This window comes from Liolophura sinensis, chromosome 13 (genome assembly GCF_032854445.1).
Source record: "Liolophura sinensis isolate JHLJ2023 chromosome 13, CUHK_Ljap_v2, whole genome shotgun sequence".
Classification (NCBI taxonomy): Eukaryota; Metazoa; Mollusca; class Polyplacophora; order Chitonida; family Chitonidae; genus Liolophura; species Liolophura sinensis.
The window spans coordinates 12,524,454-12,596,542 of NC_088307.1; the positions used below are offsets into that span (position 1 = coordinate 12,524,454).

Consider the following 72,089-nt stretch of genomic DNA (forward strand, 5'->3'; position numbering starts at 1 on the left):
GGCCCGGTTGTTAAAAAACTGGTTTAAGAAAAGTACTAGGTTTAACTTCTAGTCAAGTCTTCTTTACTTTTGTACTTTACCTCAAAAGAATTTTGTAACTTTTATTAAATATGACTTGAAACTGTTGCTGCTATCCTTTGACTCTTAAGAACTGAATTGGTTGCTGAGTTTGGCTAAAATTTTAATATAAAATATGATTTAATACCAGTATAGGTAATGCACTTTCGAACAACTAGGCCTAGGGAGGTTTCTGACATGCTTTGTAACTCTGATTTCATACTATAGATATTACAGAAACCAGAAACACCACATTGTCTCACTCGTACCCAACCCTCGACGTTTATGTGAGAAAATAGACATACCAGGAATGTAACATGAGGTTACCATAGAAACCAAAGCGTTGTGTTGTCATTGATATAATTTGAATCTGATCATATAAAATTGATCACATGGCAGCGCTTTCAATTTTATCCATGTGCGTGTCTTTACCCAGCTTGAACTGCGATATATCAGTCATACAGTTTATTTATTTATTTGATTGGTGTTTTACGCCTTACTCAAGAATATTTCACTTATGCGACGGCGGTCAGCATTATGGTGGGAGACAACCTAGCAGAGAGCGGCTGAAACCCACAACCATGTTCAGATTGCTGGCAGACCTTCCCCCGTACGGCCGGAAAAGAAACCAGCATGAGCTGGACTTGAGCTCACAGTAACCGCATTGGTGAGAGGCTCCTGTGTCATTGCGCCGCTCTGACGTGCTAACCAAACATACGGTTATGGCCTATCTCACTATTAACGATGAAATCCCTGAAACGTTCGCCATACAGTATGACTATATTAGCGTTAGAAAATGGCATTCAGATTATACTGTGATATTCAGAGAACATATAAACCATCTTGGGAGTTAAACCAATAACGAAATAGCATCAATTCAAAATATAAAACGTGGTTTACGTGTATGTAGGTTTGTGTGCGTATGTAATTTTTTTTTTCTAGCTGAACCAGTTTTTACAAGACGTTCTTAGTTTTTTTTGGAACACATTTTGTCCACATATTGCTTCGGGTCAGGGAGCAATCCATGAAATTGTAAGAGTGACGCAAATGGGTATCCGGATGGAGAGAAGGAGGTGTTTGGGAGCGGGAGGTGAAGCCCCCACAAAAAATGTTTTTGTGTGTGTGTGTGTGTGTATTTAACTGTAATTTGAAAGCTTTGGCTGGCAGGTGTACACGTCGTTATTTCGTCATAAAGCGAGATGAAAACATCACACAACATTATGAAAGAACTACAGAACCTCCCCATAACCCGCCCCCTCCAACCCGGCAAAAAAAAAAAGAAAAAAAAAACAAAACAAAACAAACAAACTGGGATTTAGTACATTGACTGTAAGAAAGCAATTTTTAATTTAAAAAATCGTCAGACACATCCGAAACGTTGGAGTCAACTGACAGGTATGTGGACGAGGGTATAAACTTTATTTCCACGGGTTGCAGTTTTGATATGTATTGATCAGGATCGAGGATCACAAGGAGATTTGCACATTAGATCTACCTGATGGCCTTAGGTGATTACATCCGTTTTAGGTTATTTCTTCTTTCATCACATTTTCTTTTTCCTTTCTTTTTTCCGATATTTGGACATGCATATGCCTTTAAGGCTTTATTAAGGAACCAAGTAACTGATGAAAAATCATACATGCATGTAATGTAATCACGTTTGTCAGTGTTCAATACTCTATTCAGATCGTCAGTCTCTATATGCAGTCGAAGGGGTAAGACAAAAGCTAATGTTTTCTTTAAACCTTTTGTTACTTCAAAGACAGTTCGATCTACTGGCATATACGATACTTCCATTTAGATTTCAACTATTCAGCGGGGAGATAATGGGCATTGCTTTAATGAAAAACTAAGATCTGCTTATAATTTGCGGATCTGTAATATCTAACAAAACTTTCTGAATGCTTTAGTTATGCAACGTAATGCATTATGGGGATGGTTGACCATCAGCATTAACATCAAAGCAGCAACATGCCCATTAGCTTTAGAAGTACAAAAATTCAGATCTGTTCTCTGAAGTACATAAATAAAAGTGGCCATAGATATTCCTAACTTAGTTGCATACCTGGTTGCCGCAACAATCCTGTCCACAAGATTGTATACCTGGTTGCTGTAACAGAGCTGCCCATAGGACTGTATACCTGGTTGCTGTAATAGACTCGCTCTTAAGACTGTATAACAGACTGCTGTAACAGACTCGTCCACAGGAATGTATTCCGGACAGCTGTAACAAGTTCGTCCACGAGAGTGTACCTGCTTGCCGCAACAATCTCGCCCACAAGATTGTATACCTGGCTGCTGTAACAGAGTCGTCCACAGGACTGTATACCTGGTTGCTGTAACAGACTCGCTCTTAAGACTGTATAACAGACTGCTGTAACAGACTCGTCCACAGGACTGTATACCGGACTTCTGTAACAGGTTCGTCCACGAGAGTGTATACCTGGCTGCCGTAACAAACTCGTCCACGAGGGTGTATACTTGTTTTCTGCTACAGACTCGTCCACAAGGCTGTATACCTGGTTACCGTAAAAGGCTCATCTACAAGAGTGTATACGTGAACGTCCTAACAGACTCGTCCACAAGATTGAACACCAAACCGTCGTAACAAGCTCATCCACCACAGCGCATACCTCGACGTTAAGGTATGTTGGAATTTCACGTTTAATCTATAGTCTGTCAATTTCTGCCAATAAATAAGCCAGTAAATAAGCTTCTAAAGCTGATTAATTAGACATTAATTGATATAGGATTATTCATATATAGCCGATTCTCTTAAAGTGTATGAAATCAACCTTCACTGAAATTTTTGTGGGAGGTTTTCTCCTGGTGAATGTGGGAGGTTTCCTCCTGGCGAATGTGGGAGGTTTCCTCCTGGCGAATGTGGGAGGTTTCCCCCTGGCGAATGTGGGAGGTTTCCTCCTGGCGAATGTGGGAGGTTTCCTCCTGGCGAATGTGGGAGGTTTCCCCCTGGCGAATGTGGGAGGTTTCCCCCTGGCGAATGAGGGAGATTTCCTCTTTGCGAATGTGTGAGATTTCCTCTTGGCGAATGTGGGAGGTTTCCTCCTGGCGAATGTGGGAGGTTTCCTCCTGGCGAATGTAGGACATTTAGTCATAGCACTTCAGTTTCCTTAACCCACAAATCTTACCGCAGTCGTAGAATTGAAAACTTCTCGAATATTTAAACTGTTGTATGGCTTTTTAAGTTACCCTTGCTCCGGCACATTTTGTCTGCCTCAGTTGTTCAAAGACCCTTGATGACATTTATACACGTACTTGGTCAACAGCTGTGAGTTTAAACGCCGAAACCAACACATGCCAGTCCTCAAACAAAATGGGCTCCCCTGGGTCAAATAATTGCAAGGCGAATTCATCAAACAACATTCAGCATAAACCACAGAGGAGGGGGCCTCCGTGGCGCAGTTGATTAGCGCGCTAGCGTAACGTAATGACTCAGGAGTCTCTTACCAATGCGGTCGCTGCGAGTTCAAGTCCAGCTCATGCTGGCTCATGAGCCCCTAAAAAATGCGATTGCTGTGACTTCAAATCCAGCTCATGCTGGCTTCCTCTCTGGTCGTACGTAAGAATGTCTGCCACGACGGGTGGTCGTGAGTTTCTACAGGGTTCTACCCAGATTCCTCCCACTGTCATGGTATTCCTCGTGGTATAAGTGAAATATTCTTGACGGAGTATCACGTAAAACACCAATAAAATCAAAAAATAATTAAAAGATGCTCTGGCTGTGATCATAACGAAGAAAGTGTATCTGGTAAAACTTGGAATACGGCAATATGAACAAACATGTAGTTAGTAGGAGTTAATGACACAATATTTCATGTGACCAAAAATGAACAACTGTATACAAACGTGAACAACTGTGGGCAGACGTGAACAACTGTATACAAACGTGAACAACTGTATACAAACGTGAACAATTGTGGGCAGACGTGAACAACTGTGGACAAACGTGACCAACTGTGCACAGACGTGAATAACTGTGAACATACGTGACCAACTGTGCACAGACGTGAACAACTGTGGACAGGCGTGAACAATTGTGGACAAACGTGAACAACTGTGGACAAATTTGAAACAAATATGTGTTCGTAACAGATAGGCGATATATGGAAATCATTGGGGGGGAATGTTTATTTTAAACAATAATAGATCTATGCAGAAAACTAATCTACTCTCTCTTTCGTTTCGCGAAATTTGCCCTGATACTACCTTTACTACCTTATTTGGTATGAATTCAACGGCAGTTTTCAACTGTGGCCTACATCTCTTCCAACGCAATAGGCAACAGACACATTGTCATATAAGATAAAATTAAAATTATAAAACAAAACACAGGTGTTGTTTTGTATTTTTGCAAGATTCACCTTTTTGGTGAATGGTTACCAATTTTTTGTGTCATATCACACGGAAAAGAATTTTATTAGGTATGTCTTTTTCGTAAACATAAAACGTTGTACATTTGACCTTGATTCTCGCCACAGTTATCTTTATTAATGTATTTTTACTGAAGCAGTTTATATACAGATCGATATGTTTCTTGCTGTGAAAACAGTTCTGCTTCAAAGACGTGTCACGTGATGCTTATTGTTTTTAAACTTTCTATGGCCATGAATTTCAAATAAAAAATTACAAAGGTCATTTGACCCAACGGAACTGTCATGAAGCACCGACAGAAAATAATGTCTTCGCTGCGTGGTACGGCACAAGACATTGCCCAAATGTTTAGATACAAATTTCACATCTAGTACAACATTTTACTTACAGAAAGATGAGCAGCAGTTGCTGGAGTTGTAATCTCACTGAAGATACCCTCCGGAACGAGACTGATGATTGGCCGTTCAACGCTACCGGAAATGAGGTCAAAACAGACGGATTGGGGCATACCAATAAAAAATCAACTGCGACTTTGTTTTTTGTCATGACGGCAACGGTTCGCATCGCACTAGGCTGTTCTGCTGCAACTCTAAACTATTTTCTCTTACATGGTCTAAGTCGTGTTAAGAACTCCAAACTGAAGGTAAAAGCCCTTATACAGACAACTGCCATTGCCAACGTCATCTTGCCCTTTGCATCAGGCTTGAAACCGGAGATCTTCGTATCACCTTTCTGGACAATGGACGAGAGCTTATCTCTATGTGTCCAAATGGTTTATAGGCTCATATATATTTTAGCCATGTATGTTCAGTCGTCATGTAACTTGGGATTGGCATGCGACCGCCTGTATGCAATGATCAAGCCTTTGCAGTATCACACAACCGACTATCACAGAGGCGGGAGAGTTTGCATGATTATCGCCCCTGTTTTGGTGGCGCTGCTAATCAACGGGGCACTCGTCCTTCTGTCTCTGAGGCTAAATCCATCCGTACCACCTGGCGTCAGTCCCGTGTGTGTTGTCCCTTTGGAGGCGCTGGAAATGCAGTTTAGTTTTGATTTTGTTGCCTTTTTCTTGCTATTTTGTAATTGCACCTCATTCGTCATGTACCTGAGTCTCTTGGTCGTTTTACGTTATCAGCGCGGGGAAATCAAAAGCGTATCCGAGTCTTCGGTGAAACGAGAAAGCGCCGTATTATCAGTTACTTATCTTTTGACAAACCTGTCAACATTACTACTCTATAGCCCGGCCCCTTTAATGTCATTCTTCTATGTTAGACATGTCAGAGAGAAAGAGGAGATAATGAGACTGTTAACTACAATGTACATGGTAAATAGCTCGTTAGTCCCTTTGATCCTTTTGGCGAGAATCCCTGCCATTCGAAGGAGTTTGCCGTTTAAATCAAGCATTCGGACCCGGGCTTCTCCGATAATTATAACTTCTAGCTTGAAAACCTGTCAGAACGTACCAAGTTAAAAAAAAGGCTGAAACAACTAATACCTAGAGTGAGTAAAACAGTGAGGTTGGCAAATATGGATCGTCGACGATCTGTGTCATTCTTGTCATATTTTGTGTCTTATCCCACTTTACCCGGAGATCAGGGCTTTATAACATTCAAGTTTGCTTTTGTAAACTGTTCTATTCAAAGTGCGACTGAAATACCCTTTTTGTGTTCGACCTATGTATTATTCAAGGACAGCAAGCTGGCAGTTGAACTGAATGTTTAGCCTAGGATATCGACTGTTCTCGGAGTCAATGGAACACAGGACGGTGGGTGGGGGATGGGTGGGGGTCGGAGAGCGTGCAGGTCTGAAGCACTAACTACGCTGATATCAGTTGTAGATGTTGTAACCATCCAGATAGATAGTGAGGTGTTGTACCCACCAGTAACACCGTAAAATCTGGTTCTTATAGAGAATCTGTATGAGAACACGGTCACCGGCGATAATTTATCACTGGCTGTCCGCAGGTGGTCAGCACCTGTGCACAATAGACGTGTTCAACTTTCACGGTCAGCGCAGGTAAATCAAGGCCATGAAAACACTTGAACTCCTTGTCCCGCAAGGACCTCTTGTTCCACCTGCCTCGCCTGTCCCACCTGTCCCGCTTGTCCCGCCAGGACCTCTTGTTCCACCTGCCTCGCCTGTCCCACCTGTACCGCTTGTCCCGCCCACAAATGTGGTATAGAGTAGATACCGTCCCGGTAGCAGTCAACAAATGTGGTATACAGCAGATACCGTCCCAACAACAGTCAACAAGTGTGGTACAGAGTAGGTACCGTCCCGGTAGCAGTCAACACATGTGGTACAGAGTAGATACCGCAACACGAGTAGGTACCCAGTGTGTTATACACTAGATATCGTCCCAGCAACAGTCAGCAAATGTGGTACAGAGTAGATACCGTCCCAGCAACAAATATGGTACAGAGTAGATACCGTCCCAGCAGCAGTCAACAAATGTGGTACAGAGTAGATACCGTCCCAGCAGTAGTCAACAAGTGTAGTACAAAGTAGATACCGTCCCGGCAGTAGTCAGTGGTATACAGTAGATGCCACAGCACAAGTATATATCAAATGTTGTACAGTAGATGATGTAACGCCACTAAATACCAAATGGTATATACTGTAGATGACGCAACACCACTAAATAGGTCTATCAAATGTCGGCACCACCAGTAGATGCTAAATATGGTATAGCCTACAGTAGATACCAGCAGTACATAGCAAATGTGTGCTGTAACAACAGTGGGAATTGAATGTGATATACAGTAGATTCGGTAACAGCAGTAGGTGCTGAGTCTGGTATACAGAAAGTGCGGTAACAGAAGTAGGTGCTGAGTCTGTTATACAGTTGATGTTTAAACAGCAGTAGGTGCTGAATGTGATATACAGTAGATTCGGTAACAGCAGTAGGTGCTGAGTCTGGTATACAGTAGGTGCGGTAACAGCTGTAGGTGCTGAGTCTGGTATACAGTTGGTGCAGTAAGAGCAGTAGGTGCTGAATGTGATATACGGGAGATTCGGTAACACCAGTAGGTGCTGAGACTGATATACAATAGGTGCGCTAACAGCAGTAGGTGCTGAGTCTGGTATACAGTAGATGTGACAGCAGTAGTTGCTGAAATTGATGTACAGTGGATGTAACAGCAGCAGGTGCTGAGTCTAGTATACCGTAGATGCTGTAACACAAGCAGGTGCTAAAAATACCGCGTTAGATATGTCACGAATAGCCGCACATAGATTACATAGATCTGGCGTCTGGGCTTGAGGGTTTTAATGAGAAGGAATGTCCAGGAATCGTTCAGTTTCAAGGCCTGGCCAGAGGACGGTGCTCGACAGAAGGCTCTGGGTCCTGGTCTTACTCCAGCTCATGTACATTAGCGTTACGTTCCTTTAATCCGTACAAAACTGAACCATTTAGCTTAATAATCTAAGACTAATGCGAAATATTGCCAATATAGCACCACCGGGAATGTACAGTGTAATGAAGACACAGCTCTCCGCTGGTACAGGAGCCTTTGGACCGTGACCGACTGTACTCGACCGATTTGAAACAGGGCTTGGCTTAGGAGAAACCGCCCTGCCAGAATGGCGCCTTAGCATTTCTTGTGACCCGAGTCACAAGATAAGGGACAATTCGATAGTTCCGCAATGAATAGTTCTGTTGAAAAAGGGGAGATAATTCCTCCTCTGGCAAACATGAAGCTTGGGTTCTGTAGGAAGATCCAGCGTCCCAAAACTGAAAGGGAGATAATTCCTCCTCTGGCAAACATGAAGCGTGGGTTCTGGCAAACATGAAGCGTGGGTTCTGTAGGAAGATCCAGCGTCACAAAACTGAAAGGGACAATTTGATAGTTCCGCAATGAATAGTTCTGTTCAAGAAGGGGAGATAATTCCTTCTCTGGCAAACATGAAGCGTGGGTTCTGTAGGAAGATCCAGCGTTCCAAAACTGAAAGGGAACAAAACACTCAATCCATCTGAACTGAACAGACTTTTGACCTAAAACTTAATATTACTGTCTGCAAATGGAGTTTGATAATTGTGCTACGTATTTCTGTTATTTTCCGATCTTGAGATCGAACATGTGTATCAGTTCAGATCCCTGAGAGGTGATATGTGGGCATCAGGTCAGATACTTGAGCAGTGATATGTGGGCATCAGTTCAGATACTTGAGCAGTGATATGTGGGCATAGGTTCAGATACTTGAGCAGTGATATGTGGTCATCAGTTCAGATACTTGTGCAGTGACATGTGGGCATCAGTTGAGATACTTGAGCAGTGATATGTGGGCATCAGTTGAGATACTTGAGCAGTGATATGTGGGCATCTGTTCAGATTCTTGAGAGGTGGTATGTGGGCATCAGTTCAGATTCTTGAGAGGTGGTATGTGGGCATCAGTTCACACCCCTGAGAGGTGGTGTGTGGGCATCAGTTCAGACCCCTGAGAGATGGTGTGTGGGCATCAGTTCAGATTCTTGAGAGGTGGTGTGTGGGCATCAGTTCAGATCCCTGAGAGGTGGTGCGTGGGCATCAGTTCAGATCCCTGAAAGGTAGTATGTGGGCATCAGTTCAGATCCCTGAGGGGTACTATGTGGGCATCAGTTCAGATTGTCGGGAGGTGATATGTGGGCATCAGTTCAGATCCCTGAGAGGTGGTGTGTGGACATCAGTTCAGGTTCTTGAAAGGTGATGTGTGGGCATCAGTTTAGACCCCTGAGAGGTGGTGTGTGGACATCAGTTCAGATTCTTGAGAGGTGGTATGTGGGCATCAGTTCAGATGCCTACGAGGTGGTGTGTGGACATCAGTTCAGATTCTTGAAAGGTGATGTGTGGGCATCAGTTCAGATTCTTGAGAGGTCAGTTCAGATTCTTGAGAGGTGGTATGTGGGCATCAGTTCAGATTCTTCAGAGGTAATATGTGGGCATCAGTTTACACCCCTGAGAGGTGGTGTGTGGGCATCAGTTCAGACCCCTGAGAGGTGGTGTGTGGGCATCAGTTCAGATTCTTGAGAGGTGGTGTGTGGGCATCAGTTCAGATCCCTGAAAGGTAGAATGTGGGCATCGCTTCAGATCCCTGAGGGGTACTATGTGGGCATCAGTTTAGATTCTCGGGAGGTGATTTGTGTGCATCAGTTCAGATGCCTAAGAGGTGGTGCGTGGACATCAGTTCAGATTCTTGAGAGGTGGTATGTGGACATCAGTTCAAATCCCTGAGAGGTGGTATGTGGACATCAGTTCAGATTCTTGAGAGGTGGTGTGTGGGCATCAGTTCAGATTCTTGATGGTTGGTATATGGCGATCGGTTCAGGTTTGTGAGAGTTGGTATGCGGGCATCAGTTCAGACTCTTGACGGGTAGTATGTGGACATCGGTTCAGATTCTTAATAGTTGGTATGTGGGCATCACTACAGTTTCTTCAGATGTCGTATGAGGGCATTAATTCTGTTTCTTCAGAGGTCGTATGTGGGCAACAGTCCAGTTTCCTCAGAGCACGTATGTGGGCATCGGTTCAGCTTCGTATATGCGTATGATTGTTGTGTTTTACATCGTGCATGTTTAGGTATCAGATAATAATATTGTAAAATCTGAAATTTAGTGGACCCCTCTCTACGCCTGCAGTTTTGTCTTGTATGCGTACAAGCAAGATTTGTAAATAAGTGTGTTATACATTTCAATATAAGCAGGTAATACACACTACATGAGTTGTTAATACCATGTCTCATAAGAACGAACTTTATGTTGAATTGAGCGACGAGCGCACATTTTCATATTTAACACGTATATGCTCTACTCTTACATATGCAAAAATAACACATCATACAAGATATTTTTGTTCATATTTAGATAATATATGTGGGTTTTTGGGGTAAAAAATTTTTGCGATATGATCTTTCATGTCCAACATAGAGTTTATGATATTTTACAAATTTTAATCCTTTGTTTTGCACGTTGCTTGATATTGTTCACTGAAATAAAAATAAATTTTGACCTCAGAATGTCTTCAATCCGTCTTATTTTTCCAGCAATATATTATAGCTATAATATAATAGATTAAAATCATTAAAATACATTGAATGTTTTCTTCCTTGACAAAGTTGAGATGTGTAACAATCTTGTGTTTGAAGCTTTATGCCGTTCCTAAAATTCGCCATTATACTTGTGGTTCCCTGGTTTCCAGACTAAATACAGATAAGTGTTGGTTGTAACAAAGCCGTGTCACGTGATATAGTAGAATGACGTATTACTATCCACTCAACATGTCACGGATTCATTCCACAAATCCGTGTGGGCTGAATCTCAAATTAAAACTGGAGGAAGTTAAGTAGTGCTGAAAGTGTTTCAAGTGTTTTGGGTTGAGGTTTACCGTCGAATTCAACTTATCTGAGTTTATGTAGCCGATCGGTGGAACTGTCGACATATCTACATGTACAGTCTGCCTCATAGAAAAAATCATGGAGAAGACACCAGGCATAAGGCCCCACAGTGTCGCAGGACACAGCGTATACAGTGCGTACCAATTTTAAATAATTATCAAATTTGAACCTTCTGTTTGATCCAAGAGGTGAGATACCCCATTATAAAGCGGCCAAGGTAGTTGTGTTTTTTATGAAAGGATCTTAAAATAAATATGAACCACATTTTTTATAGACTGGATATTAACAGTTTTCATCATGATACCAGTGTAAGTTCAACCTTCATTATCTTTTGAAATCCCCCTGTTTTACGATCTGTGGAAGTGGGAATGAGTTTTATTTGAACCTTGAAGTGGAAAATCAAAACCAAAGTTTCGGAGAAACTGGTGCAAACTTTTTTCCAGTGTTGCCATAGTCAATTTAGTAAATAATGGTTCATGCCTTGGTGTTAAATTGTATCACGAATATGCAGGCAAGATCGAGGGTTAAATCTGTATACTTTTCTTCATTTCTCGTTCAAAAATATCAGATACTTTGGAAGATACTTTAGAAGATAATCGCGATTCCCTGTATGTATGCAATATTTTCTACATGGTGCGACACCATTGCTTGTGACTATAGGTTAAATGTGATGAAAACCCACCATTTGGATTAATTCTAGATCAGTGATCTCTTATATATTGCAATTAATATCATTGCATACTTTCTTACCTAATTCTGCTTAAGCCATGGCGCTTGTGTGCGTGTAATATACTACTTTTTAAGCATTTGCATGAACAGTTAGAATAAAACCCTAAGTAAAACCGTAACTGGGATTAAGCAAAAAGGTTCCATATTTCACTGGTTATGCGTGACCATTTGCCAGATATCACACTGTCGTCGCCACTGTGGTTTTGCTTTCTGTATTGTACGTCTTTAGTTATATTGTATTTCTTGTATTATTTTATTGTATTATTTTATTGTATTACATAAACTGCGATTCTGCTGGTCCCTTTACATTGTTTTAATGTGATTCTATATTAAATGTGATGACACCACAGCGTTTTGAGTAATCCTAGACCAGTGACGTCTAATGCATTGCAAATAACATTATTGCATATTGTCTTACCTCATTCTGCCTAAGCCAGGGATCTAAGGTGCTTGTAATGTGCTACTTTTTAAGCATTTGCATGAAAAGTTAGAATAAAACCCCAACTGGGGTAAAGCAACAAGGGTCCGTATTTCAACAGTTATGTTATTTTCCCGTCCGATGTCTGGTTAAGGCTTAACTCCTCTCCAAACCTTAATCTGTTAATTTTAACAGAAAATCCAAAAAAGATTTTATACGACTAACAGGCTACTTTGTTGGATATAACTGAAACATTATAACGGAATACAGACTATCATCACTCACTAATTCCAGGAATCCCTCACTAATATGGTAGCTGTACAGCTATCAGTAAGATCATTTTTATCCGATTTATCCGAAGGAGCAAACATCACAGGGTGCCTTCCATTTGTCGATCAGACCGCTTCATTGTGACATTTCAATGTTCTGGACGTTAAGTCAAATCGCGTGAGCTAAGACGCTGCAATACAAGCTATCGACTCCACTATCGTCCGGTTCGGTGAGGGCAATGGCGCTACCAGTGCCCTCCGATGCACTATGGAACGACAAGCCAACGGCCACTACCTTCTCCGGACACCCAGGAAAGAACTGAGCGCTATGGACATGTGGAATTGTCTACCGCAAACAAACACGACGCTCACATGAGAGGCCTCAGGAACCACGATGACCGGAAAGCGGTTTTGAATGACGTCAGCATGTGTTGGGATGGGCAAAGACGTCACAGTAGGACGTCACAAGTAAGTGACGTCACAAACATATCCCATGTGTTCATTTCAGCCGAATCGATTGTCAAGTTTGACATCACAAGCCTAGCTGTCATATCAAAGGACAGACATATTTTGATATATTCGTCAACAAATCCGCAAAGACAGGTACTAATTTTCTTGTGTTACAGGAAAGAAATTGTTTTATCTTAATTTATGTTCATTTAGTAGGCGTTTAGATCAGCTTGAACCCTTGATCTCCATATTAGCTGCATAATGCTCTGTGTAAAGTGTGACTGTTAGTCGGACACAACTTCTCGTCTTTTAACTATTAGCTACTCAAAGAAGCGGAAATATTTCGACTTTTGACTTGATATCTTTTTTTCTAATATCAACCTGTTGTCTGACTTCATCAACATGAAAAAAAAACTTAATTTATAAAACAAAAGTATTTAAAACACCAGATATGCCCACAAATTCATATAGGTCATCTCTTCTAAAACTTTGTTACATTTAGTTTTCCTTTAGATTTATGTATACTCTGTGCATTCCAGTTTTGTTCGCGGTCAAATGTCAAAACGACATTTAGATAAGGATAGTTTTAAACCAGGAATTCGTTGGACTGGGTTTCAAATTAAATCATACCGTATATGGGTTGTTTACGAATTCGTAATTTTGCTTTTCAGAAATCATGCCCAAACAGACAGACAAGTTGCCCGTTATTGACACAGAAATTCGCAACCGTCATTCTCAGCCATCAAGAAGACAAGGTACATTATAATCATTATATTACGAAACATTTACATAGAAAATATGGGATATATTATATGTCAGGTGAATGTTAAATCATCAATATTATTTTTCCAAAAAGATATAGTAAAAAAGAACCACTATAGTGTATAATGCAAGATTCATGATGAATTTGTGGTAAAAACCTTCACCATATAATACACCCGAACTTTACAACGGCTAAGTTAAGTACACAATCTATGATACGTTATTTGAAGGCTGCGTTAGAAAATTGTAAGCTAATAGCAATGTGAAGTTCTGCCTAATTCTCATATCTTCATTTTCAGATCGAACGAATATGCTAGTTTTGCCAGCAATCCAGCCCAGGGATCAAAACCGTGCACGTAAGTCTTCCAAATATGTTCTTGAAAAGTTTATATGATTATTAAAATTAATATTATTTAAATATGAATTGATAACTGTATCCAATGATATACCAGCGCACTGATATAAACAGTGGGACATAAATCTGTCCGAACAAATATTCTCACTTTATTTTACGTTCCTTGTTGTTCCCATGATTTCTCAAAGATTTAACCTCATAAACACAAACAATCTGCAATCAAAGACGAGATTTTTTCTTCCGCGGAATGTTTTTATCATGGCGTTCTATTGTAGGTATTTGTAGAGTTCCACGCCCATCTGGAAAACAATGCCATACAGTTTTGCTGTTATGGCTCCTGTTTATTTATAAAAACAAAACAAGTTTTTGGTATTTACAACAAATATGTGATTAATATGTTGATTTAGTACCATTAAAGGGTATACAAGCGAATGATTTTTGTTTCCCAGGTCCGAAACTGGTTAAAGACCAGTTAACTTCCAACAAGGGTGTGCGATTTTCACCTTGTCTTCCACCACTGACCAACCCAGGAAGCCAAAGGAAGACCAGACAGACGACCTTGGAGATCAGACAGGGCAAAGGTGAATTGTTTTAGCATTTGTGTAAATGATGTATAATTAAATAGTTTATCGCATAGTTTACCAGAACGGCGAGTTTTATTCTACAATGGTTCTAAATTAATGTATGCGTTAAGACATTCATCTACGAGGTCTAACCCTTAACCCTAGAACCATCACTGTTTATATTAATTATTTTACTTTTATCTTACATCCAGATGTTTTTGTTTCGGTTTTTTAAATGTTTCTTCTTTTTCAACCCTCAGTTGACACACGTTTGACATTGCGAAAAATCAAGGTCCGACCAAAACCTACAACAGAGGAGCACATAGGTTCGTAAAACTGTATTACTAGAACAGTTTGTTCCTGTCTTCAAGAACATTCCGAATGAAATGACAATTGAGACAGATGGAAAATAATGATTTGAAAATCCTGAAGTGTTTTAAACTACTGATTATCTCTGCACGTTCACCATATCATTCACCCTAAATTTACTGTGGTTAAGTAAAATACATAGGCTATGATATGTTATTTGCAGCCGGCATTGGAAAAGTGTGAGCCTATATCCATGTGCTATATCCACCCTAATTCCCGTATCTTCATTTTCAGATGGAACGAATAGGCTAGTTTTGCCAGCAATTCAGCCCAGGAATAAAAACCATGCTTGTAAGTCCTCCAGATATGTTCTTGAAAAGTTTATATCAATGTTAACATTAACATTAATTGAAAATGAATTAATAAATGCATTGTCTGATATACATGCGCACTGATATCAACATTTGGACATAAATTTTCTTCTAACTTCATTTGGCGTGTCTTGTCGAACCAAAGATTTTTTCAAGATTTAACTTTACACCTAGGTCATAAACATAAATAACCTCCAATCCAATCTTTATTTTGGGGGAATGTTTTTAACATGTCTTTCTATTAAATGGTCTTAGGTCTTTGTAGAGTTCAACGCCCAAATTTAAAACAATGCTGTTATGGTTCCTGTTTATTTATAAAAAAAAAACAAGTTTTGGGTGTTTACGAAAATATGTGATTAGTATGTTGATTTAGTACCATTAATGCATATGCAAGAGAATGCTTTTTGTTTCCCAGGCCCTAAACTGGCTAAAGACCAGTTAACTCCCAACACAGGTCTGCAACCTTCAATTTGTGTGACCAACCCCGAAAGCCAAAGGGAGTTCAGACAGACGACCTTGGACATGAGACAAGGCAAAGGTGAATTGGTTTAGCCTTTGTGTAACTGATGTAGATTTATTAGTTTATCGCATAATTTACCAGATCGGCGAGTTTTATTCTAGAATGGTTCTTCGGGGAACTATTATGGAGAGACTAAATAATGTTGGCGATGAGTCATTCATCTGCCAGACCTAAATCAAAATGGACTGTCAAGGTCAATAATTCCGAGGTCTAATCCTTGGAACCCTGGAACTATTTGTATTAAATATTTTGCTTTCGTCTCACAACCAGGTGTTTTTGTTTCGGTTGTATGAATGTTTCTCCTTTTTCTACTCACATCTGACACACCTTTGACACTGCCAATAATCCAAGTCAGACCAAAACCTACAAAAAATAATCAGATAGGTTCGTATAGCTGTAATACTAAAACAATTTGTTCCTGTCTTTAAGAACATTCCGAATGTCATGACATTTCAGACAGATCGTATATTAATGATTTAAAATCCTGAAATTTTTTAAACTGCTAATTACCTCTGCATGGACGTTTGCACAAATTGCTTCAGTCAAAAATTATTGCACGTTCCTGTTTTCTTTGGAACATTTAACATAAAAACTCAAATGATTGTCAAACAGAGCAGTGATTTTTCGTTACTATCTGCTACTCTGCAACGTGTTATGTGTCATCGAAGAGTTAAAAATGTAAAGATATCTTTTTCTTCAGGAAATATCGACCATTTCGGAAGAGCCATGCAACTTAAGGAGTTGAAGGAAAAACTTCTCACTGAAATTGAGAGAGAAACAGAGTTGAAGTCTTCTCAGACGGAGGATAAAAGGTACACGGCTTTTCAGATATTTTTGTCTTGTATTTACTCCCCCACTTTGTTATCTGCAGATTTAATACTAAAATTCATTTTATTGATACCATGACGTTGCTGATACTGTGCAGGTTCAAACTTTACAAAACGAAAACATGGTTGGACGAAGCATTAAAATTTAAATTATGTAATTATTAACCATTAGATAGTTCGGTTTCTTTGTCGAGCTTTGAAATATACTTACTAATCACCCATCATGTCAACTGAGCGTCTGTTCAAGATATATTAGGCCTTCATCCCTGACGTTTTTTAAGAGTTATCCTTTTAATAACTATTTATTGATCTGATTGGTGTTTTACGTCCTTCTCAGTATATTTCACTTAGTGTTAAACTTTTTTTAACTGTAGAGACTAAAAGAATGAATAAATCGTCAATAATCCTCAATCCTAATCTTCATATTATCACTGTTGTATGGAACAAGATTTGAAGCTTTCATATATTAATGGTAACTCTGTCAAGTTAAACAGTGTTGTCTCTTCATAACCCTGTATAATTAAACAGAAATACATGGTGGCAGTGTATTGAACTGTTTTTTTTTTATTCTTAACCTTAGAATTCACTAAAACATCAGCTGTGGTCAGTAAAATAACCATTTAGCTGGGTAACATAACCTTTTGAATATCGTAGCCGAAAAGCAGAAAGTGGCAATGCCTGTTTCGATTTGTATTCTGGGAAAATTTGTTTTAACAATAACTTAAATAGCTTTTGTCAAGAACAACATTGTCAACAAATAAAGGAAGAATCATCTGGAATACATCTTTGCTGTTACCAAAAATCTTTTTTAAGTAAAATAGTGAGTTATCATTTAGAACAGAGAAATCTTTTTTTCTCTTTCAGGTATTTGAATCATCTTAGAAAAAACTTAACAGATCTCGTGCAGGAAACGGAAGGAACGATGAGTGAAACGATGGAAATTTCTGCCAAGAGCAATGAAGTTCGGGAGACATTGACATATATGAGACGGCAGATTGCAGACTTACAGGCAAGACAAACACGGATTATGTGCAACAGTGAGAGACTGCAGGACGCATGCGTCAAATTAGAGGATGAGCTGACCAGAGAAATTCCAGACGTCATGAAAATCCTCTGCCGAAATGTGTCAAATAAGGTGGATGTCTCAAGAGTTCAAAACAGATTTGCTAGCTTTGTGGAAGAAAGGAAAGTGGTACAACAGAAGGCTTCCGTCTCAATCATCCGAGATGCTGCAAAAACACAACCCCAAGCAGGTGTGCCACATGATAAAGCAAAGATCACATCGAAAACTAAAGGTCGTTTCCACAAACTGACTGCCAGGATTTTGGGAGGCAGAAAAAAAAGACACGATGGTGATGTCAACGCATCGAGGAGTGAATCCCCAGTTCAGTACATCAGGCGAACATCTGAGAAATTGATCGGCAGATTTAAAGGACGAAACCAAATAACGCCAATCCTCGAGGAAGACTAGATGGTTGTAACAGGGAAGACATATTAAAGCCATGAGTTTTATGTAAGGTTAAGGGGAAACATTTTTCCTGCTTAAGCGTGCTTTTTAAGCAAAAACTAAACATAATCATAATTTCATAATTGTTTGACATCACTGACAAAATAAAACTGATGTACAGATACTGGCGTTTTTACAAAACAGTTACATCTTCTTACTCCGCCACTCGCTTCACAGGTATAGTTGGTATAGTAAAAAAGAACTTTACTGAGTTGTCTTTTATATTACGCATATCCTGATATTAATTTGCTATCAATGCTCTAAGCAGAGACTTTATTTTTTATTGTTTACATTTGCATGTACTTTTTACGCTTTGATCTAAATAATCTCTAATGGAGAATGATGACATTTTACAAACTGTGTCCCTTTTTGTCTTATATATGATCTGATATTGTTTACTAAAATAAATGTAAACTATGGGCTTAACATTTAATATTTCTTTTTTTTTGATGTTGTTATTAGTGGTGTTGTTGTTGTTTTTTTCTGTCATCGGTATGGACAAGAACTATTAAACTATTACGCCGTACTCAAGAATATTTCACTGATACAATGGCGGCCAGCATTATGGTGGGATGAATCCGGGCAGAGCCCGGGTGAAACCCACGACCATCCTGTCAGTCCTTACCGCGTCTGAAAGGAAAGGAGTGTAGTTTGAGCTTGACTTGAACTCACAGCGCCCTTGGCTAGAGGTTCACAAGATAATTTTACTGTTAAATTTTTAATGGAACTATCCAAATGCTACCTTAACTCAAAACAATTTGCTTCTGATTAAAACAGGACGATGTGCCCTAACGAATTGTGTCGATGAGAGTGAGTGAGGGCTTGGGGTTTAACTATAGAATTTAACAATTTTTCAATGACGACGAAGGAATCTTTCGGATGCATGTAATGTGCCTCCTTGTTGAAGGACGGATTTCCACCACTCCATTATCTAGTGCTGATTCAATGAGACGCTTTACCGAAGGCAAGTAAGACGCCCCTCATGAGCAATTATACTGATACGGGTTAACCAGCTGTTGCACTATCCGCTTAATGCTGAAGGCTAAACGAGGAAGTTACAACTGCCTCTTTCAAGGTCTTAGGTGTGACTCGACTCAGGATTGACCCAGGATCTACAGCATCCGAATCGGACGCTCTACCCGGACGCTATCGGGACAGGTTAGGGTCGATGATATGTTTCTATCCTGGCAACATATCAGGCGTTCATTCCCCAAATTTACTAGTATTGAATCTAAAGTTGACACTAGGTAAAGAGGAACAGGGTCAATTTAGCACGAAGTTTCACTTTAGGCGTCTCCTTGTATATTGTATACGATCCATAACACATTGATAAACCATGCCGAAGACACCAGATTTGACACGAACGGGTTTTTCGATCAGCTAGTAATGCTCTGTTTGCCTTGATGCTCAGCGTGAAATGATTTATTTATTTATTTCTTTGATTGGTGTTTTACGCCGTACCCAAGAATATTTCACTTATACGACGGCGGCCAGAATTATGGTGAGAGAATACCGAGCAGAGCCCCGGGGAAACCCACGAACAACCCAAAACAAAAGCAAAACAATAAAAACGAGGAAAAAAAACTTCGCTCATCAAAAGATAAAGTACTGGGGTGAAATAGCAACCGATAAACTATAATATGGATTGTTATCAAGCATCACGGAAATTGTTTCAGTTTTCAGGGAGAGCAACGGCCACGTGAAGGGCTTGTATATTCCCGTATCCTGCAGCCGACATTCATCTGGTTCAAAACCAAAAATTCTGTGCCATTTTTTTTTTGTTTTGTTTTTTTTTGGCGTACGTGCTTGTTATCCAAAGAATGGAACTTTGGACAGGGATGAGTTCCATTGATGAAAGTGTGAATTTCTCTGCTAATGGACACATGGTGTCAGATAGTGACGGGGCTGTGCGTGGCGTAACCTTGACATTGCTAGGTACCCATCCCACCTGATGGCTTATAAATATGCAGATTTCAACAAACATGTATGTCAGGATTTTTATAAGTGCTGTCTCACAGGCTGACCAAGATAGACAGCAATGCTTATGGTTGAGTTATAGCACTAAACGCTTTTGCAATATAAAAAAGGGATATAAGGAAATACGAGTCTTTTGATAGGTGTTATCTGGTTTAGTTTGGCTGGAAAATCAACAACGACGATGAAGCGTTTCTCCTGAACATTGGCCCTGAGTGCTGAATTGATAGGTCATTCACCTCCCCCAATATGCGGTGGGCTGACACCATATCTTTCCGTGCATTGTCCCGGAGTTACCGTGTAACTGATATTATCTCCGCTTGTAATACTCTTCCAGTCTTACGAGATTATTTGTTGACAAACTGCTTGAGGTTTACAGTCGTTTTCAACATTATTTCGGGCATGTCACATTGGTGTTTCCTTTTAGCAGGAAATGTTCATTGTCAGTTTATTTATAGCGCTTCCTCACTGAAACATGTTAAATCCGTTACAGTGGACAGGTTTTTCCTTAAGCCATGTTGAGTTTACATACCAATGAGAGATAGTAAAGATACTGGTTTGTCTCCAAACTTGAATACATGGAAACGTTTGCAGATTTTGAACGTTTGGCAACACACTTTGTTTTAAAGAAAAAATTCGATATAATGGTGTAGCTAGCTCATCTGCACAAGTTTACAGAAGAGGGCCTGCGATGCCTTCGTAGCCGCATGATATGGTACAATATTTAATAAAATTTTATGTTCCTTTTTAAAGGACAAGAAAATTTAAATATCAAACAAATAACAATGAAAAGAGCATGCACTTTCTCGCACGTGCATGCCATAAAAATTCTAAAATGTACCTCAAGCTGATAAATTATAAATAAAGTCAGCGCCAAAATCCGCTGTGGGCGACTCCATTTTCCCTAAGAACTGCTCCTTAAGTCTTCTGTGTTAGGAGGAGAATTACGCTAGGAATCCGCCGAAGTGCAGTTCGTACATTTCCGGTAGAACTCTTTTTACCAGTAGGTAGCGAACAGTACAGTTCGCTTTCAGCCTGACGATCGGGAAGCCGGAATGTTGGACGTAGTTTCTAAGTTTACACGAACAAGCCGGCAGTTTTAACGACTCTCATTGACTGACAGGCAACACATTCCCAGCATAAATCACAGGGTGTTATAGATGGAGGACGCTGTGAACTCAGCGATTAATGCCAGCTTTGCCGTTTTCAGACTTCACCTGTATGTCGATTAAAAATCGCAACATTATCCTGCAGGAACCACCAGTTAGAACAAAAATGTGCTCTTTTAAGCCTATAGTGTCATTGTTTTACGTTTCCTTCTAATATAAAAGACAATTGGACGTTACACAATGTATTATTTTAGTTACATTCCATTTGTGAAAGTTTCAACAGATCACTGTGTTAAAAACTGATATAGAATACCTGTTTATTAGGTCAGCAATAAGAGAAACATTAGTGGCATTATTGTCTTCATCAAAAACATGATTAGGCAGTTCGGTCCTTTCTTTTTTTTTTACGAAACTCCTGTAGCGTTTAGTTTACATTTTGCTCAAAAGATTCCACATACCCATTATATTGTACTTTTATTGCTTTTTCAGTTCTTTTGTCATGTGACTTAATCGGGCGTATTCGTCACTATTTTTGTTCTTGCCACATTTTTTGTTGTCCCTCAAGGCACAGTCCTTTGACTTTAAAAATGATATCAATTCAGAGTTATACCATTCCGGAAAAAAGCGATTTCGTAAGCACGTTTTTTTTATAATACGGAATAAATTAACATAGAAATAATCAAATGCTTCATTAACGGAGTGAAAACAGTCAAAAACAGACCACTCAAAACAAGACAGGAGTATTTTCATGTGAAGAAAGTTCGCTTTCTTGTAGTTGAACACTTTCCGGTCGGCCGGCCGTGCAGTTTTTTGTTTCAGCTGGATGTCTGTGTGACCCACCACAGCCTGGTGAGTTGATTACACGGCATTTTCAGTGTCACGCACATAGCTGCTACAACCTCGAGCTAGCACGAAATTAAACACCTTGTCAATTCACGTTTTTATCGAGTTACATTGATCCAGATCGTACACGGTCAATAAGACAAAGGTTGTCAGAGTTGAGGGCGACCAGACGATGTGCAATGGGCCAAGTTGGTTGGACATAAACATCGAATCCCATGTAATTTCACTCAGGTTAAACTCGCCACAAGTAAGAATGTTGTCATTGTCTCTCATGGACTTACTTACATACTCGACAGATTTCTCTAGTTGGTCAACGGCTGCAGGGGTAGCGTCAGATGCTATACATACACAAGCCAGGATTGAATGAAAGGCCAGCAAGGAACACTTTCACGCACACAATCCGAAATGTGTCGAAGTGTTCCCGACAAACACACTGTAAACTTGTACTACAGCCAATAGAACTCTATCCCCGAATACTTTCCCAAAAGTTACTATCACGCCATTATACTTTAAATGGCAAGTCCGTGAGTAATTCGCCTTTGAAGGTTATGCTCTGTGATTATGGAAAACAGATATTTAAATGCTTACTAACTGGGTGATGTAATCTAATACGGCTACCAAGCCGTGTCTCAAAGGCGAACATTTTTTAATCCATTTGGGTTAAACGATAATGGTTTTGATGCATTCAAAGGAGAATTACAGTACACTTAGACGTCAGCTTGGCCGGGAAGTCACTAAATTCAATATTTGGAAAACACTTGAATTTACTTTAGATGAGCTAGAACTTTTACGTAAGACTAGAGTAAACACACAACGATTAGCGGTCATCCCTAACCTCTGTCTAACAAAGGGTATTAATTGTCCTCGGGCGTTTCCTGGCATTGCCCAATATATCAAGGAGTTTTTGGTTATCTTCCAACAAGAGCAATTCGTTTCAAGCTTTGGTGATCCCCAAAGGAATCAAATCCAGATGGACACAGGATTACGTGCTGTAATCAATGCCTCCAACGTAAATAACACACGGGTGGTGTTTCACTTAACTACTGCTGGTGTGGCAACTCAGCTCACAGTTTTCTTTATAACTTTTATTCTAGGAGTCGTCGGGAACATCGTGTTGGTGTTGACAGTGTACAAGAGACCGGCCTTACACAGAGTCACCTACTACTTGGTGTCTGCTCTTGGCATCGAGGACACACTAGCGCTGGTGAATTATGGGATTTTTTATCCACAAGCCTTTATATTAGGCGATTGGTTTCTTGGTGATTCTGTTTGTTTTATGCACATTTTTCTGCTTTACCTGGCCGGACTTTGTGAACTCAGCCTGATGGCAGTGATAAGCTTAGATCGCTATTTTGCATGCTGCAGGCCTCTCCGGTATTCTCATGACATTACCCCACGGCGTTGCGCAGTTGCCATCGCTTGTTGTGGTGTTTACGCCATCGCCCTGACGCTCTTTCTCATGGTTACATGTCAAGCGTATGAATATGACGAATACTTCAAGAACTGTATCGTGGAGTTATCAAACACACCAAAGCAGCAGCACTGTTCGATTGTGGCATTTTTTCTCTCAACTGTGCCCTGTACTACAACCATTGCCGTATGTCAATGGAAAATTCTAAAGCAAGTGAAAAGGGTTACTCAGAACACACCACCGAACGTCACTTCTGGCAACAACCAGGTCACTTCCGGCAACCACATGAACAAAGCTACAATGACGGTGACTCTGATGACGGGAACTTACGTCATTTGTTGGTTACCCTTTGTGTTCATTCGTTTCTCTGGTATTTTTGTGGACTGGAAACAATCGGAATCCCTGCAAGGGACTTTATACATTCTCAAGCGGATAACCTTTCAGATTTTCTTGGTGTCTAAATTCGCCAACCCCATTATTTACAGAATTTACAATCGGGAATTCCGTACGCAGTGTGGAAAATTACTTTGCTCTAAACTGAAAGTGAAAGTTGTTACAGCACAGCCAAAAAAAACCAGAGCAAAAATTGTAGTACCCAAATTCTAATGCAGTTTTCGGAATTGGGTATACTGCCAGCCCAGTGCCGTTCCCAGTTCAGCGAGAAATCGAACCCCGCCCTGGTCCACAAAATGGCAATAATGAGAACAACAGAGCACTAAAAGTTTTGTGCGAAAAGATAAGAATATTTTATCAAAATTGTAGAAGCTTATGTAACAAAATCTCGCAACTGGATGTCCTTGTAAGTGAATATACATACGGCATTGTCTCTGCTTCTGACTTCAGGCTGTGCTCAGGAATTGTGGATTCAATGCTAGTAGATTCAAATCTGATAACATATATAGAAACGATCGGGACAGGAGTTTTTTCAACAGGAGAACACCGATGGATGTATTTATTGCTGCAATAGCAGCTTACCTGAACAAATGGTCACGTGACTAAGAAAGAGAAACACAACATGTGTGGGTAAAAGCCTCACTTTCTTATAGAAAGCTGTATGTTGTTGTGTTCATTTTCGACCAGATTGCATGGCTCTATAATTGGATGACTTTTAAACTCTCTTCGAAACGTTTCTCAATTTTAAGGACTGGCGATATCAACTTGTCTGATATTTTATGGCAAGAATCGGCTATTCCCGTGACCTACAGGTAAGGTCAATCTCAACAATGACATCACCTTCTAGCTGAGCATGATCTAATGCAACACAACAACAAGCCAAACGCCCGGTAGGGGTGTTCTTGATGTTATTTTGTCTAAATATCCACTCAAGATAAAGAAATTGATTCAGACATGACTTTAGATTCCGCCGCTCTTACTTTGCACTTCAAAGTAGCAAAGGAAGCACATCATGCCAGCTCAAAAATACATGTGTGTAACTGCATGTGGTCTGATCTCAAAAACCTCAGGACTTTGTGTGTTCGCTTCATTTATAATTAATTTTGTTGTGTGCTTGGATACCAAAACCAAAAAACGTTTATAGCTGCCAGAAACTTCAATACATATTGCTGGTTGAGAATTCCCTGTAATCGAAGTCTAAACGCTTCCGGTCATTAGTCAAATCAAAAGGAAAATGCACATGGTATAAAACTGTCAGCTTCAACAATATAACTGCGAAAAAACCGGCTGATATTTCCCATCTGTTTAGTGATTATTTTCACACCAGCTGACATTTCCAATCTACTTAATGGTTATTTCCATTGTGTTTATGTCAACACGGATATTGAGGAAGTACCGCTCTTTGAAATCGTTTCAAATGATCGTTTGTAGTCATCGATTGTTAACGTGAACACTGTGAGAGATATCCCCCTGACAATAGATCCGCGCAAGGCTTGTGGCCTTGTGTTCTGAAAGAATGTGTAAAAAATGTCAATGAACAAAGGCGAATATTCAGATTGCTTCAAATTTGCCAGTGTATTACCTTTTCGCAACTCTTGAAAAATTTAAAGTTTTTGAACGTCTCATTCATGAATAATATTTATCGAACCTTATATCTATGAATCTCAACTTGGTTTTGTGAAGGGGTGATTTCATTTTTGAACTTACACGTGTGTTTTAACAATATCACACAATCCATCAACCATATTGATTATTTTTTCAATATATGCTAAAAATAATTCCCGAGGAAAACTCACAACCATCTGCACATTGCTGCCGCAAGACCTTCCCACGGACGGCCGGAGAGGGAGCCAGCATGAGCTGGACTTGAGCTCACATCGACCGCATTGGTGAGAGGCTCCTGGGTCATTATGCTGCGGCAGCACGCTAACCAACTGACCCACGAAGCCCCCCACAACTCAGGAGCCTCACTGAAGGACCAACGAATAGAGAGCGCGGAACCGTACAAATGGCAATTAATTAAATCAGCATTCAATTTGCCTAAATTCAAAGTATGTAAAAATATGGAACGCACGAAGCAATTTGACATTGTTTTCTCTCCGTATTTAATAAGGTGTTAACTTAACATGTAAGGTAAGTATTCATTATCAACTGTGGCTTCAATTTTCACATTTAAGGGCAATATTCCTGGAGCTGGTCGGTTCATAGCACTCAGTACCGAGTATGTCCACCGTTTTAGCCTCACAAAGAGCGTGAACTGTGATTACTGTATGTTCAAATGAAATGTTTCAAATTATGAGTCCAATTAGGAGGTACAGAGTCAACTTGACACATATTAATTTTAACCTATCCATATTGTTGCATTATCACTGGTTTCTCGGAGAATCATTTGCACAGTGAAAATAAAATTAATATCAGCATGTCTTTCCCACAGCATTTCTGCATCCTTAGTTTAGTTCAGTTTTTTTAACCATTCTCATAGAGACGGCAAGGTCCATTTCCAGAGGTGATAAGAAAATAAATGGTAACAGATATGAAAAACTAGAAAAAAAACTGACTGTCTGTAGACGCATAACAGAACAGATAATGAAGCTGTACAGATTTATAACCAAACATGTGAGCGCCAAAGACACATAAAGCTGATAAAAGACATGTTAATAGAACAAGTCTCTTCATTTGGTTTGAAAATGTTGTAAAACGGTAAAAATGTGAATGTCCGATCTGGAGGATAGTTTGTCAAAAGGATTCTGGGATCTTATTACTACATTTTGAGCGAGATGCCCGGACAGGTGCTCCGCAAAATATTTTGATGCTTAAAAATATTTGCAATTGAAAAAACGATTTACACATCTATTTAAAAACCACAAGATCAAAATATTTCCCCCAGGTTTAAATACCAGAATAGATTGACAGAAGCATTACTTATGGATAACAATTCCTGGATTTATTGTATTGGTGAAGTTTCGACCTGGACTTATTGTATTGGTGAAGTTTCGACCTGGAATTCTTGTATACTACTGAAATAAAGTAACTGTGCATCATCTGCAGTTATGCCATGTTCTAATGAATTAAGATAAGAATATGATATTTGGTATTCTGTTAAATCACCGTTTAACTGTTGACAGGATAATCTCGAAATCTTTATCATTTAACACTAGACATCATGACACGCCCTCGAAGAGATGTGGTGTCAATAGTCAGTTCACAAACTCAATATCGTGTGTGTCCAGCATTGGCGTTGATGCAGGCTTCACAACGACGACGCACAGACGACACTAAGCGAGTGAAGAAAGCTTGGGGAATGTTGTTCCATGTCTGAAGCAACATTTGTCCCAAATCAGCTAACGTCAATGGCTGATTCGGGCCGTGACGTAATCGCCGTCGCATTTCATCCCATGCGCGCTCGATAGGGGACAGGTCAGGAGCAACTGCTGGCCAAGGGAGTACCGGAATGTTGTGCTGTCTCAAGAAATCCGTCACAACACGAGCCACATGTGGACGGGCATTATCTTGCTGAAGTGTGATGTTACGTCCATGTCCTTGAATGAACACTTGCACATGAGGCAGAATGATCTCGTCCCTGTATTGCAGGCCTGTCAGATTGCCATTCACAATGACAAGTTGGGTCCGCCCATGAGATGTGATGCCTCCCCAAACCATAACAGGACACAGACCCCCATTACAACTTCCGTTTTTCGGTAAGGACTATTGTAGTTCTGTGAATTTTAGGGTATAAAGTCTCTTTTTGCTCCCAGGCGTCCATTTTTGGTGCACAGGTGCTTGGTATTAAAATGCTGGAAACTGTCTAAACTTTGAGGAGGTATGAGCTTTATTGATGAGTTTGAAATTCTGGGTGAGAGGACACAAGGTGTGAGGTAGTGATGAGGCTGCGAGTGACGTCCCCTTGGCGTTGCTAGGCACGCCTCCAGCTGCCGGCATGGAAAGGTCCAGATTTTGACGGTCAACCTATGTCAAGATTTTCATGGCTTCTTTCTCACAGGCTGGGCCAGGTATGCACCAAAGCTTATTAGCCACGGAATGTTTGGGACAGACGCTAGACTTTAACATTGTCGCTTATTGAAAATTAATGGGGGTCCGAGGCCAACACTGCCGCCACCAAACGCTCGACGTAGAACAACGCACGCGTCAGCATACTGTTCACCAGGACGTCTGTACACCCTTGCCCTGCCATCTGAGCCGTCCAGATAAAATCTCGACTCGTCAGTGAACAGAACACCATCCCAATCTTGTCTCCTGTACCGTAGATGTTGTCTGCACCAGACAAGACGTGCCTGTCGGTGACGTTGGAGCAAAATCGGACGTATGGCAGGACGTCTGGGGCGGATGTTGCGCTCCCGCAGTCGGTTCCGTACAGTCCTGGAACTGATTGGGCGTAACCCAATGGTCCGAGCAGTCAAACTGGAACTCTGGAATCGATTCCTCAGATGGGTCAGCCGAATATGGTTGTCTTGCTGACGTGACGTCACACGTGGACGGCCGGACCGGGGCAAATCTCTCGTGTTCCCATTCTGTTGAAAACGCCGCCATAGAGAGGATATCGTGTTTCGATGGACACCAAATGTCTGGCAACTTCATTCTGGGCCATCCCAGTCTCCAGCATACCCACGGCGCCGAGACGTTGATTTTCTGTAAGCCGTGGCATGTTGTACGCACAGTTTATGTTGAAGTTAACGTGTTTTCCACAACATTTAGAGGCTAAAGAATAATCAACAGTTCTTCAATTTTCGAAATCAGGTGTGTGAACTTCATGTGTCAAACATCATGCAGAATGTGAGTCATGTCATTATACACGAAGTGCACGTGCCACGCGCGAAACGTGACATGACATTTCATGAAAAATGCTTGGCTAAATGTTTATTGACGGTTAGGTTTATAATTTTTCAAACATCTTTTGTTTTGTCCCATTTTCTGTGATGCACAGTTACTTTTTTCCATTAGTATATTAGCGAAGTTTCGACCGGTTTATTGTACTCGTCACGTTTCGAAATTGAATACCAGAAGTTTAAACCGTTTACATAACCATGCATACAGTGATATGTGATATTCCATCGATGACTTATAACACAAATACTTAATGCATTTCTTTGTAAATTTTCCATTCTTCCATCTGAACAGTTTTGATCAGGATTTGAGACTACGCCGCCTAACTCAACATATATTAATACCTGCTAAGCTTTTAAAAGATTTGCGATTAAGAGGAATCTGAACTGTTTATTCACAATGTGTTTTTACATGAGCCGAGAAGTTTAATTCATCAGTGAGATACATTTGATTTCGTGTACTGTGGTTAGTGAGTCTGATCCTAGACTATACTGCAATAGCTGGACCTTCTTTTTGAGAGTGTAGTTAATTAAAAAATATTTAGAAGAATTCAGTTTCAATTCCCAATCTTGGCACCGGTTAAAAAATTTGTCCTAACCAGATTGCAGATGAGCACAATAATTCAGATCAGATACAGTTTTGAAAATGTTGACATCATTAAGAAATATTACACATTTGGATTGAGATAGCTGAAGCGGCACGTCATTAACTTACAAGAAGGGACGGTCCAAAGATGGGACATCTGAAGTCTGACACTGCACCGTGCACCGCACTTCATAACTCGTTCCTTCCAGTTATTTAAATACGAGTGAAGCCATTTTAATAAATAATCAGAAACTCCTTAACATCTTAATTTGTACACAAGTAAGCTACGATTGATGCAGTCAAACGCTTTTGAAAAATCTGAATAGATTGTATGTACATTCACATTGCCATTCAGTTAAGATGACACACAGTGGGTAAAACATGTCAAATCCGTTACAGTGGACAGGTTTTTCCAAAAGCCTGTTGTTCACTACATAAAATTTGCTCACAAAATTGTTTAAATTGAGCATTATCTAACATTTTAAGCAACGTCACCAATGAGAGGTAGTAAAGATACAGGTTTGTCTGCAAATTTGAAAACATGTAAACGTTTGCAAATTTTAAAACGTTTGGGAACACACTTTATTTAAAAAAAATAAAAACGTCGATATAATGGTATAGCTAGATCATATGCAAAACTGTACAAAAGCGGGCCTGCAATGCCATCCTAGCTGCATGACTTGTATGGAACAATATTTAACAAAACTTCATGGCCCCATTTAAAGAACAAGAAAATTTAAATATCAAACAAATAACGATGAAAAGAGTATGCAATTTCACGCAGATGCATGCCATAAAAGATTCTAACCTGCACCTCGAGTTGATAAATTATCAATAAAGTCAGCGCCAAAATTCGCTGTGGGCACTCCATTTTGCCTAAGAACTGGTCTTGGCCGTTTTCAGACCTTACGTGTAAGGAGAGGAAAAATCGCAAAATTATGCAGCAGGCACGATTATTTAGAAAAAAATGTGCTTTTAAGCTTATAGTGTCATTGTTTTAAGTTTCCTTTTCCTTCAAGAGACAATTTGACGTTACACAATGTAATACTTGAGTTACATGCCATTTGTGGAATCTTCAACAGATCACTGTGTTAAAAACTGATATAGAATACTTGTTCATTAAGTCAGCAATACCAGAAAGAATTAAGGCATTATTATCTTCATCAAAAACATGACCAGGAAGTTCGGCCTTTCATTTTTTTAACGAAACTCCTATAGCGCTTAGTGCTATTCTTTACATTTTGTTAAAAAGATTCCACATACCCATTTTGTGCTTTTTCAGTTCCTTTCTCATTTGACTTACTCTGAAGAATTCATCGTCATTTTTGTTAATGCCACATTTTTTGTAGTCCTTCAAGGCACGCTCCTTAATCTTTAAAAATGATTTCAATTCAGAGTTATACCATGTCGGAAATGAGCGATTTCGCAAGCACGTTTTAGAATTATGTTTTTCATAATACAGAATAAAATATCATAGAAGAAATTGAATGTTTCATCAACGGAGTGAAAACAGTCAACAATAGATCAATCAAAACACGACAAAAGTATTTTCATGTTGCAAAAGTCCGCTTTCTTGTAGTTGAACACTTTCCGGTCGGTCTTCCGTGCACTTTTCGTTTCAGCTGGATGTCTATGTGACCCACCACAGCCCGGTGAGTTGATTGCACCGCATTTTCAGTGTCACACATATAGGTACTACAACCTCAAGCTATCACGAGATCAAACATCTTGTCAATTCACGTTTTTCTCGAGTTACATTGATCCACGTCCTGCACGGTCAATAAGACCAAAGTTTGACACAGTTGAGGGCGACCAGACGATGTGCAATGGGCCAAGTTGGTTGGACAAAGACATCGAATCCCATGTAATTTCTCTCAGGTTAAACTCACCACAAGTAAGAATGTTGTCATTGTCTCTCATGGACTTACTTACCAACTCGACAGCTTTCTCTATTTGGTCAACGGCTGCAGGGGTAGGGTCAGACGGTATATATACACAAGCCAGGATTGAATGAACGGCCAGCAAGAAACACTTTCACCCACAGAATCCCGAAATGTGTCGAAGTGTTCCCGACAAACACCCTGTAAAGTTGTACTACAGCCAATAGAACTCTATCCCTGAATACTTTCCCAAAAGTTACAATCCAGCCTGTATACTTTAAATGGCAAGTCCGTGAGAATTTTGCCTTTGAAGGCTATGTACCGTGATTATGGAAAAAAAGATATTTAAATGCTTACTAACTGGGTGATGTAATCTTATATGGCTACCGAGCCGTGTCTCCAAGGCGAGCATTTTTTAATACATTTGGGTTAAACGTTAATGGTTTTGATGCATTCAAGGGAGAATTACAGTACACTTTGACGTCAGCTTGGCCGGGAAGTCACTAAATTCAATATTTGGAAAACACTTAAATTTACTACAGATCTTTTATGTAAGACTAGAGTAAACACAAAACGATTAGCGCTCATCCCTAACGTCTGTCTAACAGGGTGAGTTAATTGTCCTTTGGCAATTTGCCCAATATATCAAGCAGTTTTTGGTTATATTCGGACAAGGGCAATTCCTTCAAAGCTTTGAGGACCCCCGAAAGAATCAAATTCAGATGGGCATGGGAATACGTGCTGTAATGAATGCCTCCAACGTAAATAACACACACGGGTGGTGTTTCACTTAACCACTGCTAGTGTAGCAACTCAGCTCACAGTTTTCTTCATAACCTTTGTTCTGGGAGTCGTTGGGAACATCGTGTTGGTGTTGACAGTCTACAAGAGACCAGCCTTACACAGAGTCGCCTACTACTTGGTGTCCGCTCTTGCCATCGAGGACACACTAGCGCTGGTGACTTACGCCATTTTTTTATCCGCGAGCTTTGATTTTAGGCGACTGGTTTTTCGGGGATCCCACTTGTTTCATGCAAATTTTTCTGCTTTACCTGGTCGGGTTTTGTGAGCTCAATCTGATGGCAATGATAAGCTTAGATCGCTACTTTGCCTGCTGCAGGCCTCTCCGGTATTCTCATGACATTACCCCACGGCGTTGCGCAGTTGTCATCGCTTGTTGTGGTTTTTACTCCATCTCTCTGGCGCTCTTTCTCATGGTTACATGTCAAGCGTATGGATATGACGAATACATGGAAACCTGTCTCATGGAGTTATCAAAGACACCAAAGCAGCAGCACTGTTCGATTGCAGCTTTTTTTCTCTCAACTGTGCCCTGTACTACAACCATTGCCGTGTGTCAATGGAAAATTCTAAAGCAAGTGAAAAGGGTTAATCAGAACACACCACCGAACCTCACTTCTGGCAACAACCAGGTCACTTCCGGCAACCACATGAACAAAGCTACAATGACGGTGACTCTGATTACAGCGACTTACGTCCTTTGTAGGTTGCCCTTTTTGTTCATTCGTTTTGTCTGGTATTTTTGTGGACTGGAAACAATCGGAATCCCTTCAAGCCACTCTATACATTCTCAGGCGAATAACAGCTCAGATTTTCATGGTGTCTAAATTCGCCAACCCCATTATTTACGGAATTTACAATCGGGAATTCTGTACGCAGTGTGGAAAGTTACTTTGTTTGGATCATTTGTTTGTTTGAGTTTCTAATGGTCACAGGTAAATTAATTTAATAAGGGATTTAAAGAGCAAAAAGCTAAAAGAATAAAAGAGTACATTTCTAAAAGCCAGATCTCTGAACTGAAAGTGAATAGTTCTATGATACAGAATTACAGCACAGCAAATGAAAGCAGAACAAAAATGGTATCACCCAAATTCTAAGGCAATTTTCCAGTTTGCGTATAATGGCAGCCCAATGCCATTGTCAGTTCACCGAGATATCAAACCCAGCCCTGGTCCACAGAATGGCAATGATGAGAACAACGGGTCACCAATTTTCTGTGCGAACAGTTATGTGTATTTTACTAAAACTGGAGAAACTTAGGTAACAAAAATTGTGTAATTGGATGTCCTTGTAAGAGAATGTACACAGAAGATTGTCCATGTGTGTGAATCATAGCTTTGCTCCAGAATTGTGGACTCCAAGTTAGTGGAGTCAAATCTTATAGCGAAGGGATCGGGACAGCAGTTGTTTCAAGAAGAAAAATACGGAAAATGCCGTAAAGCGCTTTACCTTAACAAACGGTCACGAGACAAAGAAACAGAAACAGGATGTGTGGGGGGGAAAGTGTCACTTTTCTGATAAAACACTGTATTTTGTGCTCATTTACCACCAGATTGTATGGATCAGTGCTTGTATGGCTTTTAAACCCTCTTCAAAACTTTTTCAGTTTTAAGCATTGGCGATATCAACTTGTCTGATATTGTATGGTAAGAATCGGCTATTCTCTTGACATACAGGTAAGGTAAATTTCAACAATAGCTTCACCTTCTAGCTGAGCATGATCTGATACAACGCAACAACAAGCCAAACACGCGGTAGAAGTGTTCATGACGTTTTTTTTGTCTAGGTATTCTTTGTCTAGTTATTGTTTCCAAATTTGACTACCATTAAGCATTAGTTACTGGCTGGAATTGTCATGAATACCCACAATAAATTTTTTCATATTTTTTTTTTAAAATATTATTATTATTATTATGTTGTATCTGGGGTTTGGGGGTCTGTTATTCAGTTTTTGCATCTTTTGGCTGTGCGTCGTAATAAATAAAGAGCAGCGTCAACGACGTGGTTGTAGCCAAATGGTGACACCTAATCGGTGAAATTCAGCAGCCTGTCAATTTTTTCAGTTAGTTAGTGTTTTGGCTATATATAATACCCTAGAAAGTTAACCATGGCTTAAATGCAAGCACAATTATTCCAGATATGCGGTGATGTGAACAGAGTTCTTTAGACGCCTCTGTTCTAGAATTACTGGAAATGCTGTGTTGTGATATTTAATAAACATGCATTTTTGTGAATTTTAATTCAAAATTGTCTGGAACGTAGAAACATTGTTTAAATACTTGCATACATGTATATACAAACTATAGAAAATGTAGAAATGAAAACTTTCCCTTTGGGTTTTGTTTTCTTTACGATTTCTGACCATAACGATATTCACCATCACAGCCTAACGGCTGTTTTTGTAGAAAATCATAATGGGTATATTTACAAGGTTTAAGGGAAAATTTAAGTTTATACCTCTGCAAAGAAAGGGATTTGTTGATGGGGAGCAAAATTTTAGATAATCATCAGTGAAAAGTTAACCCCTCTTGTTTTCAATGCCAGGTTCCGCAGAAGGTTGCCAAAAGTTTGGCTCATTTCCTGCACAGCCATTTCCTTGGTTCTGTGCCAAAGGTCTTTATAAAATGTACAAGGGTGAGGATAAACCCGGTCTACCAGGTATCTCGCGACCAGGACTGCAGGTTTCACAAATCTACCGTCGTTGTGTCGTTCGCATCTCTTTAAATTTAACAACAAATGTTCCAAACGGCTGTCCTCCAGTGAATCTTCCAAGGGATAAAGTGCAAAATATGTTCTATGTGGCGATCAACGCTGGAATATTAAAGCTTGTCATGAAAATATGCCCAGTTCCATGTAATAAAATGATCAGTTCTTCGTCGATTCCATGGAGGTGTGATTGATTCAAAAATAATGAGTTAGGATCATAATGGAATGTGAATGTGGGTACGAATGAGGGAGATGTTTGTTCTATGTATGTCCTATTTTCCCTTGATTTCAGTGAAAATGAAAATATCTGATCTGGCCAAAATCTTTTTAAACAGTAGAAAATAACCCAATTATGCAATGCAATCTGAAGTTTGTAGTGTCAGGTAATAGCACTTTATATTTTAGGCATAAAACGTCAGTAACTAAGTGTAGGCCATACACTGCTTACCCTGTAGGTATTCGTGTTTTGATTAAAGAGTTTTACCTGTGCCCATGAACAGTAACCCTTTAATGATAGGCATTTGTGACAATCATGCCGTTTAGGTGAATTTTAATATTTACCTAGGACTTAAATATTTCGAAAATATGGGCCCTATGCGCTGGTATCCTGTGTGTATATATGCTTGTATAAATCGATATTTGTTGCCAAGCAAATGTTCTTCCATAATGACTAATGTCTGAAAAGTTGGCATATCAATCGTGTCATTAGGATGTATGGTTGTCACCTTAATGAATATCCGATACAGGATCGGTTCGAAATGGCTTTTCACCATAGTAAAGAGAAGCTGTGACAGTGATTCACTGTAGGCAAATTCTGAGCAACACTGTAAACTATATGTAAAGCCAGCTCACATCTGTTTGTAAATTTCGACGTAACTTACTAACAACTGTTATCAAATAGACCATTGCCTCCGGCCGTACGTGGAAAGGTCTGCCAGCAAACTGCAGATGGTCGTGGGTTTCCACTGGGCTGTGCCGGGTTTCGTCTCACAATAATGCTGGCCGCTGTCGTATAAGTAAAATATTCTTGAGTAAGGCGTAAAAGACCCCTTCAAATAAAAACATGAATAAATTAATAGTCTATTGCGAACTGTCCATTAACAACGCGTAATTGTCCAACCACAGAGCGGTATTATTGCAAATAGGTCAGTCGGATGTCCCACACATTGGTCACAAATGTTCTGTGTTTTCATGACGTCACAATGGCTTTCAGCGGGAATGGAATAAAATGGAAGGTTGTCAGGAGAAAGCGGGGTGGGACATCGGGTGTGGTGAATTTGTTTATGCTGGATGAATCCTTCGTCAAAGTAAAACTAGTCGGGACGAACAAATTGTGGACACCGAGTTACAGCAACTATAGCGCTGTTTGCACAAGATGACATATGCAGTACACAGATTACTGCATATGCATTACACAGATTACTGCATATAAAAACATAGTAAAAACAAATCTCACCCACAGGGAATAAATAAATATAAAGAGGGGTTTAATCAGGACGGCTAGTACAAGAGTACAGCATGAAAACAAAAACCAGAGCAGAGACGACAGTAAGATAGTTAGCACTTAATCTCACGCAGCCAATGAAATCCGGTCAAACTACCTCAGTTCCTCTTCTATTGTAACTGCTCATGTGAATGTAAAAATAGTACCCGTCTCATAGTACAAAGGTTTATGTAGTAAAAATACAGAGTGACCTACCATTGAATCAAACAGGACAATTTGTTCGGAATTGTTTATATTAACATAATCATATCAGTTTTCTTTACACAGAACAGTATCTTAGCCAAATTGTCCATTGCATAAAACCATTGTTCACAGATGGTCTGATGGTTTTGTAAATACATTAGCGGCAATCAACTTCAAGACAAGGGAGTAAACACATGTTTAACAGTGTGAATACAGCGCCCAATGTACACGACGATTGTAAAGACGTCTCAACAGACACACTTTGGTAAGATTTAAAAGTCGTCCAAAAACAAAAAAGGTTCTAAACCCCTTTTAACTCATCGCATCATGCACATACGTCATTCGTACAGGGTCTGCTCGTTAGCCTAAACAGTTTTACATACTGCGCTCGAAATTCCAGTCTGTATATATCGCTTTGCTACTGTATGTATATAAAAGTTGTCGAAAAGACAAGCATTTAAAACTCGTCTGTATTTACTCTGAAAAAATTTATTTTGACAGAAAATCTGCTGTTTAAGTGATGTTAGAGTGTGTTCTGTTATCATAACGCAGAGTTCTGTCATATTCAACTTTATATCCTGATAGTCTAACAAAATAATCTGCAGCAATTGCAAAATACATTCTACACCACTCAGATAACATAATTTTTGTTAAATTTGACATATTTTTAGTGTAATCTTACCGTGAAGAGACATTCGTAGTTCATCTGCTTCACAGCCGGGACATTTTTCCACATTCTGATGGAAATTTCACACTGTATGGGTCATTTTGCTGAGATTAAAAAGTCAGGACTGAAGATTTCAACACGTCTGTATCTAAACTAAAAGAAAGCTAAATTATGAAGTAAGGATGATCATACAGACAACTGAGTTAAAAAAAACTACTACAACATGTAATGTCTTGATTAAAGCTGGAAAAACTTCCTTTGGCGTCAGAGTTCCTAAACTTTTATAGTATTGTACACACAAAAATAAATGAAAGTATGCTTATGCATGGTTGTCTGTATGATGAACCTTACTTCATATTTTAGCTTTCTTTTACTTTAATCGGTGCTTAAAGAAACATCATTCACAGTTAGGCTATTCTGTTCGACAGCCTGAACAATTTTCCACACTCTTTTCGAAATTCCATATTGTACACACCGTATATCAGTGGATTTGCAAATTTAGAGATGAGAAAACTATGGAAGATTACAATTCTTAAAATCCCCAGTGTTTTGCGGTGGTTATGGGATTGTTCCCAGTCTACTACGATCCCTGAAGCACGAACCGCCATATGGCCTCGGACCCCCATTAATTTTCCATAAGCGACAATGTTAACGTCTAGCGCTGTAGCTCAGTCCCAAACATTCCGTGGCCATTAAGCTTTGGTGCATACCTGGCCCAGCCTGTGAGAAAGAAGCCATGAAAATCTTGACATAGGTTGACCGTCAAAATCTGGACCTTTTCATGCCGTCAGCTGGGAGGCGTGCCTAGCAACGCCAAGGGGACGTCACTCGCAGCCTCATCACTACCTCACACCTTGTGTCCTCTCGCCCAGAATTTCAAACTTTCATCAATAAAGCTCATACCTCCTCAAAGTTTAGACAGTTTCCAGCATTTTAATACCAAGCATGCACCTGTGCACCAAAAATGGACGCCTGGGAGCAAAAAAAGACTTTATACCCTAAAATTCACAGAACTACAATCGTCCCTACCGAAAAACGGAAGTTGTAATGGGGGTCTGTGTCCTATCACACCAGCCACCTTTTTTCAAAATCAATAATTTTTGCACCACACAATTCCTGACACTTCTGAACCTCACAGGCAAAATTAGGGCTTGATACATGCAGAAACTTTGGAGTTGAATGAATTCAAGTTGGGGTACCCCCATCTTGAACATGTGTCTTTTTTCCAGGGTGAAAAAACTCTGAGGGGTAAACTTTGAAGCCTTGCAGTGCATATACCGTTCGAGATATCTCCATCAGGTCAACTGTTTTGGAAAGACAAGATGTTTATCTGCAAGAAAAGTTAAAAAAATCACATTGACAGAGCACTTTAGACTTTTCAAAAGCAAACATTTAGAGAAATATACATTTTTAAGAAGACTTTTCTACTCAGAGCAGCTTTAAATATCAAAGTTACAAGCCAAAAGTGTCAAAGCATACATCAAAATATAGGTAATTTATCTGACAATTAAATGTCAAAATATAAGACATTTACTTCAGCAACTATGTGAAAAAAATTGACTGACAGTGTGGTAGGGGGTATCAAAGCGGATTGTCACGATTTCAGAACAATCACTTGTGACCAAAATCAAAGCAAGAATAATGCCTCAAGGTGATAAAGACCTAATCACAGGCACTTTTTTAGTGGACAGGACTTAAGAAAAGACTAGTATCCCAGTTCCCCACTGAATAACATGATGAAACCCTTTAAAAGACCACCCAGCCAGGCACCCCCCCCCCCCCTGCCCTCCTCCCCCATGACTGCTGATTGGCTGACCAGCTCACCATGCAAAAACCTCCCTGCACCATTGCTGTTGTCTCACAGCAGGTTATTACTCTGCACAGTAACATCAAAGGGTGTCACATTGGCATCTACAATATATAAACAGAGAGGAAAAATATGAATTTAACATTTCCAATCAGGCAGCCACCAAGTACACCTATATTGGTCAGTCTGACAGTTAACAAGGCAAACAATCTACCCCAAAACACCATGAAGGGAGACAGAAAGAGGAAACAGTCTAGATTTCAAGCTGGAAAGGCCCAGAATGGCTCAAATAACCTGTCAGCAGTTACAGACATGCTGAATCCTGTGCCTGGGTGTTCCTTGATGGACACAGATTTCCAGCCCAATCAGGAGGCTGTAAGAACACACCAGCCTGACACAAAGAGAATACAGCGGCCAAGACGGTGCAAGGTAGATTCCACGGCTGGATCAGACAGAGATACACATGAGCGGGAATGGGCTGCTGAAGGAATGCGACTCATAGATATACAGAAAATGGTGTGTATATGGAACAAAGTTATGCTTGAGCACAGTGAGACCAAGGACCACTGTCCACTGCCCAGGTTAGAGATAGCTGCAGAGAAAAAGTGGGGTTTAGCCTGGGCGTTCAGTTTTAAGTGCTGTGACTGTGACTATGTATCTGGCTTCCACAAATTCTACAAAGAGGTAGAATGCAACAGACCTGGCCAAAAAGCTGCGGCGGTGAACCGAGCTCTTCAAGTAGGCCTCCAGGACACACCAATGGGGAACACCCGAGCCAGACTCCTATTTGCAGCGATGGACGTGCCGCCTGCCACTCGTAGGAACATGCATCGCACTGCAAACCATGTCGCATCTGCAATCGCAAAGCTGAACAGAGAGGATATGGCAAATAAGGTGGGAGAGGTAAAGGCATACAAAAGGCAAAGAGGAGAGGATGACAGCACAATAGATCTGGCCACAGACACTCGCTACAACAGCATTACCATAACCAGTCCCAAGAAACCGGGCCAGAATGCTTCACAAGCAATTTCCCTGGCTGTGGAGACATCAACAGACAAGCAATACATTGTCTCCGCAGCACTGAAGAATAAATTGTGTTGGACTGGGTCCTGGCTAAGAGGAAAAGGCTTCCAAGTAAAGTGCCCTGGAGGACACGAGGAGTGCACAGCGAACACAAACCCACATGCCCCCTGGTCCGAGTATAATATGGGGAACGAGATTGGCGAGGGATTGGCGAGGCAAGGTGTTTTAGCCAAACATGTAACCACAGACGGCGACTCCAGGTCAGCCAAGGGAGTGGAGGACGGCATCCGACTGGTCGAGCCACTGTGGGAGGTCGAACGGTTAGCAGACCCCACGCACCTTGGTAGATCCCAGTTCAAGAAATGTAACCAGGCTAAGTTCAGCGATGCCATGTTCGAAGGACAGGGCCGAACGAGGGAAGCCAGGAAGAAAGCACAGAAGGTGTTGAGTCAGGATGTTAAGGCCAGGTGTAGCTTGATATTTTCTCAACTTATGTCTGAGCACATTGGTGACATGAGGAAAATAAAAACTTGCCTACCCAGGGTTGTGGATGCAACGGTCAGGTGTTACGGTGGGGACTGTTCCAAATGCCGCAGGAACAGTGTGGTTTGCTCCGGAGGGGAAACCAGCAGCTGGTGGGAGAGGTCCCTGTTTTTATCCACCAGTAAACTCTGCCCTTTTATCATGGATGACAACGACAGGAAACTATTGACCGAAGTACTGCACATGAGGTTGAGCGAGACAGCCGTCACCAGTCTCCGGATGAACACCAGCACTCAAAAGTGCGAAGCTGTCAATAGATCACTCAGCGTCTCCTTGCCCAAGAATGTAAACTACAGCAGAAATATGGAGGGAAGGGCGGCGTCCACAATCCACAGACTTAACAATGGCCAGGACAAGTCCACGGCTGCCAAACTCCAAGCTGTCGGCGCCAGTATTTCACCTAGGAGCGAGAGAACAGTACAACAGATTGAAAGGGTGAACCAGTACCACAAGGTTTATAAGAAGCGACAGACAGTTAAGGGGAGATCACTCCGCAATACAGCCAGAAAACTTCGAGAGCACATTGAGTACAGGCTTTCAAATCCAGAAGAAAAAACTGACTATGCCAAGGGACAACTGGACAACACCCAAACAGATCACACATACACTAGATATTTGTAACCGCCAATTTTGTATATAATTTGTCACTGCTGTTGTTGCTTATGAAAGAAATTAAAAAATGATAACAGAAATTGAGCAAAATCTAAAACAATCTGTTATTTATTATTTTTAATGAGGGGAAACCAACCTGCTCAGTCTTAAATGCAACATGCAACTTGCATACTGCCCATGGCCGAGACAGCAGTGCTGCCTGTTATTGTTAACACAATGTGATTCCAAGCTTATGTGGTCCACATTTACACAGCGTGTGTTGTGGCACACGTGTGAACAATCAAGCTTGGGATCTAAATGTGACAGCCCCTGTCTGGCCATATAAACAAGTCTACTGATGTGTTTCTTCTTCCATCGATGTGTGACGGGGTCTTTGTAGGAGGCAAGACCATATCGACCATCCCTCGTCAATGGTCCAGTCCACACTCGACAGGCTCCGTTTTCACTATAAACACTGAAACTTTCAATTTTTGCAGCAATTTCTGCTCTGAACGTCTCCATTTTCAAGCGTAGGAATACTAGAACGTTGCATGTTGTTCATTTCAGGATGCCTATACACATGCTACCCTACGCTGAACAGCATTTTACCGATTTTTCATCAAAATGGATATTTTCAAAATGTAAATAGCCCCAAGAAGCTATGAAACGGCCCAATCAATGCAAAACACATCACAGACATACCCACCAAAAATTATCAGGCTGCTGCGAAATCTAAGCGCATAGTGACATTTTTCACATTTTGGTGACTTCGTCAGTACAGGCCTCGGACCCCCATTAATTTTCCATAAGCGACAATGTTAACGTCTAGCGCTGTAGCTCAGTCCCAAACATTCCGTGGCCATTAAGCTTTGGTGCATACCTGGCCCAGCCTGTGAGAAAGAAGCCATAAAAATCTTGACATAGGTTGACCGTCAAAATCTGGACCTTTCCATGCCGGCAGCTGGGAGGCGTGCCTAGCAACGCCAAGGGGACGTCACTCGCAGCCTCATCACTACCTCACACCTTGTGTCCTCTCGCCCAGAATTTCAAACTTTCATCAATAAAGCTCATACCTCCTCAAAGTTTAGACAGTTTCCAGCATTTTAATACCAAGCATGCACCTGTGCACCAAAAATGGACGCCTGGGAGCAAAAAAAGACTTTATACCCTAAAATTCACAGAACTACAATCGTCCCTACCGAAAAACGGAAGTTGTAATGGGGGTCTGTGTCCATATACGGTAACCAACATATGACGTAAGTTCCGGTCATCAGAGATACCGTCGTGGTGGCTTTGCTAGATGATTCCCCGGATGTTGTCCTGTGCGCAGTGGAGGTGATGTTGGCTGGTTTACAGTTGGTAATTTTTCTGACCTGCTTTAATATTTTGTACTGACAAATTGCCATTGTCATCGAACTGGGTAGTGACACCAAAACAAACAATACAGCAGTGCAATACATTGCTTGTTGGCTGGCTGTAAACTGTATTTGACAATGGCGCGTATAAGAATTGTGCCCATAAAATTGACACCCAAGTGTCAGACACAATGACAGAATGGCGGGAAACAACCGGCAAAATCCAATAACAAACGCGCACCGGCGAGGAGTAGCCATATTTGAATACTGTAGCGGTCTGCAGCAAGCAATGTAACAGTCCAAACTAATCGCCCCCATTAAATACAGCTCACCACTTCCGTAGAAAATTGAAAAGAACACATACACACCACAAGCTGGTAGACTTAAGGCCGCGTCGCCTCTAATCCGCTGTTGTGGATAAAACCCGACATTAGATAAACAAGCCAGAAGGTCTTCCACAGCGAGAGCAGACACCAAGTAGTAGGTAACTCTGTGTAAGACCGGTCTCTTGTAGACTGTCACAAGCAAAACACGATGTTTCCAACGATAGCCAAGTGTGAACCAATAGCGAAGAGAACGTATTGGGTGACGACAACTCCAGTAGAGAATCCATCTGTTTGAGTCGAGTTGTTCATTTTGCCTGCCGTTCAGATCGAATGAACTTCGATCGATTTTACGCTATCACTTACAATGGTGATTAAAACTGATCGGATTATATATTTCTGATATGGATATGAATATTCACTGTCATAACTAAACCATACATATATATTCATGTATATTCACTGCCTCTACAAATTATAATACTCAACAAAAATATAAACCCACATTTTATATTGTTTTCTCTAAGTATTAAATAACGCGCATTCATTATTAGTTGTGGCTTCAACTGAAACCTGATTTTTTTCAGTTTAGGGCAATAATCCAAGAGCTATGTCAGCATGACATAGAGTGGTCGGTAATCACAGTTCACAGCAATCAGTGCCAAGTGCGTCCCCCTTTAGCATTACGAAGAGCGTGAACTGTGATTACCGACCACTCTGACCAATCTGGTGGAAATGAAACCACGATTGATTAAGAAAAGTTACCCTGATTGTCGAGTTATCTTGTTATTCAACACTGAAAAAAAATAATATAGAATTGCTTCATACGTTTATATCTTAGTTTATTATATTTTCATATAACGTGACACAACTTAAATAAATCAAAGCCGTCTGTACCCTTCCATTCGTTTTCAAAGTCCATCCATTCAGCAGACACTGACGCACGAAAGTGGTTCAACAGTACTACACGTTGAATCGTCAGCATATAACTGCGGAAATAGGTGAATGCCGTTTTGAATAAAATCGATAAAGCCTATATTTGCATTTTTCGTAAATTAAATTTAAGGGGCTAAAAAGGAAATCAAAACACCTTTAATATGAAATTCGGACTTACCTGTCCTCTCTGAAAACCTAATAAGATTGAAAAAATAACGGTACATTTCTAAAAAAAATGATGGACCCTGCCCCGTCGTAAGAAACGCTCACATCGGTGTGGCGAGTATGGTCACTGTGTAAATGCAATAGCATTTAATTCACCGATATGTGTTTGTTTGTATCCTAAGCAACGCTATCCCATCAAATAGTTTTAGAAATCCCATCCATCGTTATATATTTACATTGCATTAGGCATTATTGATGTCCGCATTTATAGTCAGATTTCAACCAGATGGAGTTTCGAATCCGCTAAGGCATTATGTTTGCTTTAGAAAGTATATTGATTAGTATATATAGTTTTCGTCATTTGTCATGTCAATGGATACTTTGTTAATATGCACTATTTAAAGATTTACAGATTTACTGGCCCAGTGGTTAGAACATCCCATGGATACCTGGGAACAAAACCGGGGCGGGTCATACCAAGGATTAAAATTGGTACTTGTGGCAGTTTCGCTTGGCGCTCAGCACTGAGCGGTTAGAGCAAGAAGTCAGGACATGCTGGCCCTGTGTCTGTATAATATGACTGGATGGGGTGTCAAGTCTGGTGTCTTCAGCATGATGCTTCAGAGGCAGCAGCACTTTGACGGCATGGACTCGCCCTCTTACAAAAAGACACAATGTATATACACACACCCAATGACTCCTCGACGTCAAGCCTTAAAAACTGTGAAGTTGTACGCGAAAGCCCACGTACATTTATCTGTTAAGTGTTTAACCCCGTAGTTATCATCAGTGCCAAAAACAGGAAAACATCTTACAGAAAACATTGATCTCGACTGTTACATTACATACCGGTTGCCCTATAAACTTGACTGAAGCATAGTAACTGAAATAAGCCTCAGTAATATACCTTTCGTGTTTTTGTAATTTAAACCTTTGCCCTTTCTTGTTTGATTTTATTGTGTTTACAACCTTACTTTTTTAAGGTCAATTCAAAAAAAGAACGCAAGGAGAAGCAATCGGCTTCCAAATATTACAATACTTTCCGTCATTCATGTACGCAGCATGAATACGACAATCAGAACTATTGTCAGGGAATACACTACTAACAAACAAACGATTGGAGGTAAACGTATGTTCGAAATAGAAAGCCTATGATTGATATATAGTCAGTAACTAATTTACGGGCACAAAAATCAGTGATTATATTGATCGTTAACTGATAACAGTGGACTAAAATAAAATTACCGCTCTTCAAATAGCAAGACACATTGTTAGATTACCATTGGCAAATGCTGACAGGTAACTGTGGAAATACAGGACTTACCTCCCTCCTTTCCTGGCACACCTCATCAGACAGATAGGCTAGAGAGCAGGCCGGATTCAGCCGATAGATGTGACGGCATCGTCACGTGTGCTCTCCACAGCTCTGCGTTAATGGATTTCTATGAGTAGGCTGGACAGTAGTGTCACGACCGAGAAATCTCCTGGGATAGTTTTTACAATTAGCTGTTAACATACATCAATGTTCATTCAACAAGCACTATTGAGCCTTATATTTGTGCTTCCTTCTTATGACAAATACTTATTGTTTACAAAGTAAATTATAAAGGGCAAATATACGATTAGTGAAAGTCACCAAAATAATATTAGTTTTGTATATACAAAGTTGGCTGTGTTTCGGAATGTGACGGAATACTTGAAGGCCTTGCAGCAACATAGAGCAGCGTAGAGCAATTCTTCTGAAGTGCTTGGTACAAACAAAGAGAAAATTGGTCAAACATAAATTACTGCTGAGTATAGCCCTCTTACATAATTATCCTGCAGCCATTATCGTCATCACCTTTTTCTGAAACCCTAACCTAGGTCACATGTATGTTAAAAATACAGAACACTTAAACGATGTCAAGTGAAGATCCATTATTCACCATCATATGAAACCTATCAATTTTTTTTTTTACTTTTTCCAACTGGGTATAATGGCTTTACAATATTGGATTACATTGTAGTCTACTCTACCAAGTGGGTATCAATGACGTCGTATGCATTGTTTTGGCTTCAAACAATTCCGAGAATGCCTTTACAACTGTATATGTAGGTATATATGCATTTCCGAATACAAAAGCGTATGTGTGCGTGTATGCTTGGGGTTTAACGTCGTACTTGACAATTGTTAGTCATATGACGACGAGGAGTAATTAAGTGCAATACAAACGTGTAGCAGTCTACATTCATGTATATGCATTATGTGAAAGTGGTCAAAGCTGTTGTAGAGTTTGGTGGCCGTTTTTCGTCTAAAAAGACTTTGTTATTGGTTTTATTTTGGAGGGTGAAGGGTGGGGGGGGGGGGGGGTCCAGCTTTCATATTTACCTGACTTTCTCTGATATGAAGTTTAAACAGAACCAGTGGGTATTGCTCGTTGTAATAGCTCCATCTGAGGAATTAAAACAAAAGACATCAGCATGGAAAGGAAACACACTCAGTGACATAGTTGGCAAAAGGGTCACAAGTAAAGGAAAGGACAATAAATAATATAACCTAACAAGTGGTCAAAAACAGATCGAGACAGACCTAAACGACAGCAGCCAGTTGGGTCCGACGTGCTGGGTAACCGTATAAATTAACTTTCGATCTGGAATTCTTACCAGGCCATTGGATTCGCCGTGGGTTCATCTTTCTTCAATTTTCACTTAAATCAATGTGTCGAAACAGACAGTCGTCACCCATCAACCAAGAAGGACGTTCCACGTCAGTAATCGCAAGGTCAATTCCCAAAACGACGCGAAAAGAAACAACTAAAGAGCTAAAAAAGTATATAAAGTACTAAAATAGGAAGAAATCGTGCAAAGGGAAGCAGTCAACAGTTTTGAATGATGCTGGAAAGACGTAAGGTATGCTCAGGGCGACTGAGCCAAATTAGCATTCTGGACACTTTCAAGGAGCATGTGTTTGTCGTCTGTTATTTAACAGTGGATCATTCGAGTTTAGCATGCGCAGCAAACCCAAGAGCAATCGCCAATACTCTGGTGCGTTTGTTAACATGAACTTTGGAATCTGTAAATAGTCAAAACAATCCTATTTGAATTTTTTTGGACATCAAACTGTTTGCTTTCCAGAAAACAAACATAAATCCATTAATCCAGTGCTGTGGACAGCAGAAATGACAATAGGTTTACGTAGGGTGATATATCCACTGGTGTCATCGAACATGTCGCCGTCCGTGTCTGATGAGGGCAGTTGGAAGAAAAGACAGGTAAGTCTACTGTGATTAAGCTGATTTAAAGCATTAAATCTATCCTGGAATATGCAGATTATAAAGATCTACATATGGCTAAATCTATGTGATAGACAAGCGATTCTAGACTAGGGAGAAAAACGAGATCAATGACGACAGTGTGATAGAGTTTTAAAATAGTCACACGTAACCGGTGAAATTAAGCGTAATTTACCTGAGTTAGGGTTTTATTCTAACTGCTCAAGTAATTTGCTTAAGTATTAGCAACCTATACACCCTCTAGCACCATAGTCTACGCAGAATTGGGTAAAACATGCTGTGTTGGTTACGATTTAATAGAAATTGTCACACTCGTACTTGGACGATGATGTTACAATGTTGTTAAAATTTGATATATTTATAATGCTTTGTACATAAAAGCAAAGTTACAATGCTATGATCGAGTCTAATATACTGGGAGGAATTTAATCATTGGAGATATTCTAAAATAACGAGAAGAAATATTTTGAAATACAATCGATTTTCATGAGGAATGTCAGATATGGATATTTGAGGTCATGGTGTGAGTGTTTAAACATTTACGTGAACAGTTAGAATGAAAACCTGACAAAAGACCCGATAACAACGGTTGCGTGTGATGATTTGCCAACTATCACATTGCCTTCGCTGCACCGGTTTTACTCACTATCTTTTGTGTTTTTATATCGGCACAGAATACAAGCCTATCGACCCGGGATGACCCTCATCTACCTGGCGTAGGACAAGTTGTAATTTCTATTGGATGAAAATTATTTATGATAAAACTATCCAGGCGTCGGCAGATGTTTGTACTTCAATATGTAGTGATCTGTCGGGCTCTTCAAAAACTTCCTGTAATCCAGCTTAAAGTTTCATACCCTATCTGCAGTTTTACCAGGAGGAATATGATCTCTTGTTTAACAGTTGAATTTATTTTTGCTTTTTTGCAGGAGAAAAACGGCTTTCCAACAAAGCCCGTTGGCAGTGTTGTGACCTGACTTCGTCGTCAGATCTCAAGATTCTGTTCTCAGAAACGCCCTCTTAATTCTGACAGAGTAAAAGAGACCACGTAGAAGTAGAACAAGGACCTGCTGAATCAAATTAAAAGATAACATGAACAACTCAACACAATTCGAAATGAATGGATTTTCGACTGGGGCTGTGGTGACACATCTTATTTAATCAGTTGCTTGCTGGACTTAAACCAAGCCAGTATTTTTTTTTTTTGAACAAAGTTGTGAACTTAAATATGTAAAGTGTGCACACTACTGAGTCAGCAGTGGAGTGTAAAGATTATATGCAGTTACATGTAGTTATCCTCATGGCGAGGGCACTGTATGGCAGCAGAGGTTACTCTTGAGTCCGATCCAGCAGCAGAGGTTATAGTTCCTTGTGACCCGTTAGGAGATCGCAGCCATTTTGTTTATGCTTGCATAAGACATTAGGTGATTTTCGCATAATATTTTATCCATACACATCGTGCCACCAAATCTGGCGAGTAATTTTCTTGTGAGAAGTAATTCATAACATTTTTTGGACGTTTTCTCTGTCCGTTTTTGCTTAACAACATTTGTTTTTTGAAGTTGAATCGATTTTAATGGGACATTATTTCACTGCAGAGCAAATTACTTGTTTGTCGTCGGTTAAATTAGTCTGTATACATGTTTTTCGGAATAGAGTTAGCGAAATGATTTTATTGTACTAAGAATAAAGATGTTTACTGTAAATGGAATTGCGTATGTAGTTGCTGATGATAATGTAGAAAGAGATCTGTGCAGCTTTGAGAATTCTTCTTGTTGTAGAAAAATTTCTGTGTTGCATTTTTATCTTTATATTCACTGTGTAATTTAGTGAAAGTCATACTACATTTGTTAGGCCATTAGGTGCCTTTTAGTTGTCGTAGACCTTATAGTTGCTGTGGTGACGAGTTGTCCTTATAGCTTATTTCAACCCACTCCATGGACTCCTCTCTCGTCAGATTAGGTGAGAGCAATGTCAATACTAGTGCCCTCCGATGCACTGTGGAAAGACAAGCCAACGGCCGCTACATCCTCTGGCCACCCAGGAGCGAATGGAGCGCAATGGACATGTGGATTTGTCTACCGCAAACAAACACGACGCTCACATAATACGACTAAGGAACCACGTTGACCGGAAAGCCGTTTTGAAAGACGTCAGCATGTGTTGGGACGGGCAAAGACGTCAGAGTATGACGTCACAAGTAAGTGACGTCACAAACACATCCAATGTGTTCATTTCAGCCAAATCGATTGTCAAGTTTGACATCACAAGCCTAGCTGTCATATCAAAGGACAGACATATTTTGATATATTCGTCAATAAATCCGCAAAGACAGGTACTGATTTTCTTGTGTTACAGAAAAGAGATTGTTTTATAGAGATTGCTCCATATTAACTGCGTAATGCTCTGAGTAAAGTGTGACTGTCAGTCGCACACAACCTTTCGTCTTTTAGCTATTAGCTACTCAAAGAGGCGAAAATATTTCTTTACGACAATACGACTTTTGACTTGATATCTTTATTGGTTAAGGTCAACCTGTTGTCTGATTTCATCAAAATGAAGAAAAAAATAACTTAATTTATAAAACAAAAGTATTTAAAACACCAGATATGCCCACAAATTCATATAGGTCATCTGCTCTAAAACTTTGTTACATTTAGTTTTCCTTTTGATATATGTATACTCTGTGCAGTTCAGTTTTGTTCGCCGTCAGATGTCAAAACGATATTTAGATAAGGATAGTTTTAAACCAGGAATTTGTTGGACTGGGTTTCCAATTAAATCACACCATATGTGGGTTGTTTATCAGTTCGTAATTTTGCTTTTCAGAAATCATGCCCAAAGAGACAGACAAGTTGCCCGTTATTGACACAGGAATTTGCACGCGTCATTCTCAGCCATCAAGAAGACAAGGTACATTATAATCCTCATATTACAAAACATTTACATAGAAAATATGGGATATATTATATGTCAGGTGAATGTTAAATCATCAATATTATTTTTTCAAAAAGATATAATAAAAAAGAACTATTATAGTGTATAATGCAAGCTTCATGATGAATTTGTTTCAAAAACCTTCACCATATAATACACCCGAACTTTACAACGGCTAAGTAAAGTACACAATCTATGATACGTTATTTGAAGCATGTTGGAAAATTGTAAGCTAATAGCAATGTGACGCTCTGCCTAATTCTCATATCTTCATTTTCAGATCGAACGAATATGCTAGTTTTGCCACCAATTCAGCCCAGGGATCAAAGCCGTGCATGTAAGTCTTCCAAATATGTTCTTGAAGAGTTAATATGATTATTAAAATTATTATTATTTAAATATGAATTGATAACTGTATTATCTGATATACCAGCCCAATGATATAAACCGTGGGACATAAATCTGTCCTAACAAATATTCTCACTTTACTTTACGTTCCTTGTTGTTCCCATGATTTCTCAAAGATTTAACCTCATAAACACAAACAGTCTGCAATCAAAGACGAGATTTTTTCTTCCGCGGAATGTTTTTATCACGGCGTTCTATTCTAGGTATTTGTAGAGTTCCACGCCCAGCTGGAAAACAATGCCATACAGTTTTGCTGTTATGGTTCCTGTTTATTTATAAAAAAAAAAAACAAGTTTTTGGTATTTACAACAAATATGTGATTAATATGTTGATTTAGTACCATTAAAGGGTATACAAGCGGATGATTTTTGTTTCCCAGGTCCAAAACTGGCTAAAGACCAGTTAACTTCCAACAAGGGTGTGCGATTTTCACCTTGTCTTCCACCACTGACCAACCCAGGAAGCCAAAGGAAGACCAGACAGACGACCTTGGAGATCAGACAGGGCAAAGGTGAATTGTTTTAGCATTTGTGTAAATGATGTATAATTAAATAGTTTATGGCATAATTTACCAGAACGGCGAGTTTTATTCTAGAATGGTTCTAAATTAATGTATGCGTTAAGACATTCATCTACGAGGTCTAACCCTTAACCCTAGAACCATCACTGTTTATGTTAATTATTTTACTTTTATCTTACATCCAGATGTTTTTGTTTGGGTTTTTTAAATGTTTCTTCTTTTTCAAACCTCAGTTGACACACGTTTGACATTGCCAAAAATCAAGGTCCGACCAAAACCTACAACAGAGGAGCACATAGGCTCGTAAAACTGTATTACTAGAACAGTTTGTTCCTGTCTTCAAGACCATTCCGAATGAAATGACAATTGAGACAGATGGAAAATAATGATTTGAAAATCCTAAAGTGTTTTAAACTACTGATTATCTCTGCACGTTCACCATATCATTCACCCGAAATTTACTGTGGTTAAGTAAAATACACAGCCTATGATATGTTATTTGCAGCCGGCATTGGAAAAGTGTGAGCCTATATCCATGTGCTATATCCACCCTAATTCCCGTATCTTCATTTTCAGATGGAACGAATAGGCTAGTTTTGCCAGCAATTCAGCCCAGGAATAAAAACCATGCTTGTAAGTCCTCAAGATATGTTCTTGAAAAGTTTATATCAATGTTAACATTAACATTAATTGAACATGAATTAATAAATGCATTATCTGATATACATGCGCACTGATATCAACATTTGGACATAAATTTTCTTCTCACTTCATTTGGCGTGTCTTGTCGAACCAAAGATTTTTTCAAGATTTAACTTTACACTTAGGTCATGAACATAAATAACCTCCAATCCAGTCTTTATTTGGGGGGAATGTTTTTAACATGTCTTTCTATTAAATGGTATTAGGTCTTTGTAGAGTTCAACGCCCAAATTTAAAACAATGCTGTAATGGTTCCTGTTTATTTATAAAAAAAAACAAGTTTTAGGTGTTTACGAAAATATGTGATTAGTATGTTGATTTAGTACCATTAAGAGTGCAAGAGAGTGCTTTTTGTTTCCCAGGCCCTAAACTGGCTAAAGGCCAGTTAACTCCCAACACAGGTCTGCAACCTTCAATTTGTCTGACCAACTCCGAAAGCCAAAGGGAGTTCAGACAGACGACCTTGGACATCAGACAAGGCAAAGGTGAATTGGTTTAGCCTTTGTGTAACTGATGTAGATTTATTAGTTTATCGCATAATTTACCAGATGGGCGAGTTTTATTCTAGAATGGTTCTTCGGGGAACTATTATGGAGAGACTAAATAATGTTGGCGATAAGACATTCATCTGCCAGACGTGAATCAAAATGGACTGTCAAGGTCAATAATTCCGAGGTCTAATCCTTGGAACCCTGGAACCATCACTATTTGTATTAAATATTTTGCTTTCGTCTCACAACCAGGTGTTTTTGTTTCGGTTGTATAAATGTTTCTCCTTTTTCTACTCACATTTGACACACGTTTGACACTGCCAATAATCCAGGTCAGACCAAAACCTACAAAAGATAATCAGATAGGTTCGTATAGCTGTAATATTAAAACAATTTGTTCCTGTCTTTAAGAACATTCCGAATGTCATGACATGTCAGACAGATCGTATATTAATGATTTAAAATCCTGAAATTTTTTAAACTGCTAATTACCTCTGCATGGACGTTTGCACAAATTGCTTCAGTCAAAAATTATTGTACGTTCCTGTTTTCTTAGGAACATTTAATATAAAAATTCAAATGATTGTCAAACAGAGCAGTGATTTTTCGTTACTATCTGCTACTCTGCAACGTGTTGTGTGTCATCGAAGAGTTAAAAATGTAAGGACATCTTTTTCTTCAGGAAATATCGACCATTTCGGAAGAGCCATGCAACTTAAGGAGTTGAAGGAAAAACTTCTCACTGAAATTGAGAGAGAAACAGAGTTGAAGTCTTCTCAGACGGAGGATGAAAGGTACACGGCTTTTTAGATATTTTTGTCTTGTTGTATTTACTCCCCAACTTTGTTATCTGCAGATTTAATCCTAAAATTCAGTTTATTGATACCATGACGTTGCTGATACTGTGCAGGTTCAAACTTTACAAAACGAAAACTTGGTTTGACGAAGCTTTAAAATTTAAATTATGTAATTATTAACCATTAGATAGTTCGGTTTCTTTGTCGAGCTTTGAAATATACTTACTAATCACCCATCATATCAACTGAGCGTCTGTTCAAGATATATTAGGCCTCCATCCCTGACGTTTATTAAGAGTTATCCTTTTAATAACTATTTATTTATTGATCTAATTGGTGTTTTATGTCCTTCTCAATATATTTCACTTAGTGTTAAACTTTTTTTAACTCTAGAGACTAAAAGAATGAATAAATCGTCAATAATCCTCAGTCGTAATCTTCATATTATCACTGTTGTATGGAACAAGATTTGAAGCCTTCATATATTAATGGTAACTCATTAAACAGTGTTGTCTCTTCATAACCCTGTATAATTAAACAGAAATACATGGTGGCAGTGTATTGAACTGTTTTTTTTTTATTTTTAACCTTAGAATTCACTAAAACATCAGCTGTGGTCAGTAAAATAACCATTTAGCTGGGTAACATAACCTTTTGAGTATCGTAGCCGAAAATCAGAAAGTGGCAATGCCTGTTTCGATTTTGTATTCTGGGAAAATTTGTTTTAACAATAACTTAAATAGCTTTTGTCAAGAACAACATTGTTACCAAATAAAGGAAGAAACATCTGGAATACATCTTTGCTGTTACCAAAAATCTTTTTTAAGTAAAATAGTGAGTTATCATTTAGAACAGAGAAATCTTTTTTTCTCTTTCAGGTATTTGAATCATCTGAGAAAAAACTTAACAGATCTCGTGCAGGAAACGGAAGGAACGATGAGAGAAACGATGGAAATTTCTGCCAAGAGCAATGAAGTTCGGGAGACATTGACATATATGAGACGGCAGATTGCAGACTTACAGGCAAGACAAACCCGGATTACGTGCAACAGTGAGAGACTGCAGGACGCATACGTCAAATTAGAGGATGAGCTGACCAGAGAAATTCCAGACGTCATGAAAATCCTATGCCGAAATGTGTCAAATAAGGTGGATGTCTCAAGAGTTCAAAACAGATTTGCTAGCTTTGTGGAACAAAGGAAAGTGGTACAACAGAAGGCTTCCGCCTCAATCATCCGAGATGCTGCAAAAACGCAACCCCAAGCAGGTGTGCCACATGATAAAGGAAAGATCACATCGAAAACTAAAGGTCTTTTCCACAAACTGACTGCAAGGATTTTGGGAGGCAGAAAAAAAAGACACGATGGTGATGTCAACGCATCGAGGAGTGAATCCCCAGTTCAGTACATCAGGCGAACATCTAAGAAATTGATCGGCAGATTTAAAGGACGAAACCAAATAACGCCAATCCCCAAGGAAGACTAGATGGTTGTAACACGGAAGACATATTAAAGCCATGAATTTTATGTGAGGTTAAGGGGAAACATTTTTCTTGCTTAAGCGTGCTTTTTAAACAAAAATTAAACATAATCATAATTTCATAATTGTTTGACATCACTGACAAAATAAAGCTGATGTACAGACACTGGCCTTTGTACAAAAGAGTTACATCTTCTTACTCCGCCACTCGCTTCACAGGTATAGTTTGTATAGTAAAACAGAACTTTACTGAGTTGTCTTATATTACGCATACCCTGATATTAATTTGCTATCAATGCTCTAAGCAGAGACTTTATTTTTTAATTGTTTACATTTGCATTTACATTTTACGTTTTGATCTAAATAATCTATAATGGAGAATGATGACATTTTACAAATTGTGTCCCTTTTTGTCTTATATATGATCTGATATTGGTTACTAAAATAAATGTAAACTATGGGCTTAACATTTAAAACATTAAATTTTTAATGGACCTATCCAAATGCTACCTTAACACAAAACAGTTTGCTTCTGATTGAAACAGGACCACGTGCCCTAACGAATTGTGTCGATGAGAGTGAGTGAGGGCTTGGGGTTTAACGTCGTACTTAACAATATTTCAATCATATGACTACAAAGGAATCCTTAGGATGCATGTAATGTGCCTCCTTGTTGAAGGGCGGATTTCCACCACTCCATTATCTAGTGCTGCTTCAATGAGACGCTTTACCGAAGGCAAGTAAGAGACTCCTCATGAACAATTATGATGATATGGGTTAACCAGTCGTTGCACTATCCCTTTAATGGTAATGCCAAACTAGGAAGTTACAACTTCCTCTTTTAAGGTCTTAGGTGTGACTCGACTCAGGATTGACCCAGAATCCACCGCTTCCGAAGCGGACGCTCTACCATCTGTGCTATCGGGACCGGTTAGGGTCGATGAGATGTTTCTATCCTGGCAACATATCATGCGTTCATTCCCCAAATTTACTAGTATTGAATCTAAAGTTGACACTAGGTAAAGACGAACAGGGTCAATTTAGCACGAAGTTTCACTTTAGGCGTCTCCTTGTATATTGTATACGATCCATAACAAATTGATAAACCATGCCGAAGACACCAGATTTGACACCAACACAGTGGATTTTTCGATCAGCTAGTAATGCTCTGTTTGCCTTGATGTCCGGCGTAAAATGATTTCTTTATTTATTTATTTGATTGGTGTTTGACGCCGTACTCAAGAATATTTCACTTATACGACGGCGGCCAGAATTATGGTGGGAGGATATCGGGCAGAGACCGGGGAAACCCAAGAACAACCCAAAACAAAAGCAAATCAATCAAAACGAGAAAAAGAACTTCGCTCATCAAAAGATAAAGTACTGGGGTGAAATAGCAACCGATAAACTATAATATGGATTGTTATCAAGCATCACGAAAATTGTTTCAGTTTTCAGGGAGAGCAACGGCCACGTGAAGGGCTTGTATATTCCCGTATCCTGCAGCCTACATTTATTTGGTTCAGAACGATATTAATTCTGTGTATTTTACAGGTATAAAATCTTTTTTTAGCCATATTTTTTTGTTTTTCTTTGTTTTTTTTTGTTTTTTTTTTGACGTACGTGCTTGTTATCCAAAGAATGGAACTTTGGATAGGGACGAGTTTCATTGATGAAAGTGTGAATTTCTTGGCTAATGGACACACGGTGTCAGGTAGTGACGGGGTTGTGCGTGGCGTAACCTTGACATTGCTAGGTACCCATCCCACCTGATGGCTTATAAATATGCAAATTTCAACAAACATGTATGTCAAGATTTTTATAAGTGCTTTCTCACAGGCTGACCAAGATAGACAGCAATGCTTATGGTTGAGTTATAGCACTTTTGTAATATAAAAAAGGGATATAAGGAAATACGCGTCTGCTCAATAAATTATCTGCTTTAGTTTGGCTGGAAAAACAACAACGACAATGAAGCGATTCTCCTGAACATTGGCCTTCAATGCTGAATTGATAGGTCATTCACCTCCCCCAATATCCGGGAGACTGACACCATATCTTTCCGTGTATTGTCCCTGAGTAACCGTGTAACTAATATTATCTCCCCTTGTAATACTCTTCCAGTCTTGCGTGATTATTTGTTGATTGACTGCTTGAGGTTTCCAGTCGTTTTCAACATTATTTCGGGCATGTCACATTGGTGTTTCCTTTCAGCAGGAAATTTTCAGTCAGCTAATTTATAGCGTTTCCACACTGAAACATCGTGTCCCAGACACCAACCTTGATGTCAAACTCACGAACTGCAGACTAACATCAGGTTTAGCCATCTGTGCTCAGTGCTATAACATGAGCAAAATAAAAGTTTTCAATTAGTTACAAGGCAGTAGTTTTGCCCTACAACGACCAAAATTGCCATAAGTTTGGTTGAAATGATCCTTATAGTATCTTGGAGATGACAATGATGACGGTAAAGAACCGCCAGAAATGTTGAAATGTTACACTCCAGTTCAATAATTACCAGACCAACTTTCAATACAACCTTCAATAGAAACCGCCATAAATGTATACAAAGTAAGAAAGTGAGATGGGGTCATAAAAAGAAAAGCAGACAATACTTTTTTATCGTTGATGAAATCATGCAAGTAGTAGTCTAATGATATATATCTTTATTTATCGCCATCTTTTACAATGTTTTACCTATATTATGGAGGACGGTGAATTATAAGAGCAGAGGAGTTTAGTGGAAAGTAGAGATATTAACACCATGTTGCCAGAAGGCAAGCAGTCGTCAAGAAAGATTAGACTGTGGAAAGAACCATGGTATCCTTATCAAACATCCAATGAATAGAGGGCAAGGAACTGTACAAATGTGAAAAAATTAAATCAGAATTTAATTTGGCTATATTCAAAGTATACTCAACAAAAATATTAAAGGCACGAAGCAATTTTATATTGTTTTCTCTCAGTATTAAATAAGTTGTTAACTCAACATGTAGAATAGGTATTTATTATCAACTGTGGCTTCAGTACGCATGTTTGGAGAAATTAAATTAAGGCGACACAGTGACCCCTCTTTATAATATGACGTCGTCACTTTACTGGTAATTAACTAATCTGGTAATTTTAACATCCGATGGTATATAGAATATGGAGAACTAATTGAAAGGATTACACTGATCTTCTCAGCTGTGTTCAGGGGTAAATTTGTGTTCCCAATATTGCACAAAAAATGATGTTCTGACGATACTTTGATCTAAACACGATCACTGCCATGTTAAAAGATAGGCAAGTAGACCTAATGTGCCGTAAATTAGTGACGTTTTGCGCCGGAACGTCATTCTGTTGTCGTAATAGCTAATACTACAGATTTTCACATTTCAGGGCAATATTCCTGGAGCTATGGCGGTGTGAAAACAGAGTGGTCCGTAGTCGGTTCACAGCACTCAGTACCGAGTATGTCCAGCGTTTTAGCCTCACGAAGAGCGTGAACTGTGATTACTATATATTCAAATGTAGTGTTTGAAATTATGAGTCCAATTAGGAGGTACAGAGTCAACTTGACACATATTAATTTTAATCTGTCCATATTGTTGCATTATCACTGGTTCCTCGGAGAATCATTTGCGCAATGAGAATAAAATTAATTTCAGCATATTTTCCCCTCAGCATTTCCGCATGCTTGGTTTAGTTTAGTTTATTTACCCATTCTCATACAGACAGCAAGGTTCATTAAAAGAGGTGACAAGAAAATGAATGGTAACAGATATGAATAACTAAAAAACTGACGGTCTGTAAACGCATAACAGAACAGATAATGAAGCTGTACAGATTCATAACCATACATGTGAGCGCCAAAGACACAAAAAGCTGAATAAAGACAAGTAAATCGAACAAGTCTCTGCATTTGGTTTGAAAATGTTGTAAATCGGTAAAAATGTGAATGCCTGATCCGAAAGACAGTTTATCAAAAGGATTCTGGGATCTTATTAATACATTTTGAGCGAGATGCCCGGACAGGTGCTCTGCAAAATATTTTGATGCTTAAACATATATACAATTGAAAGAACGATTTACACATCTATTTAAAAACCACAAGATCAAAATATTTCCCTTAGGTTTGAATACCAGAAAAGATTGACAGAGGCATAACTTATGGATAACAATTCCTGGATTTATTGTATTGGTGAAGTTTCGACCTGGATTTATTGTACTGGTGACGTTTCGACCTGCATTTATTGTATTGGTGACGTTTCGAAATTGAATACCAGAAGTTTAAACCGTTTGCATAACCATGCTTACTGTGATATGTGATATTCTATCGATGACTTATAACAAAAATATTTAATGAATTTCTTTGTAAATTTTCCATTCTTCCTTCTGAACAGTTTTGATCAGGATTTGAGACTACGCCGCCTAACTCAACATATATTGATACCTGCTAAGCTTTTATAAGGTTTGCGATTACGAGGAATCTGAACGGTGAGCCGAGAAGTTTAATTCATCAGTGAGATACGTTTGAATTCGTGTACTACGGATAGTTTGTCTGATCCTAGACTATATTGAAACAGCCTGACCTTCTTTTTGAGAGTGTAGTTAAATAAAAAACATTTAGACGCATTCAGTTTCAATTCCCAATCTTGGCACCAGTTAAAAATGTGCCCGAAGCAGATTTCAGCTGAACACAGTCATTGAGATCAGATACAGATTTGAACATGTTGACTTCATTAAGAAACAGTACACATTCAGAGCGAGATAGCTGAAGCGGCAAGTCATTTACTTACAAGAAGGGACGGTCCCAAGATGGGGTCCTACGGGACACCTGAAGTCACAGTAGTCCAGTGTGACACTGCATCGTGCACCGTACACCATTACTCGTTGCTTGCAGTAATTTAAATACGAGTGAAGCCATTTTAACAAATTATCAGAAATTTCTAAATATGTTAACTTGTACACAAGTAAGCTACGATTGACACAGTCAAACGGTTTTGAAAAGCCTGGACAGATTGTATGTGTATGCACATTACGATTAAGTTAAGATGACATGTGAAATTCGTTACAGTGGAGAGATATTGCCTAAAGCCATGTTTACATACCAATGAGAGGTAGTAAAATTACAGGTTCGTCTTTAAATTTGAATACATGGAAACGTTTGCAAATTCTAAATCGTTTGGGAACACACCTTGTTAGAAAGAAAAATAAAAAAATCGACATAATGGTGTAGCATGTTCATCTGCACAACTTTACACCAGAGGGCCTGCAATGCCATCCTAGCCGCATGACTTGTATGGTACAATATTTAACAAAACTTCATGTCCCCCTTTAATAGACAAGAAAATTTAAATATTATACAAATAATAATGAAAAGACTATGCATTTCCTCGCAGGTGCATGTCATAAAAGTTCTATTATGTACCTCAAGTTGATAAATAATCAATAAAGTCAGCTTTGCTGATCCCCAAAGGAATCAAATCCAGATGGACACGGAAATACGTGCTATAATGAATGCCTCCAACGTAAATAACACACGGGTGGTGCTTGACTTAACTACTGCTGGTGTAGCAACTCAGCTCACCGTTTTCTTCATAACCTTTGTTCTGGGAGTCGTCGGGAATATCCTGTTGGTGTTGATAGTCTACAAGAGACCGGCCTTACACAGAGTCACCTACTACTTGGTGTCTGCTCTTGCCATCGAGGACACACTAGCGCTGGTGACTTACGCCATTTTTTATCCGCAAGCTTTGATTTTAGGCGACTTGTTTTTCGGGGATCCCTCTTGTTTCATGCAAATTTTTCTGCTTTACCTGGCCGGGTTTTGTGAACTCAATCTGATGGCAATGATAAGCTTAGATCGCTATTTTGCCTGCTGCAGGCCTCTCCGGTATTCTCATGACATTACCCCACGGCGTTGCGCAGTTGCCATTGCTTGTTGTGGTATTTACGCCATCGCTCTGACGCTCTTTCTCATGGTTACATGTCAAGCGTATGGATATGATGAATATTTGAAGAACTGTCTCATGGAGTTATCAAACACACCTAATCAACAGCACTGTTCGATTGTGGCACTTTTTCTCTCAACTGTGCCCTGTACTACTACCATTGCCGTGTGTCAATGGAAAATTCTAAAGCAAGTGAAAAGGGTTATTCAGAACACACCACCGAACGTCACTTCTGGCAACAACGATGTCACTTCCGGAAACCACATGAACAAAGCTACAACGACGGTGACTCTGATGACGGGAACTTACATCACTTGTTGGTCGCCCTTTGTGTTCATTCGTTTGTCTGGTATTTTTGTGGACTGGAAACAATCGAATTTCCTTAAAAACACTTTATACATTCTCAAGCGGATAACCTTTCAGATTTTTTTGGTGTCTAAATTCGCCAACCCCATTATTTACGGAATTTACAATCGGGAATTCCGTACGCAGCGTGGAAAATTACTTTGCTCTAAACTGAAGGTGAAAGTTGTTTCAGCACAGCAAAAGAAACCAGAGCAAAAATTGTAGTACCCAAATTCTAATGCAGTTTTCCGGATTGGGTATAATGCCAGCCCAATGCAATTCTCAATTCAGCGATATATCGAGTCCAGCCCTGGTCCACAGAATAGCAATAATAAGAACAACAGAGCACTAAAATTTCTTTGCGAAAAGATAAGAATATTTTATCAAAATTGTAGAAGCTTATGAAACAAAATCTCGTAACTGGATGTCCTTGTAAGTGAATGTACATACGGCATTGTCTCTGCGTCTGACTTCAGGCTTAGCTCAGGAATTGTGGACACCAAGCTAGTGGAGTCAAATCTGATAACATATACAGAAGCGATCGGGACAGGAGTTGTTCCAAGAAGAGAAACACCGATGGAGGTATTTATTGCTGCAATAGCCGCTTTCCTGAACAAACGGTCATGTGACTAAGAAACAGAAACACCAAATGTGTGGGTGAAAACCTCACTTTCTTATAGAAAGCTGTATGTTGTGTTCATTTGCGACCAGATTGCATGGCTCTATAATTGGATGACTTTTATTTATTTATTTATTTATTTATTTATTTGATTGGTGTTTTACGCCGTACTCACTTATACGCTGTTTCACTTATACGACGGCGGCCAGCATTATGGTGGGAGGAAATCGGGCACAGCCCGGGGGTGGATGACTTTTAAACTCTCTTCAAAACGTTTCTCAATTTTAAGAACTGGCGATATCAACTTGTTTGATATTTTATGAAAAGAATGGGCTATTCTCGTAACATACAGGTAAGGTCAATCTCAACAATGGCATCACCTTCGAGCTGAGCATGATCTGATGGAACACAACAACAAGCCGAACACGCGGTAGGGGTGTTCTTGATGTTATTTTGTCTAAATATCCACTCAAGATAAAGAAATTGATTCAGACATGACTTTAGCTTCCGCCGCTCTTACTTTGCACTTCAAAGTAGCAAAGGAAGCACATCATGTCAGCTCAAAAATACATGTGTGTAACTGGATGTGGTCTGATCTCAAAAACCCCAGGACTTGTGTGTTCGCTTTATTTATAATTAATTTTGTTGTGTGCTTGGATACCAAAACCAAAAAACGTTTATAGCTGCCAGAAACTTGAATACATATTGCTGGTTGAGAATTCCCTGCAATCGAAGTCTAAACGCTTCCGGTCATTAGTCAAATTAAAAGGAAAATGCACATGGTATAAAACTGTCAGCTTCAAAAATATAACTGCGAAAACACCGGCTGATATTTCCTATGTGTTTAGTGATTATTTTCACACCATCTGACATTTCCAATCTATTTAATGGTTATTTCCATTGTGTTTATGTCAACACGGATATTGAGGAAGTACCGCACTTGGAAATCGTTTCAAATGATCGTTTGTAGTCATCGATTGTTAATGTGAACACTGTGACAGATATCCCCCTGACAATAGATCCGCGCAAGGCTTGTGGCCTTGTGTTCTGAAAGAATGTGTAAACAAATGTCAATGAACAAAGGAGAATATTCAGATTGCTTCAAATTTGCCAGTGTATTACCTTTTCGCAACTCTTGAAAAATTTAAAGTTTTTGAACGTCTCATTCATGAATAGTATTTATCGAACCTTATATCTATGAATCTCAACTTGGTTTTGTGAAAGGGTGATTTCATTTTCGAACTTACACGTGTATTTTAACAATATCACACAATCCATCAACCATATTGATTATTTTTTCATTATATGATAATAATAATTCCTGGGGGAAACTCACAACCATCTGCACATTGCTGCCGCAAGATCTTCCCACGGACGGCCGGAGAAGGAGCCAGCATGAGCTGGACTTGAGCTCACATCGACCACATTGGTGAGAGGCTCCTGGGTCATTACGCTGCGGCAGCGCGCTAACCAACTGACCCACGAAGCCCCCCACAACTCAGGAGCCTCATCGAAGGACCAACGAATAGAGAGCGCGGAACCGTACAAATGCGAATTAATTAAATCAGCATTCAATTTGCCTAAATTCAAAATATGTAAAAATATTGAACGCTCAAAGCAATTTGATATTCTTTTCTCTCCGTATTTAATAAGGTGTTAACTTAACATGTAGGGTAAGTATTCATTATCAACTGTGGCTTCAATTTTCACATTTAAGGGCAATATTTCTGGAGCTGGTCGGTACATAGCACTCAGTACCGAGTATGTGCACCGTTTTAGCCTCGCGAAGAGCGTGAACTGTGATTACTATATGTTCAAATGTAGTGTTTGAAATTATGACTCCAATTAGGAGGTACAGAGTCAACTTGACACATATTAATTTTAATCTGTCCATATTGTTGCATTATCACTGGTTTCTCGGAGAATCATTTGCACAATGAAAATAAAATTAATTGCATGTCTTTCCCACAGCATTTCAGCATCCTTAGTTTAGTTCAGGTTTTTTACCCATTCTCATACAGACAGCAAGGTCCATTTACAGAGGTGATAAGAAAATAAAAGGTAACAGATATGAAAAACTAGAAAAATAACTGACAGTCTGTAAACGCATAACAGAACAGATAATAAAGCTGTACAGATTCATAACCAAACATGTGAGCGCCAAAGACACAAAAAGCTGATAAAAGACATGTTAATAGAACAAGTCTCTTCATTTGGTTTGAAAATGTTGTAAAACGGTAAAAATGTGAATGTCCGATCTGGAGGGTAGTTTGTCAAAAGGATTCTGGGATCTTATTACTACATTTTGAGCGAGATGCCCGGACAGGTGCTCTGCAAAATATTTTGATGCTTAAAAATATATGCAATTGAAAAAACGATTTACACATCTATTTAGAAACCACAAGATCAAAATATTTCCCCCAGGTTTAAATACCAGAATAGACTGACAGAAGCATTACTTATGGATAACAATTCCTGGATTTATTGTATTGGTAAAGTTTCGACCTGGTCTTATTGTATTGGTGAAGTTTCAACCTGGAATTATTGTATTAGCGAAGTTTCGACCTGCATTTATTGTATTGGTGACGTTTCGAAATTGAATACCGGAAGTTTAAACCGTTTACATAACCGTGCATACTGTGATATGTGATATTCCATCGATGACTTATAACACAAATACTTAATGAACTTCTTTGTAAATTTTCCATTCTTCCTTCTGAACAGTTTTAAACAGGATTTCAGACTACGCCGCCTAACTCAACATATATTGATACCTGCTAAGCTTTTAAAAGATTTGCGATTAAGAGGAATCTGAACGGTTTATTCACAATGTCTTTTTACGTGAGCCGAGAAGTTTAATTCATCAGTGAGATACATTTGAATTCGTGTACTGTGGTTAGTGAGTCTGATCCCAGACTATACTGAAATAGCTGGACCTTCTTTTTGAGAGTGTAGTTAATTAAAAAATTCAGTTTCAGTTCCCAATCTTGGCACCAGTTAAAAAATTTGTCCTAACCAGATTGCAGATGAGCACAATAATTGAGATCAGATACAGTTTTGAAAATGTTGACGTCATTAAGAAATAGTACACATTTAGAGTGAGATAGCTGAAGCGGCACGTCATTTACTTACAAGAAGGGACGGTCCCAAGATGGGTTCCTACGGGACATCTGAAGTCTGACACTGCACCGTGCACCGCACATCATAACTCGTTCCTTCCAGTTATTTAAATACGAGTGAAGCCATTTTAACAAAAAATCAGAAACTCCTTAACATCTTAACTTGTAAACAAGTAAGCTACGATTGATGCAGTCAAACGCTTTTAAAAAATCTGAATAGATTGCATGTACATTCACATTGCCATTCAGTTAAGATGACACACAGTGGGTAAAACACGTCAAATCCGTTACAGTGGACAGGTTTTTCCAAAAGCCATGTTGTTCACTACATAAAATTTACTCACAAAATTGTTTAAATTGAGCATTATCTAACATTTTAAGCAACGTCACCAATGAGAGGTAGTAAAGATACAGGTTTGTCTGCAAATTTGAAAACATGTTAACGTTTGCAAATGTTAAAACGTTTGGGAACACACTTTATTTAAAAAAAAATAAAAACGTCGATATAATGGTATAGCTAGATCATATGCATAACTGTACAAAAGCGGGCCTGCAATGCCATCCTAGCTGCATGAGTATGGAACAATATTTAACAAAACTTCATCGCCCCATTTAAAGAACAAGAAAATTTAAATATCAAACAAATAACAATGAAAAGAGTATGCAATTTCACGCAGATGCATGCCATAAAAGATTCTAACCTGCACCTCGAGTTGATAAATTATCAATAAAGTCAGCGCCAAAATTCGCTGTGGGCACTCCATTTTGCCTAAGAACTGGTCTTGGCCGTTTTCAGACCTTACGTGTAAGGCGAGGAAAAATCGCAAAATTATGCAGCAGGCACGATTATTTAGAAAAAAATGTTCTCTTTTAAGCTTATAGTGTCATTATTTTAAGTTTCCTTTTCCTTCAAGAGAAAATTTGACGTTACACAATGTAATATTTGAGTTACATGCCATTTGTGGAATCTTCAACAGATCACTGTGTTAAAAACTGATATAGAATACTTGCTCATTAAGCCAGCAATACCAGAAAAAATTGTGGCATTATTATCTTCATCAAAAACATGACCAGGAAGTTCGGTCTTTCATTTTTTTAACAAAACTCCTATAGCGCTTAGTGCTATGCTTTACATTTTGTTAAAAAGATTCCACATACCCATTTTTGTGCTTTTTCAGTTCCTTTCTTATTTGACTTACTCTGAAGAATTCATCGTCATTTTTGTTAATGCCACATTTTTTGTAGTCATTCAAGGCACTCTCCTTAATCTTTAAAAATGATTTCAATTCAGAGTTATACCATGTCGGAAATGAGCGAGCTCGCAAGCACGTTTTAGAATTATGTTTTTCATAATACAGAATAATAATCATACAAGAAATTGAATGTTTCATCAACGAATCCCATGTATTTTCACTCAGGTTAAACTCACCACAAGTAAGAATGTTGTCATTGTCTCTCATGGACTCACTTACCAACTCGACAGATTTCTCTAGTTGGTCGACGGCTGCAGGGGTAACGTCAGACGGTATATATACACAAGCCAGGATTGAATGAACGGCCAGCAAGGAACACTTTCACCCACAGAATCCCGAAATGTGTCGAAGTGTTCCCGACAAACACACTGTAAACTTGTACTACAGCCAATAGAACTCTATCCACGAATACTTTCCCAAAAGTTACAATCCCGCCTGTATACTTTAAATGGCAAGTCCGTGAGAATTTTGCCTTTGAAGGCTATGCACTGTGATTATGGAAAAAAAGATACTTAAATGCTTACCAATTGGGTGATGTAATCTTATATGGCTACCGAGCCGTGTCTCCAAGGCGAGCATTTTTTAATCTATTTGGGTTAAACGTTAATGGTTTTGATGCATTCAAGGGAGAATTACAGTACACTTTGACGTCAGCTTGGCCGGGGGAGTCACTAAATTCAATATTTGGAAAACACTTAAATTTTCTACAGATCTTTTATGTAAGACTAGAGTAAACACACAACGATTAGAGCTCATCCCTAACGTCTGTCTAACAGGGTGAGTTAATTGTCCTTGGGCAATTTGCCCAATATATCAAGCAGTTTTGGTTATCTTCGGACAAGGGCAATTCCTTCAAAGCTTTGAGGACCCCCGAAAGAATCAAATTCAGATGGGCATGGGAATACGTGCTGTAATGAATGCCTCCAACGTAAATAACACACATGTGGTGTTTCACTTAACCACTGCTGGTGTAGCAACTCAGCTCACGGTTTTCTTCATAACCTTTGTTCTGGGAGTTGTTGGGAACATTGTATTGGTGTTGATAGTCTACAAGAGACCGGCCTTACACAGAGTCACCTACTACTTGGTGTCCGCTCTTGCCATCGAGGACACACTAGCGCTGGTGACTTACGCCATTTTTTATCCGCAAGCTTTGATTTTAGGCGACTGGTTTTTCGGGGATCCCACTTGTTTCATGCAAATTTTTCTGCTTTACCTGGTCGGGTTTTGTGAACTCAATCTGATGGCAGTGATAAGCTTAGATCGCTATTTTGCCTGCTGCAGGCCTCTCCGGTATTCTCATGACATTACCCCACGGCGTTGCGCAGTTGTCATCGCTTGTTGTGGTTTTTACTCCATCTCTCTGGCGCTCTTTCTCATGGTTACATGTCAAGCGTATGGATATGACGAATACATGAAAACCTGTCTCATGGAGTTATCAAGCACACCAAAGCAGCAGCACTGTTCGATTGCAGCTTTTTTTCTCTCAACTGTGCCCTGTACTACAACCATTGCCGTGTGTCAATGGAAAATTCTAAAGCAAGTGAAAAGGGTTACTCAGAACACACCACCGAACGTCACTTCTGGCAACAACGATGTCACTTCCGGCAACCACATGAACAAAGCTACAATGACGGTGACTCTGATTACAGCGACTTACGTCCTTTGTTGGTTGCCCTTTTTGTTCATTCGTTTGTCTGGTATTTTTGTGGACTGGAAACAATCGGAATCCCTTCAAGACACTCTATACATTCTTAGGCAGATAACAGCTCAGATTTTCATGGTGTCTAAATTCGCCAACCCCATTATTTACGGAATTTACAATCGGGAATTCCGTACGCAGTGTGGAAAGGTACTTTCTTTGGATCATTTGTTCGTTTGAGTTTCTAATGGTCACAGGTAAGTTAATTTAATAAGGGCTTTAAAGAGCAAAAAGCTAAAAGAATAAAAGAGTAAATTTCTAAAAGCCAGATCTCTGAACTGAAAGTGAAAGTTCTATGATACAGAAATTACAGCACAGCGAATGAAAGCAGAACAAAAATGGTATGACCCAAATTCTAAGGCAATTTTCCAGTTTGCGTATAATGGCAGCCCAATGCCATTGTCAGTTCACCGAGATATCAAACCCAGCCCTGGTCCACAGAATGGCAATGATGAGAACAACGGGTCACCAATTTTCTGTGCGAACAGTTATGTGTATTTTACTAAAACTGGAGAAACTTATGTAACAAAATTGTGTACTTGGATGTCCTTGTAAGAGAATGTACACAGAACATTGTCCATGTGTGTGAATCATAGCTTTGCTCCAGAATTGTGGACTCCAAGTTAGTGGAGTCAAATCTTATAGCGAAGGGATCGGGACAGCAGCTGTTTTAAGAAGAAATATACGGAAAATGCCGTAAAGCGCCTTACCTGAACAAACGGTCACGTGACAAAGAAACAGAAACAGGATGTGTGTGGGGGAAAGTGTTACTTTTCTGATAAAACACTGTATATTGTGCTCATTTACCACCAGATTGTATGGATCAGTGCTTGTATGGCTTTTAAACCCTTTTCAAAACTTTTTTCAAAACTTTTTTCAGGTTTAAGCATTGGCGATATCAACTTGTCTGATATTGTATGGTAAGAATCGGCTATTCTCGTGACATACAGGTAAGGTCAATTTCAACAATAGCTTCACCTTCTAGCTGAGCATGATCTGATACAACGCAACAACAAGCCAAAAACGCGGTAGAAGTGTTCTTGACGTTTTTTTGTCTAGTTATTCTTTGTCTAGTTATTGCTTCCAAATTTGACTACCATTAAGCATTAGTTACTGGCTGGAATTGTCATGAATACCCACAATATATTCTTTCATATTTATTTTTTAAAATATTATTATTATTATTATGTTGTATCTGGGGTTTGGGGTCTGTTATTCAGTTTTTGCATCTTTGGCTGTGCGTCGTAATCAATAAAGAGCAGCGTCAACGACGTGGTTGTAGCCAAATGGTGACACCTAATCGGTGAAATTCAGCAGCCTGTCAATCTTTTCAGTTAGTTAGTGTTATGGCTATATATAAAACCCTAGAAAGTTAACCATGGCTTATATGCAAGCACAGTTATGCCAGATATGCGGGGATGTGAACAGAACTCTTTACACGCCTCTGTTCTAGGATTACTGGAAATGCTGTGTTGTGATATTTAATAAACATGCATTTTTGTGAATTTTAATTCAAAATTGTCTGGAAACGTAGAAACATTGTTTAAATACTTGCATACATGTATATACAAACTGTAGAAAATGTAGAAATGAAAACTTTCCCTTTGGCTTTTGTTTTCATTACAATTTATGACCATAACGATATTCACCATCACAGCCTAACGAATGTCTTGGCGTTTTTCATTTGAACAGTTACATAAAATGTTACACGATCGTGTTAGTGTTTGAAACATAGGCTACCATAAAAGCGAAGCTGATCTAAGTTCAGTGGACCCAAACCCGCAACCTCGAAGATCAACTGTCGACTTAAGATAGCCGCCTATCTGGACCCTAATTCCTTTCGTTGTATCGGTTTACCTTAGTTGAAGATTGAAGTCCAGCCTTATGTATCCGGCTTTCATCGAACTGGAATAACATCGCCATTGCTAGTTTAACTAGAGCATCATTATCGGTAATGGTAATGTCGAGGTTTAGTCCTCAACAACTCAATGTGGCTTTTACTGTGGTAAGTTAACTTGTCTGTAAACCTTTCAATAAATGAAACTTACATCTTAGGATGTGAACAAAATTATACGAAGGGGTTTTTTTTCTACCCTAGTTCTTCTAACATTGGCACAGGTATTAGTAGTGTTGAACGTAGAATATTACATTTCTTTACTAGTCTTTTGGAAAAATAAAGATATCAGTGGGTTATTTGTTAGATGGTCTAACCATGTGAGAATAAGAAACACAATATTCCTGCTACAATTGCATGTACATTGGTTAAAATGGGTAGATCAGGTGTCCCAAAAAATCTGAAGAAATATGTATGACTGATGTCTTTAGGTTGGTTCTCTTTGTGTCACCTATCAACCTAAATGTCGTCATATAGGTTTAAAACGTCTTGGCCGCAGAGTTATATACCGAGAGAGTAAGCAGATGTAAGACACATATCTGAACCGAGGTCACACAATCCTAGAATTTCCACAGACTTTTCCTGTGCTATAATTTAATGTCATCCTCCCGATGCATAGATGAACACAACTTCCATTTTACCACAAAAAAAAAATAATATAATTTCCCCATGTCAATGCTGTTTTTGTAGAAAATCATAATGGGTATATTTACAAAGTTTTAGGGGAAATTTAAGTCTATACCTCCGCAATAAAAGGGATTTGTTGATGGGAGCAAAATTTTAGATAATCATGAGTGAAAAGTTAACACCTCTTGTTTCAATGTCAGGTTCCGCAGAAGGTTGCCAAAAGTTTGGCTCATTTCCTGCACAGCCATTTCCTTGGTTCTGTGCCAAAGGTCTTTATAAAATGTACAGGGGTAAGGATAAACCCGGTCTACCAGGTATCTCGCGACCAGGACTGCAGGTTTCACAAATCTACTGTCGTTGTGTCGTTGGCATCTCTTTAAATTTAACAACAAATGTTCCAACGGCTGTCCTCCAGTGAATCTTCCAAGGGATTAAGTGGAAAATATGCTCTATGTGGGCGATCAACGCTGGAATATTAAAGCTTGTCATGAAAATATGCCCAGTTCCATGTAATAAAATGATCAGTTTCTTCGTCGATTCCATGGAGGTGTGATTGATCCAAAAATAATGAGTTAGGATCATAATGGAATTTGAATGTGGGTACGAATGAGGGAGATGTTTGTTCTATGTATGTTCTATTTTCCTTTGATTTCAGTGAAAATGAAAATATCTGATCTGGCCAAAATCTTTTTAAACAGTAGAAAATAACCCAATTATGCAATGCAATCTGAAGTTGTAGTGTCAGGTAATAGCACTTTATATTTTAGGCATAAAACGTCAGTAACTAAGTGGTAGGCCATACGCTGCTTACCCTGTAGGTATTCGTGTTTTGATTAAGAGTTTTACCTGTGGCCCATGAACAGTAACCCTTTAATGATAGGCATTTGTGACAATCATGCCGTTTAGGTGAATTTTAATATTTACCTCTGACTTAAATATTTCGAAAATATGGGCCCTATGCGCTGGTATCCTGTGTGTATATATACTTGTATGAATCGATATTTGTTGCCAAGCAAATGTCTTCCATAATGACTAATGTCTGAAAAGTTGTCATATCATTCGTGTCATTAGGATGTATGGTTGTCACCTTAATGAATATCCGATACAGGATCGGTTCGAATGGCTTTTCAGCATAGTAAAGAGAAGCTGTGACAGTGATTCACTGTAGGCAAATTCTGAGCAACACTGTAAACTATATGTAAAGCCAGCTCACATCTGTTTGTAAATTTCGACGTAACTTACTAACAACTGTTATCAAATAGACCAGTGCCTCCGGCCGTACGTGGAAAGGTCTGCCAGCAAACTGCAGATGGTCGTGGGTTTCCACCGGGCTGTGCCGGCGTTTCGTCTCACAATAATGCTGGCCGCTGTCGTATAAGTGAGATATTCTTGAGTAAGGCGTAAAGACCCATCAAATAAAACATGATTAAATTAATAGTCTATTGCGAACTGTCCCATTAACAACGCGTAATTGTCCACCACAGAGCGGTATTATTGCAAATAGCTCAGTCGGCTCAGTCGGATGTCCCACACATTGGTCACAAATGTTCTGTGTTTTCATGACGTCACAATGGCTTTCAGCGGGAATGGAATAAAATGGAAGGTTGTCAATAGAAAGGGGGGTGGGACATCGGGTGTGGTGAATTTGTTTATGCTGGATGAATCCTTCGTCAAAGTAAAACTAGTCGGGACGAACAAATCGTGGACACCGAGTTACAGCAACTATAGCGCTGTTTGCACAAGATGACATATGCAGTACACAGATTACTGCATATGCATTATACAGATTACTGCAGATAAAAACATAGTAAAAACAAATCTCACCCACAGGGAATAAATAAATATAAAGAGCGGTTTAATCAGGACGGCTAGTACAAGAGTACAGCATGAAAACAAAAACCAGAGCAGAGATGACAGTAAGATAGTTAGCACTTAATCTCACGCAGCCAATGAAATCCGGTCAAACTACCTCAGTTCCTCTTCTATTGTAACTGCTCATGTGAATGTAAAAATAGTACCCGTCTCATAGTACAAAGGTTTATGCAGCAAAAATACAGAGTGACCTACCATTGAATCAAACAGGACAATTTGTTCGGAATTGTTTATATTAACATAATCATATCAGTTTTCTTTACACAGAACAGTATCTTAGCCAAATTGTCCATTGCATAAAACCATTGTTCACAGATGGTCTGATGGTTTTGTAAATACATTAGCGGCAATCAACTTCAAGACAAGGGAGTAAACACACGTTTAACAGTGTGAATACAGCGCCCAATGTACACGACGATTGTAAAGACGTCTCAACAGACACACTTTGGTAAGATTTGAAAGTCGTCCAAAAAAAAAAAAGGTTCTAAACCCCTTTTAACTCATCGCATCATGCACATACATCATTCGTACAGGATCTGCTCGTTAGCCTAAACATTTTTACATACTGCGCTCG

At 39.3% G+C, this 72,089-nt stretch overlaps 1 protein-coding gene and 1 long non-coding RNA gene across 2 annotated transcripts; one reads left to right on the plus strand and one right to left on the minus strand.

Moving 5' to 3' along the window:
* Positions 1–37,622: 37,622 nt before the first annotated feature.
* Positions 37,623–41,987, minus strand: LOC135480615 (uncharacterized). The gene is made up of 3 exons (XR_010445949.1): positions 41,470–41,987; positions 38,624–38,710; positions 37,623–38,129 (listed from the first exon to the last, which is right to left on the minus strand). It is a non-coding gene; the product is annotated as an uncharacterized LOC135480615 (long non-coding RNA).
* Positions 41,988–48,807: 6,820 nt separating this feature from the next.
* LOC135480872 (uncharacterized) lies at positions 48,808–54,348 on the plus strand. The gene is made up of 6 exons (XM_064760802.1): positions 48,808–49,000; positions 49,644–49,727; positions 50,539–50,670; positions 51,744–51,866; positions 52,555–52,666; positions 53,548–54,348. The coding sequence occupies exons 1-6, from the start codon at positions 48,808–48,810 to the stop codon at positions 54,152–54,154; spliced, it is 1,251 nt and encodes a 416-aa protein (XP_064616872.1). The 3' UTR covers positions 54,155–54,348.
* The last annotated feature ends 17,741 nt before the right edge of the window (positions 54,349–72,089 follow it).

Coding starts and splice junctions, on each gene's coding strand:
- LOC135480872 (XM_064760802.1), top strand. CDS start 48,808: ATGCACTGTGGAAAGACAAGCCAACGGCCGCTACATCCTCTGGCCACC. Junction 51,867..52,554: donor GGACATCAGACAAGGCAAAG/GTGAATTGGTTT, acceptor CTTTTTCTTCAG/GAAATATCGACCATTTCGGA. Junction 52,667..53,547: donor TCTCAGACGGAGGATGAAAG/GTACACGGCTTT, acceptor TTTCTCTTTCAG/GTATTTGAATCATCTGAGAA.